This window comes from Spinacia oleracea, chromosome 2, assembly GCF_020520425.1.
Source record: "Spinacia oleracea cultivar Varoflay chromosome 2, BTI_SOV_V1, whole genome shotgun sequence".
NCBI lineage: Eukaryota > Viridiplantae > Streptophyta > Magnoliopsida > Caryophyllales > Amaranthaceae > Spinacia > Spinacia oleracea.
In genome coordinates this window covers 28,192,498-28,264,586 of record NC_079488.1, presented here as the reverse complement: position 1 = coordinate 28,264,586, position 72,089 = coordinate 28,192,498, and the positions used below count along the sequence as shown (strand labels likewise).

Sequence of the window (72,089 nt, the reverse complement as noted above, 5' to 3'; positions counted from 1 at the left end):
GGCTTTCTCTGCAAAAATGAAAAATGAACAAACCCTAATTTTGAAAACGAAAATAAAAAGGGACAGGGGAGAAAGTTACTTGCCGCAGCGAGGATTGACGGAGAACAGGGTTCGCGAACCGGCCGAGCAAAGAAGCTTAGTTTTCCGAGCAGGGAATCACTTCGCCGGTTGTTTTTTCGAGCAGGGAATACCTTTTGCGGGGGTTTTTCGAGCAGGGAACCACCGGTGAGAGGTGAGGAAATTAAATAGACTCTTGCTAGAGTACCACCGACGACGGGCGAGACCACGCGGCGACGACCACTGGTGAGAACCACCGGCGAGACGCAGGGTAAGCCGAGAGAAGAAGAAGGGAGTAATGAGAGTGGGATATTCGCTGCGAAATTGGTCATGAGGTTTGAGGTAGAAATGTTTGGTCTGAGTTAAAGTTGCAGCGAAAAAAATTACAAATATGTTATTGCAGGGGGCTTTTACCATGTACGCTGCAAAATAAAAGGTCTATTGCAGGGGGCTTTTACTATGTACGCTGCAAAAATCTCTTTTGCAGGGGGCAATTAATTTGTACGCTGCAACAACCCTTTAAAGGGTTTGACCCACGTTGACCGACTGGTTGTTGAAGCGTATTAATACTTGTACGCTGCAACAAGGGGGTTGCAACAGGGGTTTTTTCTACTAGTGAGATTATAAACAACTTCATGGCTTTGATGATGTTGAAATCTTTTCACCAAGTCGGAATGCTTGAACTATTTTGGATAAATATAGAAATCATTGCATATGGCAATGTTTCAATTTGGAAATTGAAACACCTTCATAAATTAGACTTGTAGAAAGGAATTGTGTACATTACACAATGTAAAAGTTTTGGAAGCTAGATAAAAGAGCAAGCTTAAGAAATCTATTCGTAGATTAAAGCATGCTAGTGGGAATTGGACCATATTTTTCAACAAGGGTATTGAGCAATCATAACCTTATGAAAATATGGATCATCTTATACATGAGGAGTTTAGTGGGAGATAAGTCAACTGTATTGGGTCTATAATATGAGATACATATCACTCTATTGAAAATGACATTCAAATTCTATATGGATAGATTTGGAAGTATTCACTACTACAAAAAAAGGCTAAGAAACCATACCAAATAGGCTTAAGAGACCAAAAAAGGTATGGTATATATCTCAAGGGTCTCTTAGCATAAGAAACCATGCTTTTGGTGTGGTTAGTAAGATTAAACAAAAAACACCATACTTCTAATAAATATGGTTTCTTAGGTGTGATTGTGGTTGTAGACAATAATTAGGTAAGAGATGAGTTTTCTTAGAAATGTGGTCTCTTATGTTAGCGGAAGAAACCATTTATTTCAGAAATATGGTGTCTTATGTTGGGGGGAGAAATCATGTATTTCAGAAATGTGGTGTCTTATGTTACGGGGGGAGCTCGTTATAAGAGACCACATATATGAAATATGGGGTTTCTTTGCTCCTTTTTTTCAATAATATTTTGCAAATTAAATTTCCTACCCTGCACAATTTCGGTACATGTACCTGCCACAAAAAGTTGTACTTGCAATATTCACTAATTAATAAATACAATCCAACAAATCCAAAATCATGGGCTAACACCAACCATAAGAATTGAATATATAAGTGTCGCAGTTATCAAATCAGTAATTAAACTAGTGTACCTAATTAATGTAGGGGAATACAGTTAAACATAATAACATGTGCGGAAACAATCCCCAAAGCCAGGAAACATGTATAAAGCACAGATTAAGGAGACTTACGTTTGAAGCGTGTTTTCCACGAATTGTCAACGAACACGAACTTAGAACTCCACTTGTCGTTCCTCTACTTGGTTCACCGACACATTCAGATCCGTCTTGATTATCGTAGCTTAGACAATCGATCAAGATACTTTGCTTTTGGGAAGAACTCACTTTGGAGGCACAGAGAGAATTAGGGTTCTCTGTGTCTCTAGGGTTTGAGTAATTAATTGTGTGTGTGTTGGAAAATTGGTTAGAAGGTTATTTACATAACCTTACTAACCGACCAAGCCATAAGGCAAGGCCGGCTAGCAAGCCCGCGCAGCATCACACGGACACGCACAGCGAGCTGGGCCGTGGGCCGCGCTGCTGCTGCTGTGTCGTGGTCTTGGCCCGCGCGCGCACATTGCTGCTCGGCCATGGGCCAGCGCTGCTGTGTCGCCTTGCTTGCTTGCCTAGCGCGCGCGCCCATGGGCCTTGAGTGCTTTGTGCACTCGGCTCGTGGGCCGCACCTCGTATCCGCGTTTAATATATTTCCGATATATTATTTTACGTTTCGTATACGACGAATCACCGTCGTACGATACGATTTATTCGTTTCGCCTAGGTTACGAGTATCTGCGATACGATATACGATTCCGATGCAAGGTCGTATTGTATAATACGTTTTCCAAACTAATTCCCGAAAAGCTATTAAATGAATTCCCGATTCATTTAATCTGTTGATCTATTACGTGTGATTGGTGTGACCTTGTAGGTTCAGTCTAGAGTAAGCTGTGAGTTCAATATCCATTAGAACTCACTGATCGGAAGCATTGCTCCAGCTAGCTGTTCTGATCACTTGATCTCACTGAATTAATTGTTCGCAATTAATTTGAACCTTGGTATTAGACTTAATGCACCTTGGGTGAAGGACATATTTCCTTCAATCTCCCACTTGTCATTCACACAAGTGTGCATCCACATTCCTTTGTCACTTAGTGTTACTTACTGAACATAAGGTAAGATCCAAGCCGTCCTTATTAGGTCCAGAAGTGTTTCTCGGATTACAGAGTTCAACTGTCAAACTTTTGCAGAAGGTTAAGCCTTACCATTCTGAGCACGGCCATGCATTTTACAGTATCTAACTCTCCGAGAGGCCTTGTTACACAACAACACCATATCATATCAAAGATAGGAGGACAATCCATTCTTGCAATCTATGAACACTAACTTTGATTCATTGTACGCCCAATAACTGCTTTTATATCCTCCTTTTACTTTGCGACGTTTAGCTAGTATCAAAGAGAACTAATTCTCAAACGAGCAGACATAATCTCTCATGTTCTGAGGAACGGTTTCTAATCACCATTAATGAGAACTACCTATGACATGACTTTAATCTCTTAAAGTGTTCTCATGGTCAATCCGATACAAGATCCAATAAGTATCTATGCAAAAGATTCTGACATCCAGTCACTCTAGTTCAAGAAACAGAACTAAGTAATCTACTTGCAATCTAATCTTCATTAGTCATTGGTCGTCCACCTTTCAATGACCTGGATTAGGGATCCTTTTGTGACTTCAATATTCAAGTTCACTTATGGGTATTTCTTTGTCAAAGAATCCATCTTGACATCCCATTTGAATGATTTGAATCACATGGACTTATCATTTAATACTAAACCAAGATTAAATGAACTATGAAATATAATTTCATAAATGATAAATGTTTAAACCAAATGCTTACCAAATTGTGGGCCTCTAACCCAAAATCAAGCATTAAATGTTTTACAGATATAGGCCTTTCACCCAATACTTTAAACATTCATGGAACTCAAACTTGATTCCATATCTGCATATGAATGTTGTGTATCATTCAATGCAGAGGTTTAGTTTATCATACTTTGCTATTCTTAGCATCTTTTCTATCGAAAGCCTTTCGACGTAAGATGAAAAGTTCTTTGAATATGTTTCTAGAATGATCTAGTCTTTCATTGCTGTTTAGAATGATAATCATATCAAAAATAGAAAATCATTCAGGTAGCAGACTTGTGATCAACCTGAGTTCATTGAAGAACTCCCACTAAAAACAATTCCCTTTTATTGCTTCTTAGGAAACAATGAATTCATTTGAATTATGTAGAATTTCAAATGATGCTTCCCTTTTGGAATGCTCCAACTAGTTCACAGAGATGTGGGAGATACATCTTTCAACTGAGAACTTGGAAACTAATAATTGATTCAGTTTCCCATGCATCACATATGGTTTAGAACCTATGTAACCACCTTTTAATCACGACGCCTAATTTCCCGTGTTTGTTTGCCTAACAACAAGATTCAACTTTTGCTTAGGCAAATGCATGTAGCATCAAAACTTTAGTTATCTTCACTTCCTCTTATCAAGTACTCATCCTATACATCTCCAAATGTATTGGATGTTCTTGATACTGTTCCAATGATCTTTGATCCAGATCAAATAGAGATTGGTATAAACTCGTCACGATCCAATGTTCACGAGTTTTCTTGGCGATCTATATATCACATCATACATGATTGATTGTAATGCAAAAACCATTCGCATTTTTAAAATCTATCCATGTAACTTTTAGCTTTATTCTGTTTCAAGAGATACTGAATCTTGCTAAAATCTTGGCATTTCCATGTGATATAAGGTGAAGGCACCTCTTCAAGGTCCTTCATGCTTAACTTTAGTGATAACAACCTAGATTTATACTTAGTTAAAGCATTCATAACTTAGACTTACTCATATGGGTTGAGAGTCTCTTTTGAGTCTCTCCACTGTGTTTGATTTAGTAATTACTTTTACAGAATCCAAACAACGCTTTTGATCCTATCCAATAGATCTTTAACCCAGTATGTTCTAAATTTTACCAATTCTAAATTTTAATTTTGTCATCAAAACATTGAGTATGTTTTATGGCCTCTAACCATTTAAAACATTGAGTCTATATATGGCCTCTAACCATTTTAGGGAATCTAGGTTTCGTCATAGCTTTCTTACAAGTTCACAAACTCATTAATCTACATGATAATAGTTTGACTGTAAGTTGTAGGTTTCTTCACTATTTAATAGAAGAATCTCATAGTTTCATTGACCTGAACTTTATGTTTCTTCACTATCTAATAGAAGAATCTCATAGTTTCAGTGACTTAAACCTATGTCTACTTGGGTATAGAACATCAAACAATAGAATATCAACAGGAACTTTGATAGTCCTTTGAATATTCTGTTCTCCTTGAAGCATTTGTAAAGTCTTCTAAGAGATGTCTATTCTTTAAAGCCACTTCTAAAGTCCTTAAAGAATAAGTTCGGATTTTCCGAAGCACTTCGAAAAGCCTCCGGAATGTTCGTTTATGTTTGTTGTTCACCTCGAAGACTTTCGAGGTCTATTTTCTTCCACTTGTCATTTTGGAAACGAATCTCCGAAAGGAAATTATTTCGAGCAAACAAACATTATGTTCTCAAAAATTCGTGGTAGAAACAATACCCTTGTGTCTCATTTGAATAAATCACAATGAAGCATATATCTATGGGCCTTATTTTGTTAAATAACAAACACTAAGCTCCCACTGAGTTTAGCAACTCTTTAGATATATGTTTATGAAAAGATATTTTGAAATTACTTTTCAATAGCTTTGACGAATTTGGTTTAGTTTGGTGGTAGTTGAGCTTTTTGTTTTAGAAATTATAGGAAAAGTCTTTATGATGCATCATTGATCGAATCAAGTACTAATCGACTTCGATTATTCCAACTTAGATATGCCATATCTTATGGAGCTAGATCGTGAATTTTACTACACACAATCATTGATGATCATTCTTGACTTAAGTAATTATCAACATGATCTAACCTAGATCTTTATGATTTTTTTGTCAAGTGGGATTTATACTTCTTAATCTTTGAACTAGCCAAACAGATTCAAACTTATATCACATTCAGTAAATAAACCTATATTCACTCAAATTTATGTGAAATAATAAAGTCATAAAACCTTTCTTTAGCTTTGAATTCTATTGTCTAGGCGTTCTAAAAATAGTTCATATATTTTGGTGTTAGGTTATGATACATATGACAATTCATAAATCATGCGGAAACAACCATTAAGCCAGGAATACATATTATTTACACATAATCATTTAGCATAGTTTAGATGCATACTCTTTGTTGCGTGCCTTCCCTAGCTGCGCCCGAACCGAACAAGAACAAGTCTTTAGGACTCCAAGTGTCGTCCCTCCGTAGATAGTCCACAGCACGTCCGGATCCGCCTTAAGATTGACCAACTAGAATCGCCCTGAAGGTACTATTAATTTTCGGCACTTTTAGGCAAGATGTGTGACTGAATTTTTCTCTCAAAAACTCACTTTTAATACTTGAAAACTCGTTGTAAATATGTGACCCTAGGCACTTATTTATAGAGTTTATGGAAAGGAATTATAATCCTATTAGAATACAAATCTATTTAATTATAACCCTACTAGGATTCTAATTAAACAAAGTTTATCTATTAGGATTAGATTTAATCATATTACGAATCCCGGTAGCCTTAGGATTCCGAGTAACACACACGAGTGGCGCACAAGCACCGCACGCCCGCACGCAGGCCTTGCGGCCCACGCCGAGCGCACAGCGCAAGGCCCACTGTCGCAGCCTTGTCCGCGCGCGCGCCCAAGCTACGGCTGGGCCTGGCTTTTGCGCTGGGCCTGGTCGTATGCTGGGCGTGTGGTTGTTGCGCTTGGCTTGCTGGGCGATGGCCCGCCTTCGTGCTGGGCCTTCGTCTGGCAGGCCTCGTCCGATGCTAATTCGTACGATACGCTTCCGATTAAATTCTCGATTCCGGAATTCATTTCCGATACGAACAATATTTAATATTTCCGATTCCGGAATTAATTTCCGTTTCGAACAAATATTTAATATTTCCGTTTCCGGAATTATTTTCCGATTCCGATAATATTTCCGATTCTGACAATATTTCCGTTTCCGGCAATATTTCCGATTCCGGCAATATTTCCATTTCCGATAATATTTTCCGATACGTACCATGTTTCCGTTTCCGGCAACATCTACGTCTTGGATAATATTTATATTTCCGATACGATCCATATTTCCGTTTCCGGCAATATCATCGTTTCCGGAGTATTCTTTTCTTGCCTGTGACGATCTCAGCTCCCACTGAAACCAAGATCCGTCAATTCCGAATATCCATAGATGGAGTATTTAATGCCATTAAATACTTGATCCATTTACGTACTATTTGTGTGACCCTACGGGTTCAGTCAAGAGTAAGCTGTGGATTAATATCATTAATTCCACTTGAACTGAAGCGGCCTCTAGCTAGGCATTCAGCTCACTTGATCTCACTGAATTATTAACTTGTTAATTAATACTGAACCGCATTTATTAGACTTAACATTGAATGCATACTTGGACCAAGGGCATTATTTCCTTCAGTCTTCCACTTGTCCTTAGGGACAAGTGTGCATTTCCTAATTCCTTTGTCGCTTGATGCTTGCTCTTGAACATAAGGTAAGAGTTGTCATCCTTATTATGTCCAGAGGTGTTTCTCAGTTTCAGAGTTCAACTGATCAAATAAACAGATAATCATAGCCTATGATTCATCCGAGCACGGCCATGCATTTCACAGTTTCTAGCTCTCCGAGTGGCCTTGTACAACTTTTAAGCATCTCATCCCGATTTATGGGAGGACAATCCCAATCTTGCGATCTTGAGATTAGACTTCGTTTGATAGGTGATTACCTGAGCGTTGCCTTTATAGCCTCCTTTTACGGTGCGACGGTTGGTCAACGTCAAAGTAACCAGTTCTCAAACAAGTAATCTCAAATCACTCAGGTATTGAGGATTTAGTGTCTAATAATTTTAATGAAATTTACTTATGACAGATTTTCATCTCTTACAGTAAAGTTTCATAGGTCTTGTCCGATACTAGTCTTCACAAAGTAAGTATCTATGCAAATGATTATGACATTGCCATGTCCACATAGTTCAAGAAACATAACTACTAGTCATCTTGCATTCTAATCGTCTAACGTTTTCTATGCGTCCAATTTTATAGAAAACTCCGACTAGGGACCATTTTCAACCTTTGACGTTCAAGTTCACTTGATAGACATTTCTTAGTCACAGGACTGGTCCTGACAGTCTATCTTGAATATATTGTCAAATTGAAGGGACTCATCATTTAATAAACCACAAATTAAATGGAAAAATGAATTCTTTTCATTTATTGTGAATGATTAACCAATAATGTTTTACAAAGATTTAAACTCTAAAACTTTAAAACATTAAACAGGGTCATCAAAGCCATTCTCCAATATGCTTGATTCCCATAGCTGCAGTGTGCGAGTTGTGCTTCGCCTGCGGCAGAGGTTTAGTCAATGGATCTGATATGTTGTCATCAGTTCCACTTTTTCTTATCCCGACTTCTTTTCTTTCAACGAACTCTCGTAGAAGGTGAAATCTACGAAGTACATGCTTGACTCTCTGGTGGTGTCTAGGCTCCTTTGCCTGTGCAATAGCTCCGTTATTATCACAATACAGGGCTATTGGTCCTTTAATGGAGGGGACTACACCAAGTTCACCTATAAACTTCCTTAGCCATATAGCTTCCTTTGCTGCTTCATGTGCAGCAATGTACTCCGCTTCAGTTGTAGAATCCGCAATGGTGCTTTGCTTAGCACTTTTCCAGCTTACTGCTCCTCCGTTGAGGCAGAAGACAAACCCAGACTGTGATCTAAAATCAACTTTGTCGGTTTGGAAACTTACGTCCGTATAGCCTTTAACAATTAATTCATCATCTCCACCATAGACCAGGAAGTCATCTTTGTGCCTTTTCAGGTACTTCAGAATATTCTTGGCAGCAGTCCAATGCGCCTCTCCTGGGTCTGACTGGTATCTGCTCGTAGCACTGAGTGCGTACGCAACATCCGGGCGTGTACATATCATAGCATACATTATTGAACCAATCAATGATGCATATGGAATCCCATTCATTCGTCTACGCTCATTAAGTGTTTTTGGGCACTGATTCTTGCTTAGAGTCATTCCATGAGACATGCGTAGGTAGCCTCTCTTGGAGTCCGCCATCTTGAACCTATCAAGCACCTTATTGATATAAGTGCTTTGACTAAGTCCAATCATCCTTTTAGATCTATCTCTGTAAATCTTGATGCCCAATATGTACTGTGCTTCTCCTAGATCTTTCATCGAAAAACATTTCCCAGGCCAAATCTTGACAGAGTTCAACATAGGAATGTCATTTCCGATAAGTAATATGTCGTCGACATATAATACTAGGAAAGCAATTTTGCTCCCACTGACCTTCTTGTATACACAAGATTCGTCTGCGTTCTTGATGAAACCAAAGTCACTGACTGCTTCATCAAAACGTATATTCCAGCTCCTGGATGCCTGCTTCAATCCGTAGATTGACTTCTTTAGCTTGCATACCTTTTTAGCATTCTTTGGATCCTCAAAAACTTCAGGCTGTGTCATAAACACAGTTTCTGTTAAAATGCCGTTTAAGAAAGCAGTTTTGACATCCATCTGCCATATTTCGTAATCGTAATATGCAGCGATTGCTAACATTATCCGAATAGACTTTAGCATTGCAACTGGTGAAAAGGTTTCATCGTAATCCACACCGTGGACTTGCCTGTAACCTTTTGCAACCAATCTAGCTTTGAAAACTTCAAGTTTCCCATCTTTGTCCTTTTTCAGTTTGAAAACCCATTTGCTTCCAATGGCTTGGTAGCCATCTGGCAAATCGACCAAATCCCATACTTGGTTTTCAGACATGGAGTCTAATTCAGATTGCATGGCTTCTTGCTATTGCATGGAGCTAGGGCTCGTCATAGCTTGTTTGTAAGTCGCAGGTTCATCACTTTCAAGTAATAGAACGTCATAGCTCTCGTTCGTCAAAATACCTAAGTACCTTTCCGGTTGAGATCTATATCTTTGCGATCTACGCGGGGTAACATTTCTAGATTGACCATGATTCTCACCAGATTCTTCTAAAGATCTCTGAGTTTCATCCTGAATGTCATCTTGAGCATTCTCTAGAGTTTGTTGTTCGACTCGAATTTCTTCGAGGTCTACTTTTCTCCCACTTGTCATTTTGGAAATGTGATCTTTCTCCAAAAAGACACCATCTCGAGCAAGAAACACCTTGTTCTCAGATGTATTGTAGAAGTAATACCCCTTTGTTTCCTTTGGATAGCCCACAAGGATACATTTGTCAGATTTTGGATGAAGTTTGTCTGAAATCAATCGTTTGACGTATACTTCACATCCCCAAATCTTAAGAAAAGACACATTTGGAGGCTTTCCAAACCATAATTCGTATGGAGTCTTTTCGATAGCTTTAGACGGAGCTCTATTTATAGTGAGTGCAGCTGTATTTAGTGCATGTCCCCAAAATTCTGATGGAAGTTTGGCCTGACCCATCATTGACCTGACCATGTCTAGCAAGGTGCTGTTCCTCCGTTCCGACACACCGTTCCATTGTGGTGTTCCAGGAGGAGTCAATTCTGATAGAATTCCACATTCTTTCAGATGGTCATCAAATTCATAGCTCAGATATTCACCGCCTCTATCAGACCGCAGTGCCTTAATCTTCTTGCCTAATTGATTCTCTACTTCACTCTGAAATTCCTTGAATTTGTCAAAGGATTCAGACTTATGCTTCATTAGGTAGACATAACCATATCTACTGAAGTCATCAGTGAAAGTGATAAAGTAGCTGAAACCACCTCGATCTAGCATTTGTACTCATTGGTCCACATACATCTGTATGGATTAAACCCAATAGTTCATTTGCTCTTTCTCCAACTTTAGAGAAAGGTTGCTTTGTCATTTTGCCAAGTAAACATGATTCGCATTTACCATAATCCTCTAAGTCAAATGGTCCTAGAATTCCTTCCTTTTGAAGTCTTTCTAAGCGTTTCAAGTTTATATGGCCTAATCGACAATGCCACAGATAGGTGAGATCTGAATCATCCTTTTTGGCCTTTTTGGTATTTATGTTATATACTTGTTTGTCGTGATCTAATAAATAAAGTCCATTGACTAATCTAGCAGATCCATAAAACATCTCTTTAAAATAAAACGAACAGCTATTGTCTTTTATTAAAAAGGAAAATCCCTTAGCATCTAAGCAAGAAACTGAAATGATGTTTTTAGTAAGACTTGGAACATGGAAACATTCTTCCAGTTCCAAAACTAGCCCGGAGGGCAACGACAAATAGTAAGTTCCTACAGCTAATGCAGCAATCCGTGCTCCATTTCCCACTCGTAGGTCGACTTCACCCTTGCTTAACTTTCTACTTCTTCTTAGTCCCTGTGGATTGGAACATAAGTGTGAGCCACAACCTGTATCTAATACCCAAGAAGTTGAATTTGCAAGTATACAGTCTATAACGAAAATACCTGAAGATGGAACGACTGTTCCGTTCTTCTGATCTTCCTTTAGCTTTGGACATTCTCTTTTGTAATGGCCTATTCCATCACAATAAAGACAGCTTAATGTGGACTTGTCCTGCTTTGATTTAGCATTGCCCTTGGACTTTCCACCTTTCTTGAACGGTCTCCTTCTAGCCTTGAGTAAATCTTTGGCTTCACAGTCCAGTATTATTTCAGCCTTTCTGACAAGGTAAACAAATTCTGCAACTGTTTCTTCTCTTGGTTCACTTAGGTATAGTTGCTTGAAGCGACCAAACCCACTGTGTAGTGAATTGAGCAAGATAGAGACTGCCATCCTTTCTCTTATTGGTGTTCCTAGCAGACTTAGGCGATCAAAGTATGAACGCATAAGATCCACATGGAACCTCAGTGGGACGCCTACCCTCTGTTTAGTGCGAAGGAGCTGAACATGTGTTTCTTGGACCTCCATCCTATAACACCTGTTGGGAGAACTAACCTTTAGACCAGACATTGATTCAATCAACTCATGGACGTTCAGGTCCCTGTCCTCCGTGCTTCCACGACAGATATCCCTCAGATTCTTGATGAGCGTAAAAGGATCATAGGCTACAAACCTTCTAGCCCAATCATCAGGGATATTGTTCAGCATGAGACTCATAACCTTTTTGAGATCCGCATCCCAGGCGTAAAATCTCTCAGGGGTCATGTCTCTGGCATAGTAGCTTGGCATGGGATGTGACAGTACATACTCAAGTCCATTGAGTTTGACTATTTCAACTAGCTTAGCTTCCCATTCAAGAAAATTTGCCAGGTTCAGCTTGACCATAAGCTCAGAACCTATGATGATGTTTTGATTGTTGTTTGCCATATTTAAAACTACAATTGAAAAGAATAAACAAATAAATAACCATTCACAGTTTCTCTTAATAAACTTAAATTCTAGCATACATGCATAATTCAATGTTTATTAAGCATTTTATTCAAGTTATGTGTTCCGGCAGGTGTGAATAAAATGATTCCAAGATCCTAAAATCATTGAAGAACTAAGCACAGTTTGTCGACTTAATCCTAAAACACCTTAGGTAAGCAAAAGCCTTTTGCTAATAGTCTAGAACTTATTAGGTAAACCTATCGATTTTGCCACGACATAAAAGGACTCCTTACTTATATCGTTGAGTTTCACCGAAACTAACATGTACTCACAATTATTTGTGTACCTTGCCCCTTTAGGACCAATAAGTAACACCTCGCTGAGCGAAAACTATTACTAGATTGATGTAAAGGATATCCAAGCAAGTGTATATTTTTGCATGGCACCTTTTAACTCAATTTTTTTTTTTAGTTTGGAACTTAAGGCTCTTACTATGTTGGTTAGATTTTAAGTGAACTAAAATCCTTAATCATGCAACATAATCAAGCTTTTGATCTCATGCATTTTAAGACATATTTAAAAGCAATAAATAACTTAAAACATGCATAAGATAAATGTGATCTAGTATGGCCCGACTTCATCTTGAAGCTTTAACTTCAAAGTCCGTCTTGAAAATCTCCGTGGGAGGCACCATTTTCTTCAAATAGGATAAGCTATAATTAAAACTAATTACAACTATTTGATGGTACGCAGACCATATTTGAATTGAAAAACAACTTTGGTACTTTAGACCAATTACATTCAAATTAATGGTACGCAGACCATATTTTCTATCCTATTTAGGCCATACTAGTCACTTCATAACCTGCAAAACAGTACATATACAATATATACCATTCACCCATTCATTATCATGAATGGCCCACATAGCTGGTTAGTAAAACACATTATGCATCACGTAAACATTTGCAGCAATTAATCAAGGGCACCAATAATCTACCAATTATTCAGTCCTTATTAATTCTAATCAAGTTGTTTTAACCTTAAGGATTTGTAGACCTAATCAAGAGTTTATGACTAAAAGCGCTCCCACTTAAACCAATAAATTCATATGCTTCACTAATTTTAAACATAAAAATGTATTTCTAGTCTAACCGGAAACATACAAATTTAATTAAAATTTAAAGCTCATATAAATTTATAATTGAATCCAAAAAGTTTAATTTAATTTCAGTCGTATTTAAATTAATTCATGATTTTAATTTTAGTAAAATAATTAGAATAAATAAAATTTATTATAATTACAATATTCAAAATTAAAATCCAAGAAAATAATTTAAATTATTAATTTTAAAATTAATTAAAATTACGTAAACTGAAAATTTCAAATTAAAATTTCAAAACGATCTAATCGCAACGCAAACACCTCACGCATCGCACGCCCATGGGCCACACGCACACAGCCATCGCTGGCCATGTGCGCGCAGCCCATGCGCTGCGTCGCATAGCTGCTGCTGCTATCCTTCGCAAGGCTCCACGCAAGCTTGTGCTCGCTGCGCGCGCGCCAGCGCTCGATGCACGCGAGCTAGCGCTCGCTGCGCGCGCTCGCCAGCGCTCGCTGTGCGCGCTCGCCAGCACTCGCTGTGCGCGCTCGCCAGCGCTCGCTGCGCGCGCTCGCCAGCGCTTGCTTTGTGCGAGCCAGCGCTCGCTGCGCGAGGCATCGACGCTGGGCGCAGCACTCGTGGCACGCGAGCTTGCGCTCGCTGCGCGCGAGGCAGTGCGCGTTGTGACGCAGCTCGCTTGCTGCCCACACGCGACTGCCGTGCCTTGCCTTCGCCCATGCCCATTCGTCCATTGCTCATAGCCCACGACGCAAGGCAGGGCTGCTGCCTTGTGCTCGTGCACCATGGCCTTGCTTATTGCATTCGTGCCGCATGGGCGACGAGCTCCCTTGCTCGTCGTCACATGCCCGCACTATACAACACCCCTTAAGGGTAACACGTAGCGTCCATTGCTTTGTGCGTGCAAGTTATATGAGCGAATCGCATAAAATTTAAAAATTTATATTTAAAATTAATGACAAATTAATAAATAATATTAATTTCATAATTTTAGGGCGAAAAATCGAAAATTTATTATGTTAGGTTATGATACATATGACATTACATAGATCATGCGGAAACAACCATTAACCCAGGACAACATATTATTTACACATAATCATATAGCATAATTTAGATGCATACTCTTTGTTGCGTGCCCTCCCTAGCTGCGCCCGAACCGAACAAGAACAAGTCTTTTAGGACTCCAAGTGTCGTCCCTCCGTAGATAGTCCACAGCACGTCCGGATCCGCCTTAAGATTGACCAACTAGAATCGCCCTTAAGGTACTAGAAAATTTCGGCACTTTATGAGCAAGATGTGTTTTAATTTTCTCTCAAAAACTCACTTTTGAATACTTTGAAACTTGTGTATAAATTATGACCCCTAGGCCTTTATTTATAGAGTTATGGAAAAGGAATCGTAATCCTAGTAGGATGCGAATTAATTGGAATTAGAATCCTACATGAATTCTATTTAATTAATTTATCCAATTAGGAATAGAAATTTAATCATACACTGACTCTTGTAGATTCAGGAATCACGCATGAGCATAAACTCACACACACACGGCAGCCACAAGGGCTGCCCATGCGCGTGCGAGCAGCAGCCCGCGCAGCACGGCCCACGCATCCGTGGCCCTTGGCGCGCGCTGGGCCTGCCTTGCGGTAGGCCTGGGCGCTGCCTTGGCTGGGCTTGTGGCGCGCATGCTTGCTGGGCGATGGCCCCGGCTTCGTGCTGGGCCTTCGTCCGGCAAGCCTCGTCCGATGCTAATTCGTACGATACGCTTCCGATTAAATTTCCAGTTCCGGAATTTATTTCCGATACGAACAATATTTAATATTTCCGATTCCGGAATTAATTTCCGTTTCGAACAAATATTTAATATTTCCGTTTCCGGAATTATTTTCCGATTCCGGCAATATTTCCGATTCTGACAATATTTCCGTTTCCGGCAATATTTCCGATTCTGGTAATATTTCCATTTCCAATAATATTTTCCGATACGTACCATGTTTCCGTTTCCGGCAACATCTACGACTTGGATAATATTCATATTTCCGATACGATCCATATTTCCGTTTCCGGCAATATCATCGTTTCCGGAGTATTCATTTCTTGCCTGTGACGATCTTAGCTCCCACTGAAACCAAGATCCGTCGGTTCCGAATATTCATAGATGGAGTATTTAATGCCATTAAATACTTGATCCGTTTACGTACTATTTGTGTGACCCTACGGGTTCAGTCAAGAGTAAGCTGTGGATTAATATCATTAATTCCACTTGAACTGAAGCGGCCTCTAGCTAGGCATTCAGCTCACTTGATCTCACTGAATTATTAACTTGTTAATTAATACTGAACAGCATTTATTAGACTTAACATAGAATGCATACTTGGACCAAGGGCATTATTTCCTTCAGTCTCCCACTTGTCCTTAGGGACAAGTGTGCATTTCCTAATTCCTTTGTCGCTCGATGCTTGCTCTTGAACATAAGGTAAGAGTTGTCATCCTTATTATGTCCAGAGGTGTTCCTCGGTTTCAGAGTTCAACTGATCAAATAAACAGATAATCATAGCCTATGATTCATCCGAGCACGGCCATGCATTTCACAGTTTCTAGCTCTCCGAGTGGCCTTGTACAACTTTTAAGCATCTCATCCCGATTTATGGGAGGACAATCCCAATCTTGCGATCTTGAGATTAGACTTCGTTTGATAGGTGATTACCTGAGCGTTGCCTTTATAGCCTCCTTTTACGGTGCGACGGTTGGTCAACGTCAAAGCAACCAGTTCTCAAACAAGTAATCTCAAATCACTCAGGTATTGAGGATTTAGTGTCTAATAATTTAATGAAATTTACTTATGACAGACTTTCATCTCTTACAGTAAAGTTTCATAGGTCTTGTCCGATACCAGTCTTCCCAAAGTAAGTATCTATGCAAATGATTATGACATTGCCATGTCCACATAGTTCAAGAAACAGAACTACTAGTCATCTTGCATTCTAATCGTCTAACGTTTTCTATGCGTCCAATTTTATAGAAAACTCCGATTAGGGACCATTTTCAACCTTTGACATTCAAGTTCACTTGATAGACATTTCTTAGTCACAGGACTGGTCCTGACAGTCTATCTTGAATATATCGTCAAATTTGAAGGGACTCATCATTTAATACTAAACCAAGATTAAATGGAATATGAAAATACATTTCATATATGATAAATGTTCAACCCCAATGTTTTACAACCATGGGCCTCAAACCCATCTTCTAAAACAGTTCATGGAATTCAAAGCTATGCTTGATTTCCAGTGCTACAATGTGAGTGTTGCTTCTCACTTGTTGCATAGGTTTAGTTATCATGCTTTGCCAATCTTTAATATCCTTTTCATCGAATGTTCTTCGAGATATGATAATAAGATCTTTTCGAGTTTGTTTATTATGTGATCTAGTCTTTCTTACTTCGATGGTGGTTTTACTCATTTTGCAATGAAGAACCATCAAGTTAGCAGACGTTTTTCTTGCTTCAAGAGTGGTTCTACGCATTTTTCAATGAAGAATCATCAAGCCAGCAGATAGGTGATCTACCCAAGTTCAGTGAAGAACTTTAAACAACCCTGTTTTATTGCTTCTTAGGCAATAATTACTTTTACTTCAACTGTATAGGTTGCTAGTGATGCTTTGTTTGGATTTACCTATCCAAGCAGTTCATAGATATGTGGAAGACTCTCCAACTATATCTTAGAACATAGAAATTATTATTTTAATTTCCCACGCAACAACTCATGGTCTCCAACCCATGTTGCCATTTCAAAACACGATGCTCTATAGCTCGTCCTTATCAATGGTTAACTCCAAAGGGTCTTGTTTGATCCTTTGCCAGTGTTTATGCGTGTTGCATCAATATTTAGCATATCTTTATTTCCTTGAATCAAGAAGTAATCCTATGTACCTTTTCAAGTACCATAAGTTTTTCTTGATCTCAATCTAATTGGTCTTCACTTAGATCAATAGAGATTGGTATATGTTCGTCATGCCTAAAGTCATACGATACGTTTTTGGCGATCCTCATATTATATCATACATGATAAATTCTTTTGCAGAATAATTCCCAATTTGAATTCTATTCATGTAACTTTTAGCTCATTCAATTTCAGTAGATACTGAATCCAGCTAAATTCTTTGACATATAATATAGGTGAAGAATCTCATTTAGACTCTTTGATGTTTAACTTAGTAAATGCTTATACATAGTTCAAACATCCTTTACTTAGATTTATTCACATGGGTCGAATATCTCCAATGGAGACTTTCGTGTTTGATTTAGTAAATGCCATTACTTAATCCAACACTATATCATAAGATTTTTGCAAATAGATCTTAATACCCAGTATGTACTAAGTTTCGCCATGGTCCATCATTGATGAATTATTTCAAATCTAAGTATTTAGCATTTGAATGTTATTTCACAATAGAGAGATATGTGTGTGATACACATAGGACCAAATAAGTTTTTATGTACTCCCACTAAACTTCTTATACATCTATAAGAATCATGTATATCTTATGAAACTAAAATGCTTATTAGCTTCACTTAAAATACAGTTCCAATTCCCAATTGCTTGCTTAAATCTGTACTTAGATTTTATAAGCTAGCTTTCCTTTTCAAGCATTTATTTGGATCCACAAATCCTATGACATACCATGTACATAGTTTATTCCAACATTTGATTGAGGAATACGTTTTGTCATCCAATTGCCATATGTACCAATATGCAATCATTGCTTGAATTATAGACTTAAGCATTACGATTTTGCATGAGGTTTCAACACAATCCATGCCATGAATTTGCTTGTAACCTTTAGCAACTAATCTAGCTTTGTGTGTGAACACAATTCCATGTTTGATGATTTTTATCCTTAAAACAAACTTGCAACCAATAGGTGTGAAACTATTCTTGCAAATCAACAAAATTTCAATTTTGTCGTCAAAACATTGAGTATGTTTTATGGCCTCTAACCATTTAAAACATTTGAGTCTATATATGGCCTCTAAACATTTTAGGGAATCTAGGTTTCGTCATAGCTTTCTTACAAGTCACAAACTAATTAATCTACATGATAATAGTTTGACTGCAAGTTGTAGGTTTCTTCACTATTTAATAGAAGAATCTCATAGTTTCATTGACCTGATCTCTATGTTTCTTCACTATCTAATAGAAGAGTCTCATAGTTTCAGTGACTTGAATTCTATGCCTACTTGGGTATAGAACATCAAACAATAGAATATCAATAGCCACTTGAAAGTCCTTTGAATATTCTGTTCTCCTTGAAGCACTTGTAAAGTCTTCTAAGAGATATCTATTCTTTAAAGCCACTTCTAAAGTCCTTAAAGAATAAGTTCGGATTTTCTGAAGCACTTCGAAAAGCCTCCGGAATGTCCGTTTATGTTTGTTGTTCGCCTCGAAAACTTTCGAGGTCTATTTTCTCCCACTTGTCATTTTGGAAACGAATCTCCAAAAGGACATTATTTCGAGCAAACAAACATTATGTGCTCAAAAATTCGTGGTAGAAACAATACCCTTGTGTCTCATTTGAATAAATCACAATGAAACATATATCTAGACTTGAGCCTTAGTTTGTTGAATAACAAACACTAAGCTCCCACTGAGTTTAGCAACTCTTTAGATATATATATAATTGAAAAGATATCCTGAAATTACTTTTCAATAGCTTTGACGAATTTGGTTTAGTTTGGTGGTAGTTGAGCATTTTGTTTTAGAAATTATAGGAAAAGTCTTTATGATTCATCATTGATCGAATCAAGTACTAATCGACTTCGATCATTCCAACTTAGATATGCCATATCTTATGGACCTAGATTGTGAAATTACAACACACAATCATTGATGATCATATTTGGTCTCAAGTAATCATCAACATGATCTAACCTAGATCTTTATGATTTCTTGCCAAGTGGATTTTATACTTCTGAATCTTTGAACTAGCCAAACAGATTCAACTTATATCACATTTGAGTAAATAAACCTATATTCACTCAAATCCATGTGAAATAATAAAGTCATAAAATCTTTCTTTAGCTTTGAACTCTATTGTCTAGGCGTTCTAACAATAGTTCATATCTTTTGTTACTTTCAACAAGTAAGACTTGTCGTCTTAAATTGATCTAGAAATCAATCAACTTTCAAAAGTCCATTAAAATAGAGCTTTTGAATGTTAACTTGTTGATATGGTCTAAGCAACAATGCCAAAGATTTAGTGGAACTCAAATCAAGGTGTTGATTTGAACCTAGTAAAGTTCTTTAAAGAGTTGTTTGTTTTAATCAAGCATATTGACTCAACCTGTAATTGACCATTTCATTCAAATAAACAAACAAACATTGTTTTTGTTTTTCTTGAATGTGAGTCTTTCTGTGTTTGAAGCAGAAATTTAGGTATGCTGATTATGGAACAAAATAGCCATTAAGTTCCAGCCTTGAAAGGACTTAAAACAAACTAGATGACCCTACAACTAATGTAGCATTGTCATGCTTCATTTCCCACTTGTAGGTCATTAGTGTATCCTAGCTTCCATTGTTTGAGTTATTACCGAAGTAAGAACCTCAAGTGGTATATGATACCAAGGAAGTTTGATTGCTAGGTCACTTCTCTTTAAACATAAACTTATAGGTAGAAACGGAATTGTAAATTCCTTTCATTTGTTCCTTGTTTTCCTATTTCTTGTACCCTTTCTTATAGTCTTAAGAATTGAATTCTTTAGTGTTGACTTTTATACTTTGTTAGACATGTCCAATGTCACCAACAAGGTTCTTTACCATTTTAATTTATGTTGAATATTTTGTTTCAACTAGATGATCTCACAGAAGCTTCTAAAGTTCTCTAAGCATCGATCTATTCGAATGTCTAGGGACTAGACTCATTCGAGAATTAAATGGAAAAAGGATTTTAGGTTGTTAACCATTGGTAAAGCTGAGCGTTTAAACTCAATGCTTTATGATCTCAAAACCACATTGTATTTTGAATTCACAAGCACCAATCGGTTTGCCATTCGACTTTGATACTCGAAAACAGCCATAAAAGTCGCTATAAGAAACGTATATTTTAAATTGCTCACTTTCTCTCTTTTCCGTTAAAAGTTCTTGGATTCACTACCAATCGAGGAAATTTACTGTTACCTTTCTAAAAGGATTTATTGCAGTGCAAGATATTTAATTATAAACAATAATTAAAACATACATTGAAGCATGCAAAGTCTAAACATTTATCATGAATAATAACTTGAAATTAAAGCAACCATGCAATTCAAACAAGTTATTAGCATTTTATTCGAATTATGTGTTCCGGCAGGTGTGAATAAAATGATTCCAAGACCCTAAAACCATTGAAGAATTAAGCACAGTTTGTCGACTCAATTCTAAAACATTTTAGGTAAGCAAAAGCCTTTTGCTAATAGTCTAGAAACTACTCTTGGTTGATAGGCACGTCTAAGAACTTATTAGGTAAACCTATCGATTTTGCCACGACATAAAAGGACTCCTTACTTATATCGTTGAGTTTCACCAAAACTAACATGTACTCACAATTATTTGTGTACCTTGCCCCTTTAGGACCAATAAGTAACACCTCGCTGAGCGAAAACTATTACTAGATTGATGTAAAGGATATCCAAGCAAGTGTATATTTTGGCATGGCACCTTTTAACTCAATTTTTAAGTTTGGAACTTAAGGCTCTTACTATGTTGGTTAGATTTTAAGTGAACTAAAATCCTTAATCATGCAACATAATCAAGCTTTTGATCTCATGCATTTTAAGACATATTTAAAACAATAAATAACTTAAAACATGCATAAGATATTTGTGATCTAGTATGGCCCGACTTCATCTTGAAGCTTTGACTTCAAAGTCTGTCTTGAAAATCTCCGTGGGAGGCACCATTTTCTTCAAATAGGATAAGCTATAACTAATTACAACTATTTGATGGTTCGCAGACCATTTTTGAATTGAAAAATAACTTTGGTACTTTAGACCAATTACATTCAAATTAATGGTACGCAGACCATATTTTCTATCCTATTTGGGCCATACTAGTCACTTCATAACCTGCAAAACAGTACATATACAATATATACCATTCACCCATTCATTATCATGAATGGCCCACATAGCTGGTTAGTAAAACACATTATGCATCACGTAAACATTTGCAGCAATTAATCAAGGGCACCAATAATCTACCAATTATTCAGTCCTTATTAATTCTAATCGAGTTGTTTTAACCTTAAGGATTTGTAGACCTTATCAAGAGTTTATGACTAAAAAGCGCTCCCACTCAAACCAATAAATTCATATGCTTTACTAATTTTAAACATAAAATTGTATTTCTAGTCTAACCGGAAACATACAAATTTAATTAAAATTTAAAGCTCATATAAATTTATAATTGAATCCAAAAATTTAATTTAATTTCAGTCGCATTTAAATTAATTCATGATTTTAATTTTAGTAAAATAATTAGAATAAATTCCATTTATTATAATTATAATATTCAAAATTAAAATCCAAGAAATTAATTCAAATTATTAATTTTAAAATTAATTAAAATTACGTGAACTGAAATTTTCAAATTAAACATTCAAAACGATCTAATCGTAACGCAAACACCCTACGCGTTGCACGCCCATGGGCCGCACGCACACAGCCATTGCTGGCTATGTGCGCGCAGCTCATGCGCTCGTCGCATAGCTGCTGCTGTCCTATCGCAAGCCTCCGCACAGCGCCCCATCGCACGCGAGCTATCGCTCGCAGTGCGCGCGCGCGAGATCGCTCGCTGGGCGCGCTGGCTCGCTCGCTGTGCGCGCGAGCCATCGCTCGCTGGGGCGCGACATCGCTCGCTGGGCGAGCGACATCGCGCGCTGCGCGCGCGAGCCATCGCTCGCTGGGGCGCGACATCGCTCGCTGGGCGAGCGACATCGCGCGCTCCGCGCGCGAGCAGTGCTGGGCGCAGCGCTCGTGGCACGCGAGCTTGCGCTCGCTGCGCGCGAGGCTGCGCGCACTTGTGCGAGGCAGCGCGCGTTGTGGCGCAGCTCGCTTGCTGCCCACACGCGACTGCCTTGGCTCGCCCTTCGCCCATGCCCATTCGTTCATTGCTCGTGGCACACGACACAAGGCAGGGCTGCTGCCTTGTGCTCGTGCACTACGCCCTTGCTCATTGCATTCGTGCCGCACGGGCGACGAGCTCCCTTGCTCGTCGTCGCATGCCCGCATTATACAACACCCCTTAAGGGTAACACGAAGCGTCCATTGCTTCGTGCGTGCAAGTTATTTGAACGAATCGCATAAAAATTTAAAATTTATATTTAAAATTAATGACAAATTAATAAATATTATTAATTTCATAATTTTAGGGCGAAAAATCGAAAATTTATTATCCAATTGATTTCCGATTGTTATGGATTCAAGTCTAGGTCATAAAAATTTAAAATTTATCGTAAATTTACAATTTTTATGGTGGTTTTTAATCATAGGTTTCTAATTAAATTACAATTAATTATGAAAATCAAATTAATTCTATATTATTCTAATTTTCAACAAATTAATCATAATTACAAATTAGATTGCATAATTAACAAGACTAGGCATTCAAACTTGTTAAACATATGCAGTAGGTCAATCAAAAATTCAAGATTTATCAACAGGAATCGCAAATATTTAATTTAACATCTTAAATTTACGAAATTTTGCATTCGAAAAACTAAAACCTTCGAAAAGTCATAGCTAGGCTTCGAATTTGAGAATTCTGGGTTCGGCAGAAAAATACTATTTTTGTCAAAATTTTAGAATGCCTTTTACATGCGGAATTGACACAAAAATCACTCAATTCGGATGAGTAATGAAGAAACTGCCGAAAAACTGCGTACATATAATTAAATAAACGCAATTTGCAATTAATTAACAATTACGAAAATTAATCACCCCTTTTAATTCTTGCAAATTTGTAATATTTAACCATGTTCATGCAATTTAGATTATGAAAATAATAAGGGGCTCGTGATACCACTGTTAGGTTATGATACATATGACATTACATAGATCATGCGGAAACAACCATTAACCCAGGACAACATATTATTTACACATAATCATATAGCATAATTTAGATGCATACTCTTTGTTGCGTGCCCTCCCTAGCTGCGCCCGAACCGAACAAGAACAAGTCTTTTAGGACTCCAAGTGTCGTCCCTCCGTAGATAGTCCACAGCACGTCCGGATCCGCCTTAAGATTGACCAACTAGAATCGCCCTTAAGGTACTAGAAAATTTCGGCACTTTATGAGCAAGATGTGTTTTAATTTTCTCTCAAAAACTCACTTTTGAATACTTTGAAACTTGTGTATAAATTATGACCCCTAGGCCTTTATTTATAGAGTTATGGAAAAGGAATCGTAATCCTAGTAGGATGCGAATTAATTGGAATTAGAATCCTACATGAATTCTATTTAATTAATTTATCCAATTAGGAATAGAAATTTAATCATACACTGACTCTTGTAGATTCAGGAATCACGCATGAGCATAAACTCACACACACACGGCAGCCACAAGGGCTGCCCATGCGCGTGCGAGCAGCAGCCCGCGCAGCACGGCCCACGCATCCGTGGCCCTTGGCGCGCGCTGGGCCTGCCTTGCGGTAGGCCTGGGCGCTGCCTTGGCTGGGCTTGTGGCGCGCATGCTTGCTGGGCGATGGCCCCGGCTTCGTGCTGGGCCTTCGTCCGGCAAGCCTCGTCCGATGCTAATTCGTACGATACGCTTCCGATTAAATTTCCAGTTCCGGAATTTATTTCCGATACGAACAATATTTAATATTTCCGATTCCGGAATTAATTTCCGTTTCGAACAAATATTTAATATTTCCGTTTCCGGAATTATTTTCCGATTCCGGCAATATTTCCGATTCTGACAATATTTCCGTTTCCGGCAATATTTCCGATTCTGGTAATATTTCCATTTCCAATAATATTTTCCGATACGTACCATGTTTCCGTTTCCGGCAACATCTACGACTTGGATAATATTCATATTTCCGATACGATCCATATTTCCGTTTCCGGCAATATCATCGTTTCCGGAGTATTCATTTCTTGCCTGTGACGATCTTAGCTCCCACTGAAACCAAGATCCGTCGGTTCCGAATATTCATAGATGGAGTATTTAATGCCATTAAATACTTGATCCGTTTACGTACTATTTGTGTGACCCTACGGGTTCAGTCAAGAGTAAGCTGTGGATTAATATCATTAATTCCACTTGAACTGAAGCGGCCTCTAGCTAGGCATTCAGCTCACTTGATCTCACTGAATTATTAACTTGTTAATTAATACTGAACCGCATTTATTAGACTTAACATAGAATGCATACTTGGACCAAGGGCATTATTTCCTTCATATTATTCAATTGATTTCCGATTAACATGGATTCAAGTCTAGGTCATAAAAATTTAAAATTTATCATAAATTTACAATTTTTATGGTGGTTTTTAATCATAGGTATCTAATTAAATTATAATTAATTATGAAAATCAAATTAATTCTAAATTATTCTAATTTTCAACAAATTAATCATCATTACAAATTAGGTTGCATAATTAACAAGGCTAGGCAATCAAACTTGTTAAACATATACAGTAGGTCAATCAAAAATTTAAGATTTATCAACAAGAATCGCAAATATTTAATTTAACATCTTAAATTTACGAAATTTTGCATTCGAAAAACTAAAACCTTCGAAAAGTCATAGTTAGGCTTCGAATTTGAGAATTCTGGGTTCGGCCGAAAAACATTATTTTTGTCAAAATTTTAGAATGCCTTTTACATGCGGAATTGACACAAAAATCACTCGATTTGGATGAGTAACGAAGAAACTGCCGAAAAACTGCGTACGTATAATTAAATAAACGCAATTTGCAATTAATTAACAATTACGAAAATTAATCACCCCTTTTAATTCTTGCAAATTTGTAATATTTAACCATGTTCATGCAATTTAAATTATGAAAATAATAAGAGGCTCGTGATACCACTGTTAGGTTATGATACATATGACAATTCATAAATCATGCGGAAACAACCATTAAGCCAGGAATACATATTATTTACACATAATCATTTAGCATAGTTTAGATGCATACTCTTTGTTGCGTGCCTTCCCTAGCTGCGCCCGAACCGAACAAGAACAAGTCTATAGGACTCCAAGTGTCGTCCCTCCGTAGATAGTCCACAGCACGTCCGGATCCGCCTTAAGATTGACCAACTAGAATCGCCCTTAAGGTACTATTAATTTTCGGCACTTTTAGGCAAGATGTGTGACTGAATTTTTCTCTCAAAAACTCACTTTTAATACTTGAAAACTCCTTGTAAATATGTGACCCTAGGCACTTATTTATAGAGTTTATGGAAAGGAATTATAATCCTATTAGAATACAAATCTATTTAATTATAACCCTACTAGGATTCTAATTAAACAAAGTTTATCTATTAGGATTAGATTTAATCATATTACGAATCCCGGTAGCCTTAGGATTCCGAGTAACACACACGAGTGGCGCACAAGCACCGCACGCAGGCCTTGCGGCCCACGCCGAGCGCACAGCGCAAGGCCCACTGTCGCAGCCTTGTCCGCGCGCGCGCCCAAGCTACGGCTGGGCCTGGCTTTTGCGCTGGGCCTGGTCGTATGCTTGGCGTGTGGTTGTTGCGCTTGGCTTGCTGGGCGATGGCCCGGCTTCGTGCTGGGCCTTCGTCTGGCAGGCCTCGTCCGATGCTAATTTGTACGATACGCTTCCGATTAAATTCTCGATTCCGGAATTCATTTCCGATACGAACAATATTTAATATTTCCGATTCCGGAATTAATTTCCGTTTCGAACAAATATTTAATATTTTCGTTTCCGAAATTATTTTCCGATTCCGATAATATTTCCGATTCTGACAATATTTCCGTTTCCGGCAATATTTCCGATTCCGGCAATATTTCCATTTCCGATAATATTTTCCGATACGTACCATGTTTCCGTTTCCGGCAACATCTACGTCTTGGATAATATTTATATTTCCGATACGATCCATATTTCCGTTTCCGGCAATATCATCGTTTCCGGAGTATTCTTTTCTTGCCTGTGACGATCTCAGCTCCCACTGAAACCAAGATCCGTCGATTCCGAATATCCATAGATGGAGTATTTAATGCCATTAAATACTTGATCCGTTTACGTACTATTTGTGTGACCCTACGGGTTCAGTCAAGAGTAAGCTGTGGATTAATATCATTAATTCCACTTGAACTGAAGCGGCCTCTAGCTAGGCATTCAGCTCACTTGATCTCACTGAATTATTAACTTGTTAATTAATACTGAACCGCATTTATTAGACTTAACATTGAATGCATACTTGGACCAAGGGCATTATTTCCTTCATTTGGTACCTTCAACAAGTAAGACTAGCTTGTCTTGAATTGATCTAGAAATCAATCAACTTTCAAAAGTCCATCAAAATAGAGCTTATGAATGTTAACTTGTTGATATGGTCTAAGCAACAATGCCAAAGATTAGTGGAAATCAAATCAAGAGATTGACTTGAACCTAGTAAAGTTCTTATTGTTAAAGAGTTGTTTGTTTGTAATCAAGCATATTGACTCAACCCGTAAATGACCATTTCATTCAAATAAGCATTGTTTTCGTTCTTCTGAATGTGAGTCTTTCTGTGTTTGAAGCAGAAATTTAGGTATGCTGATTATGGAACAAAATAACCATTAAGTTCCAGCCTTTGAAAGGAAGTAAAACAAACTAGATGACCCTACAACTAATGTAGCATTGCCGTGCCCATTTCCCACTTGTAGGTCATTAGTGTATCCTAGCTTCCATTGTTTGAGTTGTTACCGAAGTAAGAACCTCAAGCGGTATATGATACCAAGGAAGTTTGATTGCTAGGTCACTTCTCTTTAAACATAAACTTATAGGTAGAAACGGAATCGTAAATTCCTTTCATTTGTTCCTTGTTTTCCTATTTCTCATACCCTTTCTTATAGTCTTAAGAATTGAATTCTCTAGTGTTGACTTTTATACTTTGTTAGACATGTCCAATGTCATTCCAAAGTTCTTACCATTTTAGGTTGAATATTAAGTTTCAACTAGATGATCTTACCAGAAGCTTCTAAAGTTCTCTAAGCATCGATCTATTCGAATGTCTAGGGACTAGACTCATTCGAGAATTAAATGGACAAAGATATTAGGTTGTTAACCATTGGTAAAGCTGAGCGTTTAAACTCAATGCTTTATGATCTCAAAACTACATTGTATTTTTGAATCCACAAGCACCAATCGGTTCGCCATTCGATTTTGATATTCGAAAACAACCATCACTACAACAAAATAAGCTTTTAATAGCGCTTTTTTCAATGAAAGACAACGCTTTTAAAGCGCTGTTAATTAGCGGTGTTGTTAAAAGAATGACAGCGCTTTTAAAAAGCGCTGTTAATATATTATATCATTTATCAGCATTCAATATATAAGCGCTATTAAAGCTTCGGTGTGGCGCGAAATTTCATGATTAATTTAATCTAAATTAATTAATATCGTGTAACTAAAAAACGCTGTTATTTAAGTGCAATTTTTAATTTTTATCGGGCTCTTTTTTAATTTTAATTATCAATTTTTAATTATTAAATACCTGTAATAACACTAGAAAAACATTTTATAGCCTACACAAGGTAATCAAATTGAATATATATAAGATCTAACTTCATTTCTATCATATCAAATAAACGTCTCGATGTCTCATGCATCACTTAAAATCATATGTGCCTAAATACACAGTAGAATAAAAACCCACTAGAAAACAGAAAGAAGTATCCTTGTCATATAGTACTTCTTTTAATTTCAAAACGTTCTAGAGAAATTCCAGTCGAAAAAAATAATTAATCCACCATAATATTCACACGAGAAGAACATGACGCGTCCATTGAGCCGTGACTTCATCAATTTGTCCTTGATCATAATTCAAAACATTGCAATCATGAAAGTACTACAAAATGAGAAAATTAACATAATTAGTGACAATGCATATAATAATGTCTAGGCTTAATTGAACAAAGAAAAATACATACATCTTCAAATATCCAAGTTTGCTTATGGACGATGATCTCTTTCATGTATCTCATGACATAATATCCAGAATCCATGACATTCTTTTGCCGAGGACACTACACAAGCAAAATGCAATAAACATAAATACTTTTGAATACTTTAAAAAACAAATAAAAATTGCAATAAACATAAATCATTGGACATACTTGTATCTGTATCCACTTGGTGCTCACTTTAATTTTCTTCAACAATCCTTTTTCAGTTCGAAAACCAAAAAGTGCTCTACAAACAAAATAAAAAAAAAAAACTTAACTTTTAAACGACATAACTTAAAGAAACAGAAGAAAATCATCATCCCAAAATGAGAAGGATCATTTAGTAGTAAAAAGAGGAATATTTCAATTACATGATACAAGAAAAATGCAGATATATGCAACGAAGATTTTGATAAGATGTTCCATAGAGAATGGAAAATATATACTCAAAACCTTCTTAAAGAAATCTTTGGAGTATGTTTAGCAATTAAGATGATAAGATGTCTTTTGCACTATCACAAGGAATCTTCAATCAAATGACCCACAGTGGAACTTTACAGGAGAAAAGATTTGAACAAACATAAATGAGCTTATGCCTTTGAACAATGTAGTATCAAAGAACCAAAGTTTTGCAGAGAAATTAGAGTTGGCAGAAACAGAGTAAAAGGAACAGTAGAGGAGAAGAAGCGCACAACTCAACTAACATGCAGCTGCGTCTACACACTGTTAGACAACATATATTATACATTTATACTTCAGTGTTAATAAGAATATATAATCTGAGCTCAGCTAGAAGTTTTGTTTGCAGAATTCACTATTCAGACAACATAGGTCAGACTTCATTCATTGATTATGAGTACATAATCAAAGCGCAACTAGAAGCTGTGTCGGCACTCTGCACATTCATAAGACAGCATAGGCTTCTTTTCATTCTTAGTTTTTAATTCCAAAACTAAATTTGCAATCTGTTTGAATCCTACAAATTAACCACTATGTTTAAAAAAAATATGTCGATATAATGATTGATCCAAGTGACACAAGTTAACTAATAACAGAGAAGACTGAAGCAATACAGGCAAGGTCTTCGAATCACATATGCTCTCGAATCACAGAACCACCTACCTCAGTGGAGCAGAACTTAGTTGAGTTGTGCGCTTCATCACATATGCTCTTCGAATCACATATGCTCAGATTTTCAATTTCATGGTGGGTTTGGAATCCCAGGGAACCCAACAAATATAAAATTGGAAATTGGGAGTGGGTCTGACTCTTTGTTATTTGGGGGAGATTTTAGTTTGTTTGTTTTTATCTTCCTACTTATTTATCCTCTCTTTCTTTCTCTTTTTCCTTTGAACAAGGGTTAATTGAGCATATGAAACAAACAGCTGAATTATGATGTAATGTAGAGGAAATGAAATCTAATATACATATATAAAGGAGGCATATTTGCTGAACTATTAGAGCGCCACCTAGGATTACTAATGGTTCCGACCAATGAAAAATAAGATTTCTAATTTATTTTTGAATTAAAAAAATCAAGTGCCACGTAGATAATTAATTAGGTGCCACATAGATAATAAATAAATTAATTAATTACTATACAATTCCATCCAAAATCAAACGCTCTAATAATTAAAAAATAAATCTAAAATAAAATTCATCCAAAATCAAACACTAATCTAAAATAAAATTCAATCCAAAATCAAACATTAATCCAATATTAGAGCGCCACGTAGAAAATCTAATGGTTTCAGCCAATGAAAAATAAGACTTCAAAATTATTTTTGAATTAAAAAGTCGAATGCCACGTAGATAAATAATTAGGTGCCACGTAAATATTTTTATTAAATAATTATTAAAATTTCTTATATACAAGTTCATCCAAAATCAAAATACTATAATAATTAAAAAAAATCTAAAATGAAATTCAATACAAAATAAAAAAAACTCAATTTAATCTAATATATAAAATATAGCAGTTGATATATGTAGGAGTTTATTTTAACGTAACAATTTAATAGAAACCGTGCATCGCACGGGCTAAAGTCTAGTTAACAATAAATTCAATCACCTACATTTTCTGATTTTCCATTATCCTCCACGTGAATAGTATCTATAGAAAGAAGTAGCTTGCTCAAGCGTGAACACTGCATAATTAGTATTTAATCAGCACATAAATCAGCGGAGCAAAATACAATATGGAAATATTCAATGAGCAGTAAGCAAATTTACCTTGATCACTAGATGTCCAGGTCCAGTTTTAGATAGACAGAACAAATATATCAGCATATGTTAGGAGAATAAAAAGTCTATCAGAAGAAAAGAAGGTAATAAATTAAAGGTTACCTGATTTGCATTTTTGATATGCATTCCATGCTTCCTCTTTCAGTAGAAGAGAATCTGCTTACGCGGATGTTGTAAGCCAAGAGGGGATTATTCTTGAAGGGTCCGAAACAGAAAGTGAAATCTTGTTACAGTTTTACCTCAGTTGTCTATGTGAATATTTGCAATAATAACTCAGTTTGCGCTCCTGTTTGCAGCTGATATCTTTGTTTGAGAAGAAATGGTGGAAGTAGATAACAAAGTTTGTTCTGTGCTGAGAAAAAGCTGAGGCAAAATCAACATTAATGTAAATGGATCAACCCTTCGACGACATTTTAGTACGTTGATGTGGGTGGAAGTAGCATCATATTTAACAGCAGTGACAACAGAAGAAGTTGCTGCTTCTATAGAGAGAGATAGAGCTGTAAATTGGCTTAGGTAAATTATGTTGTACGGCGTCACATTCAATAAAGTATAAATTCTTGTTTGTTACAGCATTTTTCCTAAATCTTTCATTTAGATGAAGAATTATTGTCAAACAGACTTGACATATTGTTAGTGTTGAATTGTGTTCTTAAAATCCGGTTATATATATATAGTGAATGATTTTACTAAAGCGAGATATTACTGTGTTTGTGTACCGTCCTTTTGGTTACACACGAAACTGTAAGAAATAACGACAAGTATAAACAAACGTATACATATCCACCATTGCAGACTCGGAATGCAGCATAAGGAAGGTGTGTGGCAATTTGATCTCATTGCTACTAAATAATTTTCTTGATCCGACCTTGCTAAGCACACCTTCGTTTCATCGTACGGTGACAAAAACATTGAAAATAGTGTATATTTCATTTGCAGTCAACGATATAAGTTTCCGATCACAAAATTAACAAGTAGAACTGGCTGTTCAAGAAAACTACAAGGACCACAACATCTTATGTAACTTAGTAACTCAAATTCTTAATTCAACCTCAAGTACACATGTCAACGCCTTGACTCCCAACTTGGATATGGACAATGAACATTTCATTTTGGACCAAAAACAAGGAAAACTTGTCATCAAATATAGCCGAATTTAATACTTAGACCAGAGCTGTGTCTGAGTCGGGTATCCAAGTTACAGTATGGTCTGATCTTCCACAAATATGAATTAGCTCATCAGGATAATAACAAAAAACAACTTAGCAACAACCAACTGTATAATTGAGCTGTAAGATACTGTTATGTTTAGAAAACCATTATTTCATCAGCTTGTTCTTATTTTAATTACGGATCAAAATGTTGAGTAAGTAGGTAAGTTGAGAAAATGATATCAGAACTATTGAAATTAGTGAAACATTCTTTTTGGTGGATTAATGCAAAAGGTATATATTAATTTCTTAACAGTAAAGACAACTAATGTTCACAACTGATCATAATTCATGCCTAATTCCTAAAAGAATATTTCTAAAATCATATTATCAGAAACCTAGAAAATCCAGAGAATCGCAAATGATAAAAGAGTTCTTTAAACCAGTAAATCTCCCAAACAATTACACATACACCATTTCACCTTACATTTCACCCAAGATAAGTAAACAAACCGGAATTATGGAATCAAACCAAATTATGAGAACAACTAAGGCATCGAATCAACATAAAGCAAAATTAACTATCTCAAGAAATTCAGAATCACAGAAATGGTAAAAAATTAAAATAAATGAACAAATAGATTAATCATCAAGAAAATCAACAATCAGCAAAAAGCAATTCGACAAAGAACAACATAACATAATCCAGAAAGCTTCATTAATCGTATAAAATTGAATTTGAAATTTAAATTACCGCATAATCGTTGATAGATATCAAAGATTTCGAATTGGTTTGAAATGGAGTAATCCATGACGAGATTATTAGACTTAGGGCTTCGATTCCATGAATTGAAATTTACAATCGGACAAAAAACGAAACCCTAAGTTATCCCTCTCTTTCCCTCTCAAAGTTTTTTCAGTTTGTTTCTGTCTCTTCTCCTACTGCTTGGCACGCTAAACTGCCTTTGATGGGAGATAAGATTTTTTATGAGCAAATAAGTTCACTAATTTTGCGAATTAAGACTTGCTAGTAATTAATTAATCACAGCGTTTAAAGAAAAGCGATGTATGATATTAAGCTGGAAATTAATATTGTTTCTTTTAACAGCAGTATAAAATAAAATGTTGTTATTTGATACAATTAATAGCACTTTTTGATAAGCGCTATTAATTAGGCGCTGTTAATTAATGTTTTTGTTGTAGTGCATAAAAGTCGCTAAAAGAAACGTACATTTAAATTGCTTAATTTCTCTCATTTCCGTGAATCGTTCTTGGATTCACTACCAATCCAGGAAATTTACTGTTACCTTTCTAAAAGGATTTACTGCAGTGCAAGATATTTAATTATAAACAATAATAAAAATATACATTGAAGCATGCAAAGTCTAAACATTTATCATGAGTAATAACTTGAAATTAAAGCAATCATGCAATTTAAACAAGTTATTGGCATTTTATTCGAATTCATTGTTCCGGCAGGTGTGAATAAAATGATTCCAAGACCCTAAAACCATTGAAGAATTAAGCACATTATGTATTTTGACTCAATTCTAAAATATTTTAGGTAAGCAAAAGCCTTTTGCTAATAGTCTAGAAACTACTCTTGGTTGATAGGTACGTCTAAGAACTTATTAGGTAAACCTATCGATTTTGCCACGACATAAAAGGACTCCTTACTTATATCGTTGAGTTTCACCAAAACTAACATGTACTCACAATTATTTGTGTACCTTACCCCTTTAGGATCAATAAGTAACACCTCGCTATGGCGGAAAACTATTACTAAGATTGATGTAAAGGTTATCCAAGTAAGTGTTATTTTGGCATGACACCTTTTAACTCAATTTTTAAGTTTGGAACTTAAGGCTCTTCCTATGTTGGTTAGATTTTAAGTGAACTAAAATCCTTAATCATGCAACATAATCAAGCTACAATCTCATGCATATTTAAGACATATTTAAAAGAAATAAATAACTCAAAGAATGCATAAGATATATGTGATCTAGTATGGCCCGACTTCATCTTGAAGCTTCAACTTCAAAGCCCGTCTTGAAAATGGATTGGAAACTCCGTCTTGAATTTCACCGTAGGAGGCGCCATTTTCTTCAAATATGATCAGCTATAATTAAACTAATTACAACTATTTGATGGTACGCAGACCATATTTGAATTGAAAAACAAACTTTGGTTCATTAGACCAATTACATTCAAATTAATGGTACGCAGGCCATATTTTCTATCCTATTTGGGCCATACTAGTCACTTCCAATAACCTGCAAAACAGTACATATACAATATATACCATTCACCCATTCATTATCATGAATGGCCCACATAGCTGGTTAGTAAAACATGTTATGCATCACATAAATATTTGCAGCAATTAATCAAGGGCACCAATAATCTACCAATTTTTCAGTCCTTATTAATTCTAATCAAGTTGTTTTAACCTTAAAGGATTTGTAGACCTAATCAAGAGTTTATGACTAAAAAATGCTCCCACTCAAACCAATAACTTTATATGCTTTACTAATTTTAAACATAAAAATGTATTTCTAGTCTAACCGGAAACATACAAGTTTAATTAAAATTTAAAGCTCATATAAAATTATAGTCGAATCCATTTATTTAATTTATTTTTCAGTTGAATTAAATGAATTTAAATTAATTCAAGGTTTAATTTTAGTAAAATAATTAGTATAAATTAAAATTTTATAATAATTATAATATTCAAAATTAAAATCCGAGAAAACAATTTAAATTATTAATTTTAAAATTAATTAAAATTATTTCCGAACTGAAAATTTAAAATTAAAACGAAAACGAACCAATCGGGTCAAGACAACGCCGTAGGCTTGCGCCCATGCCTCGTCAAGTCTAACAAGCAACAAACCCTTGTCACTCGATCGATCGTACCGCAAAGCCCATGCAACAACGCACCAATGCAGCAGGCCCAGCGAGCCACGCTTGCGCGCAGCCCACTCGCCCATCGCCTTGGCGCGCTGCTAGGCAACGCTTGCTGGACAGGCAAGCCAACGCTGCCCACGTGCACGTTGTGCTGCGCTTGTCGCTGCCTTGGCTACTGCCTTGACGTGCTGCTTTGCGAGGCAACGGACATTGTGGCGCAGCATCCATCGCTGCCCACGCGTGCTTGTTGCACTTGCTTGCCCATCGCCCCATCGCCCCAGACGCGTAGCACACAGCCCCTAGGAAGCCATTGCCTTGTGCATGCCACGCTCGTTGCTCGCTGCATTCGTACCGCATGGGCGACGAGCTCCCTTGCTCGTCGTCGCGTGCCCGCACTATACAACACCCCTTAAGGGTAACACGTAGCTTCCTTTGCTTTGTACGTGCAACTTTTATGAGCGAATTATATAAAAATTAAAACTTTTTAATTTAAAATTAATGACAAATTAATAAACCATATTAATTTCATAATTTTAGGGCGAAAAAGCGAAATTTTATTAATGAATTAATTTCCGATTAACATGGATTCAATTCTAGGTCATAAAAATTTTAAATTTATAACAAATTAACAATTTTTATGGTGGTTTTTAATCATGGATACCTAATTAAATCATTAATTAATTATGAAAATCAAATCAATTCTAAATTATTCGAATTTCAACAAATTAATCATAATTACAAATTAGGTTGTATAATTAACAAGTCTAGGCATTCAAAATTGTTAAACATATACAGTAGGTCAATCAAAAAATCAAGATTTATCAACAAGAATCGCAAATATTCAATTTAACATCTTAAATTTACAAACTTTTGCGTTCGAAAAACTAAAACCTCCGAAAAGTCATAGTTAGGCTTCGAATTTGGGAATTCTGGGTTCGGCCGAAAATTAATATTTTTGTCAAAATTTTAGAATGCCTTTTACATGCGGAATTGACACAAAAATCACTCGATTTGGTTGAGTAACGAATAAACTGCCGAAAAACTGCGTACATATAATTAAATAATCGCAATTTGCAATTAATTAACAATTACGAAAATTAATCACCCCTTCTAATTCTTTGCAAATTTGTAAAATTTGACCATGTCATGCAATTTATATTATGTAAATAATAAGAGGCTCGGGATACCACTGTTAGGTTATGATACATATGAAAAACATAAATCATGCGGAAAAACCTTAATGCCAGGAAACATATTATTTACACATAATCAGTTAGCATAATTTAGATGCATACACTTTCTAGCGTGCCCTCCCTAGTTGCGCCCGAACCGAACAAGAACAAGTCTTTAGGACTCCAAGTGTCGTCCCTCCGTAGATAGTCCACAACACGTCCGGATCCGCCTTAAGATTGACCAACTAGAATCGCCCTTAAGGTACTATTATTTTCGGCTAATATGGGAAAGTAATGTGACTGATTTTTCTGCTCAAAATCACAACTTTTATTGTATGAATACTTGTTGAAAAACTCGTGTATAAATTTATGACCCTAGGCATATATTTATAGAACCATGGAAAAAGGATTTCGAATCCTGTTAGAATACTAATTAATTAATTATAATCCTTTTAGAACTCTAAATAATTAATTTTATCTTTTAGGATTAGGTTTTAATCATAACACGAATTCCGATAGCTTTAGGATTCGTATAGCACGCACACGAGCACCGCACAGCCCGCGCGCATGCCTCGCGGCCCACGCGAACTGCACGGCGCCTGGCCCATGCTTGCAGCCCACCTGATCCGTGCGCGTGCGCCAAGCCTTTGCTGGGCCTGGCCTTGCGCTGGGCCTGGCGAGGCTTTGGCGTGTGTTGATGCGTGTGGCTTGCTGGGCGATGGCCTAGCTTCGTGCTGGGCCTTCGTCTAGCAAGCCTCGTCAGATGCTTATTCGTACGATACACTTCCGATTAAATATCCCGATTCCGGAATTCATTTCCGATACGAACAATATTTAACATTTCCGATTCCTGAATTAATTTCCGTTTCTAACAAATATTTAATATTTCCGTTTCCGGAATTATTTTTCGATTCCGATGATATTTCCGATTCTGACAATATTTCCATTTCCGGCAATATTTCCAATTCCGACAATATTTCCATTTCCGATAATATTTTCCGATACGTACCATGTTTCCGTTTCCGGCAACATCTACGACTTGGATAATATTTATATTTCCGATACGATCCATATTTCCGTTTCCGGCAATATCATCGTTTCCGGAGTATTCATTTAATTGCCTTTGACGATCTCAGCTCCCACTGAAACCAAGATCCGTCGAATCCGAATAACCATAGATGGAGTCTTTAATGCCATTAAATACTTGATCCGTTTACGTACTATTTGTGTGACCCTACGGATTCAGTCAAGAAAAGCTGTGGATTAATATCATTAATTCCACTTGAACTGAAGCGGCCTCTAGCTAGGCATCCAGCTCACTTGATCTCACTGAATTATTAACTTGTTAATTAATACTGAACCGCATTTATTAGACTTAACATTAAATGCATACTTGGACAAGGGGCATTATTTGCTTCACATTTAGTGGCTCCCACTCAAACCAATAATTATTCCGGATAATTAATTATGAAATATTAAATTAAAACTCGCGGCCCGGCCCAAGCAAATAAAATATTAAATTAAATATCCCATTAGCCCAAATTAATGCAAATATGCGAATCCCAACGAAATAAACAATTTTCAACGAAAAAAGTCCAATTACGTAGTTGGGATAGGCTTGCGCCCAGCCCAATGCCCTTGCATGTGGCCTACGAGGCGACGAGCAAGCTCGCACACCCCGTAGCCTTCGCGCGCGCGCGTGCCCGCAGCCATCGTTGCCTTTGTGCTGCATCATTGTGCATCACTGCGCTGGACGTCGCAGGTCCTTGTGCCTTGCTTCGTCGCAGCCCCTTGCAAGCAACCGCCTGCCCCTTTCCTCGCCCAGCGCGCACGAGGCACGCAACATGCTTGATGTTGCCGTGTCGGCGCGGCTCGGCCAACGCATAGCAGCCCGTATGGCTCGACGAGCCATACGTCCACCACACTTGTGTTCGTGCCTTTGGTTCGTTATACGGACCAACTCAATTAAAATTAAATTTAATTTCACGAACTTGCATTAATTTTATTTTTCTAAAAGTTACGATTTTTATTTTCAAAAAGCAACGATTTTTAACGATTTAATAAATTCCAACGACAATCCAATTTTGTAAAATATTAAATCAAAGGCTAACATTATTCAAACTTTTAAGAACGAACGAATCAACATTAAAGTTTGAACTTTTAATTAATAAAATCCGAAGCTTTAAATTTTTCATTAACATTTAAATTTCAGTTTTTAATAATTTGGTTTAAGTGCGATTAAAATTAACGAAACCATTCAAAATTTTAATCCAATAATTTTTAAAATTATCCACTGACCCATGAAATTATATCCCCTTTCCCAATTAACCGAACTATTAAACCAAAATTAATTAAAATTCAATTAGGGTTTCAAATTTTACGAATTGGGGAAAGGAAAAATTAGGGTTTATACTTATCAGAAAAATCTAAAATTTTTACCATAGATAAAAAATATACCCAGAAACATTGTGTCTAAATTTCAAGCAATTCCGAGTAGTTTAGGTCGACCGTTTAATTGAATTACTGTCCGACACTTTTAATTTTTAATGAAAAATTAACAAAAACGCCCAAAAAACGACACTTCTAGGCCTGTTTTTGCAATTCCGTTCTCATGAGTTGATCTTAGAAAATCCTTTTCAATCACATTAAGGTTTTAAAACTCGAAAAAACGAATATTTTTTATTTCGGACCTGATTATTACGCAATTTATCCAATAATTCGTAAGAGTTCCGAAAATTCAACAAAAAATTCAAAATTTTCGACAGATGCAAAAACAATAAATCATGCTAATTCATGCTTTGAATACATAAGGCTCATGATACCACTGTAGGGGAATACAGTTAAACATAATAACATGTGCGGAAACAATCCCAAAGCCAGGAAACATGTATAAAGCACAGATTAAGAAGACTTACGTTTGAAGCGTATTTTCCACGAATTGTCAACGAACACGAACTTAGAACTCCACTTGTCGTTCCTCTACTTGGTTCACCGACACGTTCAGATCCGTCTTGATTATCGTAGCTTAGACAATCGATCAAGATACTTTGCTTTTGGGAAGAACTCAATTTGGAGGCACAGAGAGAATTAGGGTTCTCTGTGTCTCTAGGGTTTGAGTAATGAATTGTGTGTGTGTTAGATTGGTTAGAAGGTTATTTACATAACCTTACTAACCGACCAAGCCATAAGGCAAGGCCGGCTAGCAAGCCCGCGCAGCATCACACGGACACGCACAGCGAGCTGGGCCGTGGGCCGCGCTGTTGCTGCTGTGTCGTGGTCTTGGCCCCCGCGCACACACAGCTACTTGTCGCATAAATCATAACCTAAAGTTACCTTTGGGGGAACTACTTGTCCTCTACTTTCTATTGTCTCCTGCATATATCGACATACATAATATCCAGAATTACAAGATCCCAAAAGTTGACGAGGACACTGTAGTAACACACAACCATAAAGAATAAAAAACTCATAATATTTTAATCAAATATAATAACTTGTTACTTTTGTTAAGATATGAATTACATACATGTGGTGTGATCCAAGCAATTCCGGGATTCTTTTTCATTTTCTTGATATCCTTTCGACGAATAGTGCTAAAATTCAGGACTCCCCTAAACAATTTTCACATCAATGTTAGATATAGTAATAATGATCCAGCATTATAAATGACTAAGTTAAATATACTTACGCTGCAATGATCTTCTGTGCAAATTCACTAATGTCATCCGCTTCGGTTGGATCAAGCCAAAAAACCATACCTTTCCAAGGACTTATCACAGCCAACATCCAATGCTTACTGCACAAAATTAATTAGTAAAGAAAAGCTAGAAATAGTGATGAAAGTGGCATTTCCAAGAAAATCAGTACTGAGGTATTCATTTGCTGTTGGGTTATTTTCCCATGACGTCTGCTAACCCTTGAGAAACGCAGCCAAGAGGGCAAGTGGTTCCTACCGCTCCTCTCCCGCAGGTAACACTATGTTTCCTAGTTTGCTCACAAGAGGGGTTGATATACAAAGTGCCTGCACAAGAGCTATAATATGCAGTTTCCTAATATGCAGTTTCCTGAATTATGTATTGTGTATTTATCCCGAATGCCACCTAAGCCCGTGTACATCGTTCTAAAATGTAGTTTTAGCCGAGATTTAGTTAAATGTCGCCTAAATTACCTTCTCTAGCCGCCCTATTAGCTTTCTCCTCCCCTTGTTCTCCACTTCATCCAACAGGTAGACCCCCATCTCCATTTCATTCTCAGTTATGTTTGAATTAAATTTTTTATTTTTAATTTGTTAGTATTGATTTATGTTAGGGTTTCATGTTTGATTTTGTTTCGTCATTTAAATTTTCTCTACTATTTCGATTGCTCTACTATTTCGATTGCTCTACTAATTCGATTACTCTACCAAATCGATCTTACTTTTTATTGTTGATGCAGGGGTTTGTATATGGATTTAGAGAGAAATCTCATAATTGTTGGAATTATAAATGTAAGTGTAGCTACACTTACTGTATTTCTGGTTGTAGGCTGTTGCTAAATTGGTTGTGTAGCTGCTACGTTTTGGTTTTCAGTTTGCAGTGTGTGATCTTTTTGTTGATGTACTGCTGTTTTTTTCTTGTTGTGTGGAGTTTTGCTGCCTGTACAGTTAGGAGCACAAGTATTTGCTGGTGGTTGTTCTATCGTGGCTGCTGCTTGTCTAACTGTTGGGTTAATCTGGAATACTTGCTAGCTGCAATTCTGCTTTGAATAGTAGTTTGATTTGGGGATTAATTTTGTGGGTGAAAAGAATTGGTTCTTGTTTTTATAATACAGTTATGTTATTTTTGTAAAAATTAAGTTTGATTGTTATAATACAGTTATATTTGGTTGTTTTTGTGAACTAGTGTGTGGACTTTAAGGATTGATTATGATTATGGGGAGTTTAAGGATGAGCCTAAAATGAGGAGGACTAGGTCATTTGGGGATGTTGGTGAATCAAACGGCCGGGAGGAAGATAAGGTTGTCACTCCATTAAGGGATTGGATGCCCGAGAGGATTTTTGCAAAGATGAGTCACCTGCAGAGGCTTTTAGATCGTTTCTTAGCATGTAGGCCAACTGGAATGGAAAAGAATAGCAGGATGATACTCGTTGCTTTATCCCCAGTTGTGAGGGAAAGTTTCAAGCTTTATGCTGATATATGTGAGGTTCTAGCTGTTTTGCTGGACAAATTCTTTGACATGGAGAATTCAGATTGTGTCAAGGCTTTTGAGGCTTATGCTAGTGCTGCAGAAAGTTGAAAAATACAAAGAGCAGCAAGTTGGTTCTGCCAAAGGTGGCCAACACGAAAGCTTGGTCTTTAAATCTTCAGTTTCTTGGATGAAAGTCTTATGAATATGCCCAAGTTAACATTTCTTAAATGCAGTAATATAACCTCTTCTTTGGAATAAATAAGTATAAGATAAGATCATAGGCAAACAACTTACTTTTCATGGTATGGCTTAAAAAACAGTTGATTAATATTCTTGCCTCCATTGCACCCAAAAACATTTGACAAATAGTCAGAGCTAGCTTCCTCTTCTGCTGGTGTTAACGGAGAAAGAAAATTGACATCACAAAATCCATACATCCCTGCTACACTCTCCTTTTGACACATTTTGCTCAGGTACCTTGCACATCAAAATATATGTATCATTTGAACTGATACAACTAGTTCACTTTAGACAAAGAGGCAAAGAACTGAAAGTGTTATCTAGGCACAAACCTCATGAAAATTGACATGTGAGATGCTCCAATCTCCTTTTGGAAGCACCAATCAAGTATTTCTTCATAATCAAGCCTAGCTTCTGTCTCATTGTAGAATACGCTATAAGGGATTGTAAGTATGATGTTTTCATCCCTTTTTTTCATTCCCATAGCTTTATTCATGAACACTTGCAACAAACCAGATGACACTTTTGCACGATCCGCTTCATCGATGACATACTTTTTTCTAGATGATGTATCGGATGATGTATATGATGTCGGAGATTGCAATGAAGGGGTAACTTCTGTATCTTCTACTTGCTTGTCCAACTTTATGATACAGACACACGATAAGTTAATAAAAATGATAACGGTATATGATTTGTTATGCTCATTATAATTAAAATGATCACGATAAAACACAGTGTTGGTTCCCAACACTCTTGTAAGTAGGATTAAACAAGATGATAGGTCATAAATGTATCTTTACTCAATTATACTACTTACTGTTAAAAAAAAAGCATTCTACATATACTCCATATTATATAAATGGGACAAAACCCGATTGGTATAAAAAAAGAAGAGTTTAATGTGGCTAGAGTTTTTTTCAATACCAATTTGGTATAAACTATTCTTTTTTTTTATACCAATTTGGTAATTTGGCCTATATAAATGCATAAAGTGTGCATACCTTTTTCTTTGGAAAAATCAAGTTTGTTGGCCATGGAACAAAAGTATCCTTCGCTTCACAAACGAATAAGAACCCCATCACAGGACATGGTAGTAGTGCAGTCGGATCGACATCGTCAGTTATGGAGACCCGGCGGTTTTCAGAGGACACGTCAAAAAAGTGATTCTTCACCACTATTTTTTCTCCCGGTATGTAAACTTGTCCAATTGCAACAATCTTGATTTTTTTGTTATCCTCGATCGCCAAGCAACAATCATGCATACCCTTTTTTATTAAACACAAAGAAATGCATTTGGTAAGAGAATAATGCAAAGAGGATCATAAAGGTTAATATTTCCTTTTAATAGAAATATTACATTTGAAAATCACAGATGCAACAATACCTCAGGCAGATCAGGAAGGTCACTAAGTGGCAAAGGGTCATATGTCTCTGGCCAATGAACACTAGAGTGCATGTTTTGCGGAGATTAAAGTTGATTAGGCCAAGAAACACGGTAAGGTTCCTGCTCTAACTCCTTGTCTAGCTGCTGTGGCTCCTTCTGTTGAGCTATAGGTCGAGTTTCCCGATGTCCTTCAGGGCTGTAGACAACTTATCCCTGACCTCTAATACCACCAGTTAGTAGTTGGGTAAAAAAACCATTATTGTTCCCTGAGTTATCTAAATTAGAAGTTTGAGCACCACTCAACCCTTGATCTCCAAAACTCTGTGAGTGGCCATGAATACCATCAAATTGTACATTGTTGTAGTCACTCAAATGATTAATTTTACCACCAACATCACCAAGTTGACGACCAACACCAATACTTTGTAATTGTTGTAATTGCTTCACTTGCTCTGGGTTAAGGATTGTTGCCAAAAAAAGACATTACAAGATTCTGTTGTTTTCTCATTGCCCCCATCTCCGACCTCAAAGATGTGATTTGGGAAAGCATATGGCTAGGTGGTATTGGTTTGTTATACCCAAAATACTGCTTATTTGTGATACCAGACCCAACACCTCTTACACATCCACCACGCTCTTTCTTTTTCAGTGCTCTTGCCAAAATATCATCACGACGACTATGAAAAATAACTTCACCTCTTTCTGCCTGAGCTTTCAAATCATTCTGACATCAATAAAGAGCAACCAAACCAAATAAATGTAGGGTATGATAACAACACAAGTTTATATAATCATATGCATAATATAAAAAAAGCAGACTTGGAGAACAAGAGTTCATCATAAACCTTAATTTTGTTCTACTAATTTATCTTTTCAATATTCTTGATTACCAAATTGTAATGCATATCTTCTTTTTAAACTTGAAATTCTGCCATTTTTTGTCAAATTTGATCAGCTCATAAACCATTAAACCAAACCAGATCAGCTCATAAACTAGATGAATCATACTAAATCATGTGAAGAGAACAAGACTTATGCTATGTTCGCAAAGATAATGCATTGAGAATATGTGAAACATCTAAGGGATACGAATTACGACAATGTAACAACTAGTCGATTAGTATATTTAAGAGGGAGTGTAGCCGTGTAGGTAGTCGGTAAATGCTGACGTATTTAAAACTGAATTATTCATCCTAAATATTAATCAACACCTCAAAAAAAGTAGAATTATCCATGACAATAAAGGTGGGTGATAACTGATTAGGGTTATTGCTGATAGGAGATTTTGTGATCTGTTTTAGCCATCTAGGAAATAATATTATTGTTGTATAGATTTTCATTATGGTGCATTTGTTTATTGTTCTTTAGCCTGGCTACAAAAGTTAGCATGGATTGGTAGCCTCTCTAGTTATGTAGACCGATCATTATGCAGGTTTCTGCTGCCTGAGATGCCTCTTCTGCCTGATCGTTGCAATCAATTACTGCAGTTTCCTTATATCTATTTTGCTTTTACAGAAGAGGTTTTCTGCACAGATTACTTTTTTTTTCCTGGTGCTATCCACACTTATAGTCAACTGAGTTCCAGAGTCCCACGTGCAACCTTGTGGAGTTTCATAGTGGAATCAACTATCTAGGATTCAGGAAGGGAATGTATTTAGGAAACCCTTTCCCTTCTTTTTTCTTTTTTGGTTTCTTATGGATGAAATGGAGCATAAACGTGCACGGAGAGGTATGTTCAAGTGTTCAACTAATCTGGAACAAAAATATGATAGGCACTAGATTTTTCTCTGACTTGGTCCATGACTGAAAAGTTTGTGGCTTAGAAGTATCAAACTAATATACTGAAAGAAGTTTTGGACTTATCAAAGATGATCTAGCCAGAATAAGTCTTTTCAATGTATAAATCACTTAATTACCTTCTTGGCTAAACTGCCGACACAGATATCTTAAGATAAATCTGCAAGGTCCTTTTACTTCCAATTCCCAATTTTTGTAGGCACCGCAACTTTCCATCTGAGTTGGTACATTAATGGAAATGACGTAGCGGGCTGGAAAACTGTAGACTGCGATAATGAAAATGATGGCCCAACTAAGAAATAAGGCCAGCTGACCATTTTCTCTAACTGCGTGTGTTTCGGGGTAATTAGGTATTTCTGATGTACAAAAACAATGATAAGTTACTTTATATACTATAATCTTAATGTAGGACTCTGAAGTTCAATTCTGGGGGGCAAGACACACTAGTGAGTAGTGAATACACAGATTGGGAATAGATGCTCAGCAGGTTCTATTAGCAAATACACTTATTTGGATGTGTTGATATCACCAGATTTCTCACTTTAGCTACAGAAAAGTCTGAATAATAAATGCAAGTTATGACTTGTAGCCTCTGAACTATTTCACTATCATTGTATGAATTCTAGAGTCTTTACCCCCCCCCCCCCCCCCTTATGTTTTAGCTCTTCTATGCTAGTAGCTTCCGTGTTTTGCCATTGGTTTTCCAGTTTTTAATACCTATATTTGGTTTACATTAGCCAAATTGATTAATCTCCTATTCTTAATGTTTGGTTCATGTATCAGATACAGATGACTCACATTATTCATAAGATATAAGATATGGTAGTTCAGACCGGCTTTAAAATACCCAAGAACTGTATCTTGCATCAGTTCTTTAGTTTTTATATATATATATCTGATAAGCCACTTGTGATTTAATAGTTCAGTCAATTTTAGATTATGTTCTATACTTCCAGGATTTAATTAAAGTATCAACACTAATTCTTCTATCTTCTATTGCATTATTAAACTCTAAGTGGGATTACTTGGTATGATCATATTGAAATTAAAGTCATGACTTGAATTCTATTGAAATTCGCCTAATTGTGAGTCCTGTATTCGTCTTTTTGATAATACTAGATAAAGAACCAGGGGGGATACAACTAAACCTAAGCTTAGATAACTATACTTCCCCCTGTGAAGATGTACCTCTAATTTCAGATAAGGCCTTCCAAGCTTAGATAACTATACTTCCCCAACCAAGTGTATAAACACAGTAATAGACATGAAGGAAATTAAGTAATTAAACAATATCAGAAATTGTCCCACCCAAAAAGAATCAAAGCAGACAAAGCCATAACTATTTTGGTAATAAATTGTGTACAACTATTTTTTTGTTGCCAAGAAAAATACTTACAATTGCATTAGCGGTCACTTGATCAATTGGGTTATTGAATATGTATATTCCGTTTTTCACAACTGCATGAGCTCGTAACCAAGACTCGTGTCTGGGAATCTGATCGACATGGATCCCTTTCGCCAGAAATTCTTTTGCCTGGCATTTACAATGAATAAATTATTAAGTCATTGATAGATGAGTGGATAGACAATTAGTACACACTAGAAGTCTTAATATTCATCAAACTGAAAAGAAACTTAATGAATACATGTTATAGATTGACCCCACATGGCTTAAATTAGTTATTATGACCTGACACAAACACCACACTAAATCAAGAAATAGCTATAATACTATAGTTCAAAACTCAAACTTACTATCTCGTCTCTATAATATTGGTACCCAAGTCGTCCACCTCTATAGCTTGACGTCTTAAGGTTTGACCGTTGTCGACCTTCTTCACTCTTCTCCTTTAAAAAAAATTATGGTTCACAGTTAGTAGAAGCACATATCTAATTGTTTTAGAACTATATACATTGAGAAGGAAAAGTTGGGAAGGAAATTACGGTTCTCAGTTGATATGTCAACTAGTACTACACTTCTTCTAAAAATAAACATAGGAAATATTTATATTACTGTTGTCAGGTGTACCTATTATGGAAGTCAATATATTTCTTACTTTAAAAAAAATGATAATCAAATAATACCTTAAACTCATCAGAAGTACTCCATGTAAGAAACTTGTCCCAAATTGCTTGATCTATCCAAGGATATTTGACAGGTGGCTTCTTTCTTAGCCTTCCAGTTTTTTTAATGGTACATTCACTTTTTTCTTAGCCTAGTCTTGAAAGCTCTCCACCGATTATCAGCTTGCCTCAAGATATATTCTTTGCGCTCTTCTAACACTATGAACCCTTTCTGCATCATTCAACATTGTTACCACAAATTATTATTAACACTGTATAAAGTTTAAGTTGTTAACATGCACTAATTAGGTAATATGTATTTACCTTAACCGATTCAAACACTACATTTTGGACTTCTCTAGGAACATCCTTCCATGATTTATAGGTGATGCATATTCTATCATGAGCAATTACACCGAGATATGTGGAAAAGGTATCTTTATGATCTCCGCATGGTATTTTGGTAACTTGATCCCACTCTAAAGGGATTTTATGCCCTTTTTTGATTGAATCTCCCACCTCAGCAAGCACAGTTCGACCCCTCTCATCCTCACGCCTAGTTTGTTCAACATCAGAATCATCTCCATCTTCATCTTCATTAGTTACATCATTCTGAGGTGGGTGTACTCGATGTATCTTTCTAGCCATGATCCTACAAAAATGAAATATTTATAAGTTAAGCACTTTGAATTAAGCAAGGATCCTGAAGTATGTATGTAGTATGGATAAGCAATGAAATATTATTTTTAGTGAAAACCTGCATAACAAACATAATATCTATTAAAAGTATGCATAATAAAACATAAGAGCGTGTTGCTAAAATTACAATCATAGGTTTCACGTACCAAAATAGTAATATAAAACATGTTTGAGGTTTGCCAGGGTGTGGGGATTGTGTACAAGAAAGCATGTCCTATGTGTGAGAGAAAACTTTAGAAAACTTGAGAGATAAAAAATGGGGGATATTCAAAAAATTAGATCCACCTGTCATTTTATCACACCTTATTTTTTTTTCCGACGACGTTTCTTAGATGCACCCTCATCATCACTTTTACAAACTTCTATCCCTTCTTCGTGATCAACACGTACATATATCGATGAATCATCAAAACAATCATCCTCAACGTGTACCACCTTGGTGTTAGGGTTTTCCTCCAACTCAATATCATCATCATCATCATCATCATCATCATCATCATCATCAAAATCATAATCCTCGTAGTCACCAATGTCATGTCGAGGCCTTGGCTTTATAACAACTGCCTTTTTCTTATCCACAACATCAATTATGTAAAACACATGTCTTACCTGACTAACTAATATGTAAGGATCCTCTTCATGACCAAGCTTGTCAAAATTAACTAAAGTAAACCCTCTATCTTCACAATCAACTCCATTGTTGTTGTCAATCTATTTGCATCGAAAAAACTGGAATTGTAAAATTAATATATTGCAACCCACATATCTGGTGAATGACCCCATAGTAACACATTTTTCCATAGGCAGGAGAATTGTCTTTAGCACTAGCAAAATGCAAAGCTTCGGCTTCCACAGCTACACCACTATTCTGCATAGTACTAACTCCATCTTGTTCCTTAGTGTAAAATGTGTAACCATCATAAACATATCCAGAATAAAAGGATGCTCTGAAATTGGGACCTTGGCCTAAACTCTTAAGCCGATCAGAAATAGAATGTGATGGACTCTGAAGCTCCCTAATTACTTGATCTTTTAACCAACTGCTAAATGATTTGTTATGCTCATTAAGTATTGATTTCTGATTTCCCTTATGATTCTTGGATCTGAGATAAGCCAGGTGCTTCTCAACATATGGTGAAACTTCATCCTCGTTGAAAAGTATATATGTGTGGGCCTTGATCCACTCTTCATAAGACAAGTCAAGTTTTTTTTGTCCTATGGTCCCCTTTCCTTCCATTCTTCCACTATGTCGAGATGTAGGAATCCCGATTATCTTTGCATTTTTCAAATATTGACTGCAATGTCCAACAACATCTTCATAAAAGAGGCGTTCAACTATATATACAACCTTCAGGGTAATAGGCATTCTTGACATATCCTTTATAAGTTTTCATTTGCCTTTCAAAAGCCCATTGCGCTCTCAAATAAGCTGGCCCACAATATCTTACCTCTCTCACCAAGTGAATAGGCAAATGAACCATGATATCAAAAAATGAAGGAGGAAAGAACATCTCCAATTGGAAAATAATGACAGCAATTTCAATTTCCCAATCATCCAAGTCTTTAGGGTTAATGATTTTTTCGTACATCGCATTGAAGAAAGAACACAATCGGATAATGGATCGAATAGCCACAAGTAATAAATATTGCATCAAAACATGACAATCATGAGACTTAAGACCCACAAGCTTTAAATTTTCCAATGAAACAAGATTGCGAATGTTTCAAGAAAAACCCTCTGGTACTTTCACTCCTGCTAAACATTCACAACATATATTTTTTCTCTCTTTGTGAAAGTGTATAAGCTGCCGGAGGTAGATACTCTGTAGTGTTACGCTCCACAACATGAAGTTCTTTTCTAATGCCCAGATCCATCAAGTCATCTCTAGGACTGACACCATCTTTTGACTTCCCAGGCACATTCAAGAGTGTTCCAACTAAGCTATCACAAATATTCTTCTCAATATGCATCACATCTAAGCAATGTCTGACAAATAAGAATTTCCAATAAGGCAAGCGCCAAAAGACAGAACATTTCTTGTACCCCTTCTACACAAGGGCAGATTTATGCTTCTTCCTAAAGGTAATCTTGATGTCTTTAACCTTTTCAAACACCTCTATACCGGTCAACACCCTTGGACGTCTTCAAACTCTTGTTCACCATCAAATGCCTTTCTCTTCTTGCGATAGAGATGATTAATAGGCAACCATTTATGATGTACTAGGTAAACTGTCTTTTTAGATGCAGATAACCATTTCCCCTCCATACTATCCTCACAAACAGGACATGCTGTTTTCCCTTTCACTGTATACCCTGAAAGATTACCATATGCCGGATAATCCTGAATGGTGCAAAACATCATTGCTCTCAAGTTAAACATTTCATTTCGGTGTGCATCAAATACTTCTACACCTTTGTCCCACAATATCTTCAAGTCATCAATAAGGGGCACCAAGTACACATCAATGTCATTTCCTGCTGTTTTGGCCTAGAAATTAGCAATGACAGCATCACGTGCTTTTGTTTCATGAATAGCGAAAGAGGTAGATTGTAAGTAATCAACATTACTGGCCAAGTACTATGGGTGCTACTAAGGGAACCAAATGGATTCATGCTGTATGTGGACAATGCTAGGCGTAAGTTCCGTTTTTCTTTGCGAAATTCGGGAAATTTTCCATCAATAAACTTCCATTGTGGCGAGTCAACTGGGTGTCTAAGTAACCCATTTTTATTCCGACCATAGTAATGCCATGTCAACTTCTTTGCAACCTTTTCATTCTAAAAAAGACGTTTAAATTTTGGAATTATAGGAAAATACCATAAAACCTTAGCCGGCACCCCTTCCTTCTCTTTATAACGTGAGGCATTGCACACTGGGCAATTTACCAATGTTTCATTTTCATGTTGGTATAGTACACAATCATTAGGACAAGCATGAACTTTCTGGTAAGGCAAGCCCATCGGGGTCAATGTCTTTTTAGCCTCATAATTACGGCTTGGAAACACATTATCATCGGGAATGAAGTCTTTGACTACTTCAAGTATATCTTCAAAACTCTTATCAGTTAAACCGTGACCCGCCTTCTCATTATATAATCTAACTACAGCAGATAATCTTGTATACTTTTTGCAACCTGGGTATAACGGCATTTCAGAATCTTTTAACAAATCTTGAAACGCGGAAGGATTTTCATCAAACTTATCTTGAGCTGAACGTATCGTGTCCCCTAATCTACCACCCTCATTAAGATTAGAACATTCTTGAACATCATTAGGACTTTCATGAACATTGTTCCCAAAATTACCAGTAGTGATTCCTTCATAATTTTCCCCATGCCATATCCAATGAGTATATGTTTTATCAAAAGAATTCTTGCATAAATGACCAAGAATTTCATCAACCGGTCTATATAGAAAATTATGGCATTTGAAACACGGGCACGGTAACCTTGAACGATCTCCAGCATGCTCAACAACAAAGTTAATGAAATCCCTAATTCCAACTTCATATCGCGGGTCACCAGGTTTGGAATTTGATATCCAACTTCGATCCATTTCTACAAATTAAGTGTACAAGATAAAAATAAAACACAAAAAGCTAGAAGAATCATTACTTTCACCCATGTTTGAAAATATGAAGAAGCTAAAGTTTTACAAAGATTTTATTTTATCAGTGTATCACAGGGTGCTAAAATAGTGTTCTTTAAAAACAAAACCGCCAATAATAACCTGGGAGCTAAATTGTTTTAGAAAGCTGAACTTTTCACCATATGCATTGCCAAAAAAGAACTCTACAGGACTACAACCACTCTACCCTACATCCATCACACAGTTCAACCATTCCAAGCCTAATAAAATTCTGATTAATTTTATTGCTGGCATAATTTGCTGAGTTGGTTTAGGATTTAGAGTGGATTATATTCTTACATATTCATGTTGTAGGTAGATACCAAGACTTTCCACTGCGTGATCATATATCTCTCTACATCTAATCAACTTCTTAGGTCTGCCATACTTCATTGTCTGGTTGAAGGAAATAATGCCCTTGGTCCAAGTATGCATTCTATGTTAAGTCTAATAAATGCGGTTCAGTATTAATTAACAAGTTAATAATTCAGTGAGATCAAGTGAGCTGAATGCCTAGCTAGAGGCCGCTTCAGTTCAAGTGGAATTAATGATATTAATCCACATCTTACTCTTGACTGAACCCGTAGGGTCACACAAATAGTACGTAAACGGATCAAGTATTTAATGGCATTAAATACTCCATCTATGGATATTCGGAATCGACGGATCTTGGTTTCAGTGGGAGATGAGATCGTCACAGGCAAGAAATGAATACTCCGGAAACGATGATATTGCCGGAAACGGAAATATGGATCGTATCGGAAATATAAATATTATCCAAGTCGTAGATGTTGCCGGAAACGGAAACATGGTACGTATCGGAAAAATATTATCAGAAATGGAAATATTGCCGGAATCGGAAATATTTCCGAAAACGGAAATATTGTCAGAAACGGAAATATTATCGGAATCGGAAAATAATTCCGGAAACGAAAATATTAAATATTTGTTCGAAACGGAAATTAATTCCGGAATCGGAAATATTAAATGTTGTTCGTATCGGAAATGAATTCCGGAATCGGGAATTTAATCGGAAGCGTATCGTACGAATTAGCATCGGACGAGGCCCGCTAGACGAAGGCCCAGCACGAAGCCAGGCCATCGCCCAGCGAGCCGCAACGCACGCGGGTGCACGGCTTGTACGATGCGTGTACGGGAAATCCTAATTCTATTAGGATTCGTGCGAAGATTAAAATCCTAATCTTATTAGAATTGCTTTGTTATTTAGAGTCCTAATAAAGTTCTAATTAACAAATCCACATCCTAGTAGGATTACAATTCCTTTTCCGTACCTCTATAAATAAGGGCCTAGGGGTCATTATTTATATATAAGTTTTCAAGTATTCAAAGCTAGGATTTTTAAGCAGAAAAATCAGCCATAACTCTTGCCCATTTTAGCCGAAAATAATAGTACCTTAAGGGCGATTCTAGTTGGTCAATCTTAAGGCGGATCCGGACGTGCTGTGGACTATCTACGGAGGGACGACACTTGGAGTCCTAAAGACTTGTTCTTGTTCGGTTCGGGCGCAGCTAGGGAAGGCACGCAACAAAGAGTATGCATCTAAACTATGCTAAATGATTATGTGTAAATAATATGTTTTCCTGGCTTTATGGTTTTTCCGCATGATTTATGAATTGTCATATGTATCATAACCTTACAGTGGTATCACGAACCTCTTATTATTTTCATAATCTAAATTGCATGAACATGGTTAAATATTACAAATTTGCAAGAATTAAAAGGGGTGATTAATTTTTGTAATTGTTAATTAATTGCAAATTGCGTTTATTTAATTATACGTACGCAGTTTTTCGGCAGTTTTTTCGTTACTCATCCAAATCGAGTGATTTTTGTGTCAATTACGCATGTAAAAGGCATTCTAAAATTTTGACAAAATTAATATTTTTCGGCCGAACCCAGAATTCTCAAATTCGAAACCTAACTATGACTTTTCGGAGGTTTTAGTTTTTCGAATGCAAAATTTCGTAAATTTAAGATGTTAAATTAAATATTTGCGATTCTTGTTGATAAATCTTGAATTTTTGATTGACCTACTGTATATGTTTAACAAGTTTGAATGCCTAGCCTTGTTAATTATGCAATCTAATTTGTAATTATGATTAATTTGTTGAAAATTAGCATAATTTCGAATTAATTTGATTTTCATAATTAATTATAATTTAATTAGATACCTATGATTAAAAACCACCATAAAAATTGTAAATTTATGTTAAATTTTAAATTTTTATGACCTAGACTTGAATCCATGTTAATCGGAAATCAATTGAATAATAAATTTTCGATTTTTCGCCCTAAAATTTTGAAATTAATATTATTTATTAATTTGTCATTAATTTTGAATATAAATTTTAAATTTTTATGCGATTCGCTCATATAACTTGCACGCACAAAGCAATGGACGCTACGTGTTACCCTTAAGGGGTGTTGTATAGTGCGGGCGTGTGACGACGAGCAAGGGAGCTCGTCGCCCATGCGGCACGAATGCATTGAGCAAGGCCATGGTGCACGAGCACAAAGCAGCAGCCCTGCCTTGTGTCGTGGGCTGTGTGCAATGGGCGAATGGGCGAGGGCGAGAGCAAGGCACGAGCAGTCGCGTGTGGGCAGCAAGCGAGCTGCGCCACAGCGCGCACTGCCTCGCGCAAGCGTGCGGAGCCTCGCACGCATCGAGCGTAAGCTCGCGTGCCACGAGTGCTGCGCCAAGCATCGATCGCTCGCGCGCTGCGAGTGCTTGTTGTGCGTGCGACGAGCGCTGCGCCCAGCGATGGCGTGCGAGCGCTATTGTGCGTGCGACGAGCGCTGCGCCCAGCGATGGCGTGCGAGTGCTTGTTGTGCGTGCGACGAGCGCTGCGCCCAGCGATGGCGTGCGGGTGCGTGTTGCGACGTGCGACGTGCGACGAGCGCTGCGCCCAGCGATGGGCTGCGGCAGCATGCTCGTGCGTCGAGCGCTGGCGCGCGCAGCGAGCACCAGCTCGCGTGATGCCTTGCGATGGTGAGCAGCAGCGATGCGAGGCAGCGTATGGGCTGCGCGCACATGGCCAGCGATGGCTGTGTGCGTGTGGCCCATGGGCGTGCGTTGCGTGGGGTTGTTGCGTTACGATTAGATCGTTTTGAAATTTTAATTTGAAATTTTCAGTTTACGTAATTTTAATTAATTTTAAAATTAATAATTTAAATTATTTTCTTGGATTTTAATTTTGAATATTGTAATTATAATAAATTTTATTTATTCTAATTATTTTACTAAAATTAAAATCATGAATTAATTTAAATACGACTGAAATTAAATTAAACTTTTTGGATTCAATTATAAATTTATATGAGCTTTAAATTTTAATTAAATTTGTATGTTTCCGGTTAGACTAGAAATACATTTTTATGTTTAAAATTAGTAAAGCATATGAATTTATTGGTTTAAGTGGGAGCCCTTTTTAGTCATAAACTCTTGATTAGGTCTACAAATCCTTAAGGTTAAAACAACTTGATTAGAATTAATAAGGACTGAATAATTGGTAGATTATTGGTGCCCTTGATTAATTGCTGCAAATGTTTACGTGATGCATAATGTGTTTTACTAACCAGCTATGTGGGCCATTCATGATAATGAATGGGTGAATGGTATATATATTGTATATGTACTGTTTTGCAGGTTATGAAGTGACTAGTATGGCCCAAATAGGATAGAAAATATGGTCTGCGTACCATTAATTTGAATGTAATTGGTCTAAAATACCAAATTGTTTTTCAATTCAAAAATGGTCTGCGTACCATCAAATAGTTGTAATTAGTTTTAATTATAGCTTATTCTATTTGAAGAAAATGGTGCCTCCCATGGAGATTTTCAAGACGGACTTTGAAGTTAAAGCTTAAAGATGAAGTCGGGCCATACTAGATCACATTTATCTTATGCATGTTTTAAGTTATTTATTGTTTTTAAATATGTCTTAAAATGCATGAGATCAAAAGCTTGATTATGTTGCATGATTAAGGATTTTAGTTCACTTAAAATCTAACCAACATAGTAAGAGCCTTAAGTTCCAAACTTAAAAATTGAGTTAAAAGGTGCCATGCCAAAATATACACTTGCTTGGATATCCTTTACATCAATCTAGTAATAGTTTTCGCTCAGCGAGGTGTTACTTATTGGTCCTAAAGGGGCAAGGTACACAAATAATTGTGAGTACATGTTAGTTTTGGTGAAACTCAACGATATAAGTAAGGAGTCCTTTTATGTCGTGGCAAAATTGATAGGTTTACCTAATAAGTTCTTAGACGTACCTATCAACCAAGAATAGTTCCTAGACTATTAGCAAAAGGCTTTTGCTTACCTAAGATGTTTTAGGATTAAGTCGACAAACTGTGCTTAGTTCTTCAATGATTTTAGGATCTTGGAATCATTTTATTCACACCTGCCGGAACACATAACTTGAATAAAATGCTTAATGAACATTGAATTATGCATGTATGCTAGAATTAAAGTTTATTAAGAGAAACTGTGAATGGTTATTTATTTGTTTATTCTTTTCAATTGTAGTTTTAAATATGGCAAACAACAATTCATTCAACATTCGATCAATTCTCGAAAAGGAGAAGTTGAACGGGAAAAACTTCCTTGACTGGCAAAGGAACTTGCAAATAGTTCTTATGCAGGAAGGAAAGGAGTATGTCCTAGAAGAGGCGATGCCCGAAGCCACAGGCGACGGGGTCACTCAGGCAGCCCTCAATCGTTGGATTGATGCCAACAAGGATGTGAAATGTCTAATGCTCGCCACCATGAGTGCAGATCTGCAGAAAACGTTCATCAACTCAGATGCTTTCACAATCATCAGTGAGTTGAAGAACATGTTCCAAGATCTGGCTCGAGTCGAAAGATTCGAGACTCATAGGAAAATTCTTGAGACCAAGCTTAAGAAAGGCGAGCCCGTAAGTCCACATGTTCTCAAAATGATTGGACTCATTGAGAATATGAGTCGGCTGGATCAGCAATTTTCTCAGGAAATGGCTATAGACACCATCCTCCATTCTCTTCATAGTGGGTATGATCAGTTCAAACTGAACTACAGTATGAATAGTCTGGACAAAACGCTCACTGAGCTTCACGGTATGCTGAAGACCGCTGAAAAGACGCTCAAAAGTGATAAGCAGGATGTGCTTATGGTGCGTGGGGGCAAGTTCAAGAAATCTGGAAAGAAGAGGAATGCTAAGAAAGGTGGCAACAAGGCCAGCCCAACTAAGCAAACTGGCGCCAAATCTGTAAAGAGGAAGGTCAGTCAACCCACTTCTGAATCCGAATGCTTCTACTGCAAGAAGAAGGGGGCATTGGAAGAGAGATTGCTTGAAGCTAAAGAAAGATCAGAAGAACGGAACAGTCGTTCCATCTTCAGGTATTTTCGTTATAGACTGTATACTTGCTAATTCAACTTCTTGGGTATTAGATACAGGTTGTGGCTCACACTTATGTTCCAATCCACATGGACTAAGAAGAAGTAGAAAGTTAAGCAAGGGTGAAGTCGACCTACGAGTGGGAAATGGAGCACGGATTGCTGCATTAGCTGTAGGAACTTATTATTTGTCGTTGCCCTCCGGGCTAGTTTTGGAACTGGAAGAGTGTTTCCATGTTCCAAGTCTTACTAAAAACATCATTTCAGTTTCTTGCTTAAATGCTAAGCGATTTTTCTTTTTAATAAAAGACAATAGTTGTTCGTTTTATTTTAAAGAGATGTTTTATGGATCTGCTAGATTAGTCAATGGACTTTATTTATTAGATCACGACAAACAAGTTTATAACATAAATACCAAAAAGGCCAAAAAGGATGATTCAGATCTCACCTATCTGTGGCATTGTCGATTAGGCCATAGAAACTTGAAACGCTTAGAAAGACTTCAAAAGGAAGGAATTCTAGAACCATTTGACTTAGAGGATTATGGTAAATGCGAATCATGTTTACTTGGCAAAATGACAAAGCAACCTTTCTCTAAAGTTGGAGAAAGAGCAAATGAACTATTGGGTTTAATCCATACAGATGTATGTGGACCAATGAGTACAAATGCTAGAGGTGGTTTCAGCTACTTTATCACTTTCACTGATGACTTCAGTAGATATGGTTATGTCTACCTAATGAAGCATAAGTCTGAATCCTTTAACAAATTCAAGGAATTTCAGAGTGAAGTAGAGAATCAATTAGGCAAGAAGATTAAGGCACTGCGGTCTGATAGAGGCGGTGAATATCTGAGCTATGAATTTGATGACCATCTGAAAGAATGTGGAATTCTATCAGAATTGACTCCTCCTGGAACACCACAATGGAACGGTGTGTCGGAACGGAGGAACAGAACCTTGCTAGACATGGTCAAGTCAATGATGGGTCAGGCCAAACTTCCATTAGAATTTTGGGGACATGCACTAAATACAGATGCACTCACTATAAATAGAGCTCCGTCTAAAGCTGTCGAAAAGACTCCATATGAATTATGGTTTGGAAAGCCTCCAAATGTGTCTTTTCTTAAGATTTGGGGATGTGAAGTATACGTCAAACGATTAATTTCAGACAAACTTCATCCAAAATCTGACAAATGTATCCTTGTGGGCTATCCAAAGGAAACAAAGGGGTATTACTTCTACAATACATCTGAGAACAAGGTGTTTGTTGCTCGAGATGGTGTCTTTTTGGAGAAAGATCACATTTCCAAAATGACAAGTGGGAGAAAAGTAGACCTCGAAGAAATTCGAGTCGAACAACAAACTCTAGAGAATGCTCAAGATGACATTCAGGATGAAACTCAGAGATCTTTAGAAGAATCTGGTGAGAATCATGGTCAATCTAGAAATGTTACCCCGCGTAAATCGCAAAGATATAGATCTCAACCGGAAAGGTACTTAGGTATTTTGACGAACGAGAGCTATGACGTTCTATTACTTGAAAGTGATGAACCTGCGACTTACAAACAAGCTATGACGAGCCCTAGCTCCAAGCAATGGCAAGAAGCCATGCAATCTGAATTAGACTCCATGTCTGAAAACCAAGTATGGGATTTGGTCGATTTCCCAGATGGCTACCAAGCCATTGGAAGCAAATGGGTTTTCAAACTGAAAAAGGACAAGGATGGGAACCTTGAAGTTTTCAAAGCTAGATTGGTTGCAAAAGGTTACAGGCAAGTCCACGGTGTGGATTACGATGAAACCTTTTCACCAGTTGCAATGCTAAAGTCTATTCGGATAATGTTAGCAATCGCTGCATATTACGATTACGAAATATGGAAGATGGATGTCAAAACTGCATTCTTAAACGGCGTTTTAACAGAAACTGTGTTTATGACACAACCTGAAGGTTTTGAGGATCCAAAGAATGCTAAAAAGGTATGCAAGCTAAAGAAGTCAATCTACGGATTGAAGCAGGCATCCAGAAGCAGGTTTCATCAAGAACGCAGACGAATCTTGTGTATACAAGAAGGTCAGTGGGAGCAAAATTGCTTTCCTAGTATTATATGTCGACGACATATTACTTATCGGAAATGACATTCCTATGTTGTACTCTGTCAAGATTTGGCTTGGGAAATGTTTTTCGATGAAAGATCTAGGAGAAGCACAGTACATATTGGGCATCAAGATTTACAGAGATAGATCTAAAAAGATGATTGGACTTAGTCAAAGCACTTATATCAATAAGGTGCTTGATAGGTTCAAGATGGCGGACTCCAAGCGAGGCTACCTACCCATGTCTCATGGAATAACTCTAAGCAAGACTCAGTGCCCAAAACACTTGATGAGCGTAGACGAATGAATGGGATTCCATATGCATCATTGATTGGTTCAATAATGTATGCTATGATATGTACACGCCCGGATGTTGCGTACGCACTCAGTGCTACGAGCAGATACCAGTCAGACCCAGGAGAGGCGCATTGGACTGCTGCCAAGAATATTCTGAAGTACCTGAAAAGGCACAAAGACGACTTCCTGGTCTATGGTGGAGATGATGAATTAATTGTTAAAGGCTATACGGACGCAAGTTTCCAAACCGACAGAGATGATTTCAGATCACAGTCTGGGTTTGTCTTCTGCCTCAACGGGGTGCAGTAAGCTGGAAAAGTGCTAAGCAAAGCACTATTGCGGATTCTACAACTGAAGCGGAGTACATTGCTGCACATGAAGCAGCAAAGGAAGCTATATGGCTAAGGAAGTTCATAGGTGAACTTGGTGTAGTCCCCTCCATTAAAGGACCAATAGCCCTGTATTGTGATAATAACAGAGCTATTGCACAGGCAAAGGAGCCTAGACACCACCAGAGAGTCAAGCATGTACTTCGTAGATTTCACCTTCTACGAGAGTTCGTTGAAAGAAAAGAAGTCGTTGAGATTACTTGTTTGAGATTACTTGTTTGAGAACTGGTTGCTTTGACGTTGACCAACCGTCGCACCGTAAAAGGAGGCCATAAAGGCAACGCTCAGGTAATCACCTATCAAACCAAGTCTAATCTCAAGATCGCAAGATTGGGATTGTCCTCCTATAAATCGGGATGAGATGCTTAAAAGTTGTACAAGGCCACTCGGAGAGCTAGAAACTGTGAAATGCATGGCCGTGCTCGGATGAATCATAGGCTATGATTATCTGTTTATTTGATCAGTTGAACTCTAAAACCGAGGAACACCTCTGGACATAATAAGGATGACAACTCTTACCTTATGTTCAAGAGCAAGCATCGAGCGACAAAGGAATTAGGAAATGCACACTTGTCCCTAAGGACAAGTGGGAGACTGAAGGAAATAATGCCCTTGGTCCAAGTATGCATTCTATGTTAAGTCTAATAAATGCGGTTCAGTATTAATTAACAAGTTAATAATTCAGTGAGATCAAGTGAGCTGAATGCCTAGCTAGAGGCCGCTTCAGTTCAAGTGGAATTAATGATATTAATCCACAGCTTACTCTTGACTGAACCCGTAGGGTCACACAAATAGTACGTAAACGGATCAAGTATTTAATGGCATTAAATACTCCATCTATGGATATTCGGAATCGACGGATCTTGGTTTCAGTGGGAGCTGAGATCGTCACAGGCAAGAAATGAATACTCCGGAAACGATGATATTGCCGGAAACGGAAATATGGATCGTATCGGAAATATAAATATTATCCAAGTCGTAGATGTTGCCGGAAACGGAAACATGGTACGTATCGGAAAAATATTATCAGAAATGGAAATATTGCCGGAATCGGAAATATTTCCGGAAACGGAAATATTGTCAGAAACGGAAATATTATCGGAATTGGAAAATAATTCCGGAAACGGAAATATTAAATATTTTTTCGAAACGGAAATTAATTCCGGAATCGGAAATATTAAATGTTGTTCGTATCGGAAATGAATTCCGGAATCGGGAATTTAATCGGAAGCGTATCGTACGAATTAGCATCGGACGAGGCCCGCTAGACGAAGGCCCAGCACGAAGCCAGGCCATCGCCCAGCGAGCCGCACGCAACGCACGCCTCGACCAGGCCCAGCGCAAGGCCAGGCCCAGCCAAGGGCGCGCGCGCGCACACAGCACCGCGCATGGGCTGTGCGCTTGTCGTGGGCCGCAAGGCCTGCGCGGGTGCACGGCTTGTACGATGCGTGTACGGGAAATCCTAATTCTATTAGGATTCGTGCGAAGATTAAAATCCTAATCTTATTAGAATTGCTTTGTTATTTAGAGTCCTAATAAAGTTCTAATTAACAAATCCACATCCTAGTAGGATTACAATTCCTTTTCCATACCTCTATAAATAAGGGCCTAGGGGTCATTGTTTATATATAAGTTTTCAAGTATTCAAAGCTAGGATTTTTAAGCAGAAAAATCAGCCATAACTCTTGCCCATTTTAGCCGAAAATAATAGTACCTTAAGGGCGATTCTAGTTGGTCAATCTTAAGGCGGATCCGGACGTGCTGTGGACTATCTACGGAGGGACGACACTTGTAGTCCTAAAGAATTGTTCTTGTTCGGTTCGGGCACAGCTAGGGAAGGCACGCAACAAAGAGTATGCATCTAAACTATGCTAAATGATTATGTGTAAATAATATGTTTTCCTGGCTTTATGGTTTTTCCGCATGATTTATGAATTGTCATATGTATCATAACCTTACACTGGTAATCAAGGTTGACTCTATGTCTCCATTTTCCTCTACTTGATCGTATCTCACATTATCACTATTTGATGCCTCACTTGACTAAAGTCAGATTCAGGAGGTATAACATGTTTCCAGAAATCCTCAGCTAATTTCACTCTATTTAACTAACGATTATGATTCTAATTCTTTTTTATGATTTAATTACTCAGTGATATTTAAATTCTTAACATCTGCTGAAAGATAGCAGATCATATCAGTTTTCTCAAGTTAGAGTGCTTTTTGTTGAATCTCTTTCTAATAATAAACAAATTATCGCTTGCCATGTGTGAATCCTATACTTAAAATGTACTCCGTATATGCGTCTAATGTGAACATATAGAACTATACTGGATGAATTTATTTTGCAAGTTTTAATAATTATCTAATGGACTGTAAACTTTTTTTTGCTTGTTTAAAGGACTGTAAACGTTTTTTTGTTTGTTTAAAGGAATACAGCTTTTTGTAGAGCAATGAATAGATTCTTGATAGCAACTTTGACATGGCTAACTTATTCATTCAAGAAAAATCTGCAGTCAGGTTGTTATTCTAGCAATTTCATTGTGCTCTGCTTCGGTACTGTACTTCCGTGAATCCTAACGACTCCGATCAGTATCCTGAAACCATATGACGACATTTAGACTTTCCTGGATCCTATTAGGGATAAAAAAAAATGAGGTGAGATTGTATTTCTTGATTCCTAAAAGTGTCTATAAACAATCACAACAGGTCTCTTGGCACTGTTAATTGTTTAGTTTCTTGAGCAAATGAATATAAAATAGCTAAACACTTATTGAAGTTTAAATTAATTTGAAACATTGCAATAACATTTAACATATTACAAATAATCACAATAGCATACAAGTTCCGAAATCCAAAATTTTAAAGGTTAAAAACATAATCACAGGCATATCATCTGGAAAGACGTAGAAGATAAAGCAACAAGACACAAGGACTCAATCAGTACAGTTTTATTTACTACATACAAAATAAGCTACGCGATTAGCAAGTCAGAAGACCACACCAAATAATTGACCCAAAACGATCTCCAAAATGCAACTTCAAACTTAGAGAAACCCAACACCACAGGTGGCAAACAAGTCAAAGAAATAACTGGTCATCCCCGGCAAGAGTTATTCGATTTATTTTAATTATGTTTCAGATCAAATTTGCAGGGGTTTACATTCGAGTTTTTGTTAATTAGTTTAATAGGAATAATTCATCAATGTTAGGCTTACATCATTTTCAGGTCCAAGAGTAGGGTTAACATCAGGTAATGCCATTGCCCCCCAAAAAAAAAGGTAATGCCATTTTGGATTAGTCCTGGTTTGAGTTTTTTGGTCCGGTATATGGTAAGCACAACTGCATAAAATATTACAATAATGAAAGATGAAAACAGATTGATAGAAGTATGTATTTGTAACAGAAGTCAAATGATGCTCTAATCCTTGGATCAACCCAAAAAATAAGCAGAACACACTATTTTTGATATTTTTTTCTCTCTCTAGAAAATTGAGAGCTACTCTCTCTATCTCATTTTGAGATAGGTTAATTCCAGATAACTTAATTAATTGCTAATCATATTCTAGTCTCTTCTAATTCCCCTCCCTCACTTCTCTACTCTCATTCTTCTGTTCTTTAATCTACTTGGTTCCCTAACCGAATCACTTTCTTTCTAATTCCCTAATCTAGCAACCTAAATCTCTTCTGTCTTCTTCTAATTCCTTCCTCTACCTATCAACTCTTCTTCCTGTAACGAATTTTTCAAAATTACAGAATAATATTTCAAAAATTAAAGTTGGTTTCTCGATTGTATTCCGTTGTTAGTTACTATGATCCTAGATAAAGTTGTAAACCTGGTTGGGGGGCTTCGAAGAATGGGTCCGGTAATCGGTCCTACCCAAGATGAAATCAAACATGCAAGAGAGAATAATTCGAGGATGGTTGGTGGCAAGTTCAGAGATTGGCGATGGAATCGGTTTTCAGAAACTGAAATTCAATCATGGGTTAACCTTCTTTGAACCACCCGAAATTCAATTAGGGTGGAACGCTCGAAGAAACTGTTCTTGTTCCATTGCTCCGATGAGGATGATTTTACCCAGTTTGCAAAAAAAGGTGTGCTTAACTATAAAGGGGCGTTTCTGGTTGTGAAGGGATGTAGACTACACCACTCGCCTAGATCTCTTAATTTCAATGCAGGATATATTTGGGTTCGATTGGAGGGTCTTCCTCTCCGTTTTAACTCTGAAGGAATAGCAAGAAGAGCTTTTGAGAAGGTGGGCAACATCTTAACACTAGACGCCGTGTCTCGCCAGCAGGAATCCATGGAGGAAAAGCGAGCTCTGATTTGGGTTCAATTTAACAGACCCCTAATCCCGGGGTTTTACTTTGAAATTGACGGATGTGGCTCAGTGTGGGTTCACTTTAGATACGAAGGGGTTTTCATCTTCTGTCAGAACTGTGGTCGTATAGGCCATAAACAACAATTTTGCAAACTCACACAGAGACAAGCAGGGGTTTTGTTTGGCATTGCCATGGCAAGAACTTGCCCGAGTTCGAGCTCCCTAAAAATTAATAATTCGTACTACCCCTTGTTCACAAACAGATTGGTCGGTCTTAAAAGAATTGATCGTCTCCGTTCTACGAGGGCTAATCTCATGGCCCCAGCTGATCTAAGAGATGTGGAAGGAGAGAGCGATTCAGATGAAAAATGGGACCCAACAGCACGCTCGGATAGCAGTGTTGAGCGTAATATCAGTTCAGATGACTATAGCATATCCTCGAGTGAAGGACATCCAGAGGTAAACAAAACCTCCAGTGATGACATTAATGATGAAGATGATGATGATGATGATGTCGATGATGATGACGATGTTGATGTTGAGGAAGAGGATGATGACGAAGATGGTGATGATGATGATGACAAGGATGATGATATGGCGGATGATGATGATCCAAGTGAAGGTCACGACAGCACAGGCGGAAGTAAGTCAAAAGAAGGGGAACACGAGGAGGGAAGAAACGAAAAAAAGAACACGGTCACCTTCACCGGATTCTGGAAAAAAATCTCAGACATCCAACCAAGGTTACCTGGCAAAACGAAGGGGAATTTTGGTAGGCCGAATACAGGTACGTTATTGTGATGGCACGTGGCCTTCTGTTGGGGCCACTCATTTTTGGGATAGTAGAGAAATACTCCTTGATGATAATGATGTAAGTGCAAAGCTGGTGAGTAATGGTAGCAGTAATGGTGACCTTCCAAGTTTGAGAAACAATTACTCCTCTCTGTGTCCTTTGTCGGATAATCCAGGTAAGATTTACCACCCTTCCAAAACTGGTTTTGAATTAACTCCTGATAGCCCGGATTTTTCGTGTATTTCAAACTTAGTAGAAAGGAGTAATACAGGACTTATTTTTTCACCAAACAAAACCACCTCTAAGCATACTACCAGAACCTTATCTTCATGGTCTGACCCCACACTTAGTAAGTCACTGGGAGTTAATTCTCTGACATATTCCAAGTTGGAACCTCTTAAGTCAAAAATTCCTTCCACTTTGGGCAGAATTTCCTTAAATGAACCATTATTCCACATAACTACCTCAAACTTTTTTGGCCTTTTTATACCCAACTTAATCCAACCCAGTTCATTATCTTATTCAACCACCACACAAAAAACCACCAATCTCTCTCCTTTCACCAAAAACACGTTTTCCATGGAGCACTTTGACTCCCTTTCAGATCTCTTGGGCTTATCTTATCCGTCGGATGAGGATTTCATCCTCCCTGACCCAATCTTAACCCCTCCACAAGACCGAATTACCTTCCCGAATCTCATGGATGTCGACCCTCTTATCCCACAATGCTCATTGGGCCCAGCGTGGGGGTTGGCTCCTCCATCTCCGGATATGGACCCAATTGCTCCTAGTGGGCCATTACTCCCTGGAAATCAAACACTCTCACCAATCCAGCTTCCACCTATCCCTCTCGATCCTTATTACTTTGACATGCCTACTTTTGGCCCACCAAATGAAATTTCAGATTGGGATGAAGCCAAAATCCTGAACCCACCACAAGCTGAAGCAAAAAACCCTAGTTTTTCATTCCCTGTGGTCCCCACTGCAAATTCTGTCAAAACAACCATTTTCACTCCTGGGGTTAGAAGCCTAATTTTGTCCTCTTCGGAAGAAGAAACACTGAAAAACCCACCAAACTCCCCTTATTCGACTGATTCATTCTTCTCAACCCAATCGCTTCTAACCCACTCGGATATTGAGGGTTTTGAATCGGAGATGGCGCGACTACTTGACCTTAATCTCTCTCCGGATCATACGGAATCTGACTGGGAGGGGTTCCATGCACAACCACCGCTGTTCTCAAGCTCTACGGACGGCTCCCCTATGAAGAGGAAAATGAAGAAACCTACAGGTGGTAGGAAGGCAAAAAAACCAAAAGGGGCAAAAAAAGGCCGCAAGAGTGCCGCTATAGCCTCTTCGATACTCAAGGGTTTCCAGGGTAAGGGCGGTGGTAAAAAGAAGGGTGATTGGGATCTGAATGTTAGTCCAAAGGAGGTGTTCCGTGCCGAGGAAACTATACCAGAAGAAGCTGAACGGAAGAAAAAACGCAAGAAGACCAAGATTTACAGAGGGTTTGGGGCGAGAAAATTTGGTCTATCTGATGATGATGACACTGTTTGCAGGTGTGGAAAGTTTCCCTTCACTTTCAGGTCAGGGAACTCTTCAGGTGATGATGAAGGAGGTGCTTCCTCGTTCGTTGCTGGAACGGGTTTGGTGGCTGCCCACAAGGAGCCACGGGTGGTTATATGAAATACTTAGCTTGGAATTGTAGGGGGGTAGGATCTGTTGTAACCCCTATAATTCCATATATTAGTAAAGTAGTTTCGGCTTATAGTATTGATGTTATTTTTTTATCAGAAACTAAGACTCCCTTCGAGTCAATTTTCAGTCAGTTTGCTAGGATGGGTTTTTCACATTTTGATGGTGTGAATTCGGACGGTGTAGCGGGGGGGTTGTTTTTAGCTTGGTCTAGTAATGTAGTAGTAGAAGTAATGGTGAAATCCTCGAATGTAATGTTCTGTAAGATAACTGATATTAAGAATATTTCGTACTATGTCTCGTTCGTTTATGGATCCCCATACTTAGAATCACGACAACAAGTATGGGATGACATCCAAGCTACTATGGTTGCAAACCCAGGTGTTCATTGCCTACTGGGAGACTTCAACCAGGTCGAACAACAAACTCACAAACTGGGGGGATCAAGTCACCTTAGGGGTTCGAATAATTTCGCGGCTTGGAGAATTAACAATTCTCTAATTGAAATTCAGTGCCAAGGAGCCTCCTTTACATGGTCTAATAATCAGGAGGGTGAGAATGCGATCTACGAAAGATTAGATAGAGCCTATTGTAACTCGTCATGGCTCGAGCGTTTCCCGGAAGCTATGGTATGGAATCAACCAATACTCCTCTCAGACCATGGGCAATCATCCTAGATACTAGCCCAACATTCATGACGAGTAAAAGACCATATCGAATCGAGGCATGGGCTCTTCTGCTAGATCAAGCTAGGGAGATCGTTAAAAAAGAATGGGCTCGCATTATTCCGGGTGATGACTTTGGCCTTATTCAGTCAAAACAAGAGAACATCAGAAGAAGGTTGAAGTCATGGTGCCTAGCTTACAAAAAAGAAAAGGGTATTCGATGGGATGTTTTTGACAAAGAACTAATGGAAATTCAATCAGTTATGTCATCACTAGAGAAGGCAACGGCAGATATTAGAACACGGAAAACATTTCAAGAAGAAGCAAAACTTCAATGGTGGTACTGGAAACAGCGATCAAAATCGAATTGGGACAATCTTGGAGACCAAGTTTCGTCATTTTTCTTCAAATCAGTAAAACAACGAAAGCTTCGGAACTTCGTGGGCTCCATCAAGCTGGATGACGGTACGTGGACCTCTAACCCTAACCAGATTAAGGTTGAATTTGTTCGTTTTTTCAAACAGATTTACAAATGCCCACTCATGGCCACCCATGATGGGTCGTCCCATAGCTACCAAGGAAGTCGATCCTCGACACAAACTAGTCATCCTGGAAACCAGTTTCGATTGAGCGCGGCCCATGAGGACCAGTCTACCTCGCTGATTAACCAGCAAATGGAGGATGGGCCTGGCCCGGGACCACAAATTGAAGATTTATGGATGGACACCCTCCCAAGTCTGTCCACCCACCATGTTTCTCACTTGTTAGCGCCCTTCTCTTCCCAGGATATAAAGGAGGCAGTTTTTGCCATGAAACCACTCAAATCTCCAGGGCCAGATGGGATTCCCCCAGTCTTCTTCCAAAAATATTGGGACATATTGGGAGATGGGGTGATTGGGGCTATCAAACAATTCTTTGTCTCGGGAGTCATGCCAAAAGACTTAAACAAGACTTTCATAGTGTTAATTCCGAAAGGTGATAGGCCAGAAACAGTAAACCAATTCCGCCCAATTGGTTTATGCAATACAATGTACAAGATAATCACTAAATGCATGGTAACCCGTATGAAGCCCGTCTTGGCGGATACCGTGAGCGAATTCCAGAATGCCTTTGTTCCAGGAAGGCTAATGTCTGATAATATCTTTATAGCCCACGAAATGATGCACTCTGTCAAAATGAAAAAGAAAGGGGGCGACTTTGCAGCTGTCATGAAAATTGATTTAAACAAAGCTTACGATCGTATTAGATGGGACTTCATTCACAAGGTTCTGCAGAAAATGAATTTCCCGGTATGTTGGATAGCTTGGATTATGGAATTCATCTCGACAACGTCCCTTTCTATTCTAGTGAATGGGGAACCATCCCATTGGTTTAGCCCTAAGGTGGGACTAAGACAGGGTGACCCTTTGTCCCCATACTTATTCATCTTATGTATGGAAGCTCTTTCACGCAGGATGTCCGCTCTTCAGTCTCTTGGTTCACTTGTGGGGCTTCGAATGGGGAGATCAGCACCAATTATAAATCATTTATTCTTCGCTGATGATGCCCTATTTTTCTTCAAACCTACTCCTCAATCTTGCCAGATTTTACGACAAACGATCGATGATTTTTGCCACATGTCGGGTGAAATGGTAAGCACTAAAAAATCATTCGTCATTTTTAGCAAGAATACACCGTCTACCTTCATTAGGTTCATGAGAAAGCCGTTGGGGGTGAAAAATAAAGACGAACTAGGTTCCTACCTGGGGTGCCCAATGGAGGTAGACGGCAGATCATCTCATAAATTTGATTTTATAGTGGATAGGGTCCTGAAACGGATATCCTCTTGGAAGTTTTGCTCCCGGTCTCAAGCGGGGAAATTGATTCTTGTTAACTCGGTTCTCCTCTCTTTGGCCTCCCATATTCTGGGAGTGTTTCATATTCCAAAAAAAGTTCTCGGAAAAATCTCGTCCCTTTGTCTTAAGTTTTGGTGGACGAGATCCATGGATAAGAAGCCCATATACTGGAAGAACCAGACCACCCTCCAGAAATGCAAATCAGAAGGCGGACTTGGGCTGAGAAATGTCTTTCATCTAAACCAATCCATCTTATTCAAGAATGCGGATCGTATCCAATCCTAGAGTGGTCTTTTGGTAAGCCGGGTGATTAAAGGAAAATATGGGAAGCTTCCAATTGAAAAAGCGCGCTCGAGAAAACTAGTTGGTAGAGCCTCTTGGGCATATAGAAGTTTGTGCAATGCAGCCACAGCCTTTAATTTAGGGTTGACTCATATAGTGGGGAATGGGAAATCCATTGATAGAGTGGAGGATATCTGGTTAAGATGTGGTAAAGCGGCTTTCAAGAGCCAAGGAACGGGGGAGGTGGCAGCGAGACCTCGTTGGGTGTTAGAGCTCATTACAGGTAATGGATGTTGGAACATGACAAAATTCGGCAGTTGTTCCCATCAGACATAGCAAGAAATATTCTTTCAACTCACTTACGCAAGACTCCAGGGGAGGATGGTCTTATTTGGGGAGGTTCAGAGTCTGGGAAATTCACAGTTAAATCAGGGTGCAAGTTCTTGCGGAATGGGACCCATGAAAGCTCGGAAGATAGATTCTGGAAAAACTACTGGAAGATGAAAACAATGCCAAAATGCAAACTTTTTGGTTGGAAAATCATGAACAATGCTGTAGCAACTAAGGTTGGTCTACATAGAAGAGGCGTGGGAGTTCAGGTGAATTGTGTGTTCTGCCAGAACGCTCCAGAATCGCTAGAACATATGCTACGAGATTGTGATCTGATCCGTAGAATTTGGGCAACATCGACTTTTGGGATTCGACCCACCGGCCATACCCTAAATATGGGACAGTGGGTCCGCAATTTCATCACTTTTCTATAGCACCACCAACCGGCGAAGGATGCAGCTACAGGTTTCATTGGGCTTCTTTGGAGCATTTGGCTGCACAGGAACGAGATTGTTTTTGGAAGGGAGAAATGCAATCCGGAAAAGATCCTCGCCATTCACAGGGACTACTTGAAGCGAATCACTGGGTTGACAGCTAAATTGGGTGGGGGGCGACTTCTAGCATGATCATCACGCGTGTTAGGTTATGATACATATGACAATTCATAAATCATGCGGAAAAACCATAAAGCCAAGAAAGCATATTATTTACACATAATCATTTAGCATAGTTTAGATGCATACACTTTGTTGCGTGCCTTCCCTAGCTGCGCCCGAACCGAACAAGAACAAGTCTTTAGGACTCCAAATGTCGTCCCTCCGTAGATAGTCCACAGCACGTCCGGATCCGCCTTAAGCTTGACCAACTAGAATCGCCCTTAAGGTACTTAGAATTTTCGGCTATTGTAGGCAATTATATGACTGAATTTTTGCCCTCAAAAATCACTTTGAATACTTGAATCGTCCGTACAAATAATGACCCTAGGCCCTTATTTATAGAGGTATGGAAAAGGAATTGTAATCCTATTAGGATGTGGATTTGTTAATTAGAACTTTATTAGGACTCTAAATAACAAAGCAAATCTAATAGGATTAGGATTTTAATCTTCGCACGAATCCTAATAGGATTAGGATTTCACGCACACGCATCGTACAAGCCGTGCACCCGCGCAGGCCTTGCGGCCCACGACAAGCGCACAGCCCATGTGCGGTGCTGCGCGCGCGCGCGCCCTTGGCTGGGCCTGGCCTTGCGCTGGGCCAGGTCGAGGCGTGCGTTGCTGCGTGCGGCTCGCTGGGCGATGGCCTAGCTTCGTCCTGGGCCTTCGTCTAGCGGGCCTCGTCCGATGCTAATTCGTACGATACGCTTCCGATTAAATTCCCGATTCCGGAATTCATTTCCGATACGAACAACATTTAATATTTCCGATTCCGGAATTATTTTCCGTTTCGAAAAAATATTTAAAATTTTCGTTTCCAGAATTATTTTCCGATTCCGATAATATTTCCGATTCTGACAATATTTTCGTTTCCGGCAATATTTCCGATTCCGGCAATATTTCCATTTCCGATAAAATTTTCGGTACGTACCATGTTTCCGTTTCCGGCAACATCTACGACTTGGATAATATTTATATTTCCGATACGATCCATATTTCCGTTTCCGGCAATATCATCGATTCCGGAGTATTCATTTCTTGCCTGTGACGATCTCAGCTCCCACTGAAACCAAGATCCGTCGATTCCGAATATCCATAGATGGAGTATTTAATGCCATTAAATACTTGATCCGTTTACGTACTATTTGTGTGACCCTACGGGTTCAGTCAAGAGTAAGCTGTGGATTAATACCATTAATTCCACTTGAACTGAAGCGGCCTCTAGCTAGGCATTCAGCTCACTTGATCTCACTGAATTATTAACTTGTTAATTAATACTGAACCGCATTTATTAGACTTAACATAGAATGCATACTTGGACCAAGGGCATTATTTCCTTCAGTCTCCCACTTGTCCTTAGGGACAAGTGTGCATTTCCTAATTCCTTTGTCGCTCGATGCTTGCTCTTGAACATAAGGTAAGAGTTGTCATCCTTATTATGTCCAGAGGTGTTCCTCGGTTTTAGAGTTCAACTGATCAAATAAATAGATAATCATAGCCTATGATTCATCCGAGCACGGCCATGCATTTCACAGTTTCTAGCTCTCCGAGTGGCCTTGTACAACTTTTAAGCATCTCATCCCGATTTATGGGAGGACAATCCCAATCTTGCGATCTTGAGATTAGACTTCGTTTGATAGGTGATTACCTGAGCGTTGCCTTTATAGCCTCCTTTTACGGTGCGACGGTTGGTCAACGTCAAAGCAACCAGTTCTCAAACAAGAAATCTCAAATCACTCACGTATTGAGGATTTAGTGTCTAATAATTTTAATTAAATTTACTTATGACAGATTTTCATCTCTTACAGTAAAGTTTTATAGGTCTTGTCCGATACTAGTCTTCCCAAAGTAAGTATCTATGCAAATGATTATGACATTGCCATGTCCACATAGTTCAAGAAACAGAACTACTAGTCATCTTGCATTCTAATCGTCTAACGTTTTCTATGCGTCCAATTTTATAGAAAACTCCGACTAGGGACCATTTTCAACCTTTGACATTCAAGTTCACTTGATAGACATTTCTTAGTCACAGGACTGGTCCTGACAGTCTATCTTGAATATATCGTCAAATTGAAGGGACTCATCATTTAATAAACCACAAATTAAATGGAAAAATGAATTCTTTTCATTTATTGTGAATGATTAACCAATAATGTTTTACAAAGATTTAAACTCTACAACTTTAAAACATTAAACAGGGATATCAAAGCCATTCTCCAATATGCTTCATTCCCATAGCTGCAGTGTGCGAGTTGTGCTTCGCCTGCGGCAGAGGTTTAGTCAATGGATCTGATATGTTGTCATCAGTTCCAATCTTGTTTATCTCGACTTCTTTTCTTTCAACGAACTCTCGTAGAAGGTGAAATCTACGAAGTACATGCTTGACTCTCTGGTGGTGTCTAGGCTCCTTTGCCTGTGCAATAGCTCCGTTATTATCACAATACAGGGCTATTGGTCCTTTTATGGAGGGGACTACACCAAGTTCACCTATGAACTTCCTTAGCCATATAGCTT

General features: G+C 37.8%; 3 protein-coding genes and 2 long non-coding RNA genes across 8 annotated transcripts in view; 1 reads left to right on the top strand and 4 right to left on the bottom strand.

Annotated features, from left to right (window-relative positions):
• The window catches only part of LOC130467790 (uncharacterized), a 4,496-nt gene extending 3,930 nt beyond the window's left edge, over positions 1 to 566 (bottom strand). Inside the window, exons 1-2 of one of the 3 annotated variants that reach the window (XR_008927650.1) lie at positions 80 to 566; positions 1 to 8 (exon numbers count right to left, since the gene is read on the bottom strand). The exon at positions 1 to 8 is cut by the window's left edge and continues 52 nt beyond it. This is a non-coding gene — a long non-coding RNA (uncharacterized lncRNA). The other 2 variants (XR_008927649.1, XR_008927648.1) reach the window with 2 other exon arrangements.
• A 27,427-nt stretch (positions 567 to 27,993) lies between these two features.
• Positions 27,994 to 28,496, bottom strand: LOC130466846 (uncharacterized). The gene is made up of 2 exons (XR_008926988.1): positions 28,344 to 28,496; positions 27,994 to 28,261 (listed from the first exon to the last, which is right to left on the bottom strand). It is a non-coding gene; the product is annotated as an uncharacterized lncRNA (long non-coding RNA).
• Positions 28,497 to 35,458: 6,962 nt separating this feature from the next.
• Positions 35,459 to 42,503, bottom strand: LOC130467299 (uncharacterized). The gene is made up of 6 exons (XM_056835773.1): positions 42,243 to 42,503; positions 41,571 to 41,881; positions 41,293 to 41,475; positions 39,521 to 39,628; positions 39,359 to 39,443; positions 35,459 to 39,204 (listed from the first exon to the last, which is right to left on the bottom strand). Exons 1-6 carry the CDS (start codon positions 42,501 to 42,503, stop codon positions 39,133 to 39,135), a joined length of 1,020 nt encoding a protein of 339 aa, XP_056691751.1. The 3' UTR covers positions 35,459 to 39,132.
• Positions 39,538 to 41,226, top strand: LOC130467789 (probable clathrin assembly protein At4g32285). 2 transcript variants are annotated; one of them, XM_056836615.1, is made up of 2 exons: positions 39,538 to 39,801; positions 40,267 to 41,226. In XM_056836615.1, the coding sequence occupies exon 2, from the start codon at positions 40,768 to 40,770 to the stop codon at positions 41,104 to 41,106; it is 339 nt and encodes a 112-aa protein (XP_056692593.1). In that variant the 5' UTR covers positions 39,538 to 39,801; positions 40,267 to 40,767; the 3' UTR covers positions 41,107 to 41,226. The 2 variants fall into 2 exon arrangements, with proteins under 2 accessions (XP_056692593.1, XP_056692592.1); XM_056836614.1 differs by having other exon boundaries at positions 39,538 to 40,057.
• Positions 42,504 to 48,949: 6,446 nt separating the features above from the next.
• LOC130467298 (uncharacterized) lies at positions 48,950 to 50,741 on the bottom strand. Its single transcript, XM_056835772.1, has 4 exons — positions 50,073 to 50,741; positions 49,755 to 49,964; positions 49,319 to 49,674; positions 48,950 to 49,172 (listed from the first exon to the last, which is right to left on the bottom strand). Exons 1-4 carry the CDS (start codon positions 50,739 to 50,741, stop codon positions 48,950 to 48,952), a joined length of 1,458 nt encoding a protein of 485 aa, XP_056691750.1.
• Between the last annotated feature and the right edge of the window lie 21,348 nt (positions 50,742 to 72,089).

Coding starts and splice junctions, on each gene's coding strand:
- LOC130467789 (XM_056836615.1), top strand. CDS start 40,768: ATGAGGAGGACTAGGTCATTTGGGGATGTTGGTGAATCAAACGGCCGG.
- LOC130467299 (XM_056835773.1), bottom strand. CDS start 42,503: ATGCATGATTGTTGCTTGGCGATCGAGGATAACAAAAAAATCAAGATT. Junction 41,882..42,242: donor TGATTTTTCCAAAGAAAAAG/GTATGCACACTT, acceptor TGTATCATAAAG/TTGGACAAGCAAGTAGAAGA. Junction 39,205..39,358: donor TTGCTTGGATCACACCACAT/GTATGTAATTCA, acceptor CGATATATGCAG/GAGACAATAGAAAGTAGAGG.
- LOC130467298 (XM_056835772.1), bottom strand. CDS start 50,741: ATGGATCGAAGTTGGATATCAAATTCCAAACCTGGTGACCCGCGATAT. Junction 49,965..50,072: donor AACATGAAAATGAAACATTG/GTAAATTGCCCA, acceptor CGTCTTTTTTAG/AATGAAAAGGTTGCAAAGAA. Junction 49,675..49,754: donor GCACCCATAGTACTTGGCCA/GTAATGTTGATT, acceptor GCTAATTTCTAG/GCCAAAACAGCAGGAAATGA.